This window comes from Coptis chinensis, chromosome 8 (assembly GCF_015680905.1).
Source record: "Coptis chinensis isolate HL-2020 chromosome 8, ASM1568090v1, whole genome shotgun sequence".
NCBI lineage: Eukaryota > Viridiplantae > Streptophyta > Magnoliopsida > Ranunculales > Ranunculaceae > Coptis > Coptis chinensis.
In genome coordinates this window covers 10543263-10615351 of record NC_141463.1, presented here as the reverse complement: position 1 = coordinate 10615351, position 72089 = coordinate 10543263, and the positions used below count along the sequence as shown (strand labels likewise).

Genomic DNA, 72089 nt, shown 5'->3' with positions numbered 1-72089 from the left:
CTGAAGGTATATTTCGTTTCACATCATTTCTGTTTCGATTATAATACATTAATATATTGGAAATAGGACGTATTTACTGATATTCATTTAAACATTTGGGCAGACTTCTAGTGCTAAGTTACAGGATTTGATTAAGAAAAATGATGAAGAAATCCAGAATTGTGCTCATGAATTGCTCATGCTAGTTGATTCAGTCTCAAAGTACAAAGAGAGTATGGAATCTACATTGTTAAATATTAGGAGGGATGTCTCCGAAAACTGCTGAAGCTATCACAAAAGTTTAACAGGGCCCCTTGGCGGCAGAGTTAATTTGTATATGCATGGTCAGGTATGGGCACCCTGTATAGTTTCTTTTTCTCATGATTTCACTCCATTTCTCCAATTGTCTGTCCCTTGAAATCGGAAGAAGTTACATTTTTTTTAAGTAATTAGCCAGTGTGCACTGTGCGTAGCTACATTTCCGTAATGGGCAGTTGCTTTATTTTTAGTTTTAGTGTGGGGGGTCCTCATGGACTTCTATTAAATTTTCGAAAATTCATAAAGTTTTACCATTTTTATTGTGACGCAACATTCCCATTTTGCCATGTTTTTTCTTCTTTTAGTCATCCCAATGGTTAGCATAGGTTTTGGAGACTCGAGTCCGAATTTGTTCACCGGCTGCTAGATGTTGCTCCACGTGCACACTAACAACTAGCATCTTTGATCACAATTAACATAGAAAACGAAAATAATAAAAAACAGTATTTTTAATTGATAAAAACCGAATTTTATACTTTCTCATGAAACACCAACGCACTCGGAAATTTGAATAGTCCCCTTCTTCTTTAAGGCGTAAACTTATCAATGACTTAAAAACTTAACAATCCAAAACCCCCAATCAAAAGAAGGGCTCGAAATCACTAGTCTGTATCTACCAGCACTAGCGCTGGTGAACAAATTCGGACTCATGCAGAATCCTTTCTACTAAAAAGTTTACAAATCAAAAAATGTAAATAAGGAAATATAATTTCACCACATCTCGCACAACTGAAAGTGCTTTTTGGATGGTCGAGATCTTTGATTATATTCCACCGCCCTCAGATGAATATGGTAAATCTTCAAGTTGCCGAGCCGAATAAGTCAGACTGACAGTATTGGCTCTTGGATGAAGTAGGATTGCGCCTTGGATGAGGCCCGGTAGCACACTAGCATCGGGATGAGGTCAAAGGAATTCTATGGGATGGGACTGAACATGATTACTCCTTGGTGTTACAGCTTTTTACCAGATGAATTGCCACTCAAGGTAGAGGAGCACTTGCCATAAGCCCTTGAGCAGTGACATTTAATACAATACAAACTACATTAATAACAAAAGACCCTCTGTTAGATGAGACTAGAGTTTTGGTTACAGAATAGAAAGGAAATGAAGGAGACAAACTGACCTTAACTAACTTTATCTGAATATTGGCCTGCCAAAGTTACGTCATGCATTCCTCTATCTCAAGATTCTCAACACGTCAGGCATGGAAAGCCTGAGGTTGCAAAGAACCTGTGGCACAAACTGACCGTTCAGGTTGCAAATGTCACGCTCGAGTGAGTACCTTGGACTTAAATCTTCGGTTTCATCTGAATGAGGTACGGAGACACTAGCCAAAGACTCTCAAGCAAAGAATTATGAATTGCAGTCTTCAACGAGATGCTCTTCCTTGAGATCTGTAACTTCTACCTAGTTCACAAGGGACAATGGATAGAACTCCAGTTGGTTAGGACTTTACATGCTGGTTCAAAGAAGAAAACATATGAGATGAACTGACCTGAACAAATTCCATCTTCATTTGGCCTGTTGGAGTTGGATCAATCAAAAGTGCAACTGGCGCTCGGTTCATCTCATATGTTTGAAAAAGAGCTCTTTTAAAATTAGTCCCCCTTTGGCATTTACACCTGGCACGAAATGGCTCAGTAAATTCCCTCACATTAAGGACACTAACCAGCATTATAATCACCTATTTGAATCACTATCAGAATCAGGAAAGTTTTTTTCAAAAATAAATAAATAACAAAATCGAGAATAGGAATAAAAGAGGCAATCAAGTGTAAGGCAGTAAGGTTGTAAAGCGACCAAGTGTATTGTAGAATGTAAAGCCTATTATGGTACGTCATGATATACATACAAACACTGCTTGCACTTTTGCAACAAAAGAATTGAAAGACATAAGAAAATACTGGTGAATTACAAATTCCACTTGATCACAGGTTAGCTAATGATGCTCTCAAATTCTTGACCAGAAAATTAATTTTATAGGCATGGTTCCAGTTAGAGTGTTTGATGGTATACAGACGGCCGCAGTCAATGAGCTCAAATATGAGGAGCTTGGGTCTGGCAGCATAGCTGCGCTGATTACTCATGGCACTGCAACTAGGGACCCCATGCAACAGACCATCATAGAACTACTACGTAGTGTCTTACATAATTTCAGTTGATGACTGACCTTAGATGCATATCAATACGAATAAGCTCTCAAGTATTTTGAGTGCACTTGTGTTTCTTGCTCGCCAAAATTCTTTTAGTTCACTTCAAAAGAAAGTTAGTCATACTTCCTCAACTTGGCCCTACTGCTAGATTTCCCAATAATTTTACACTGACACAAGGAATTGACACAGTCATCTGACACAGTGTCGTGGCGGATGATACATGTCATGTATCACGATGATACATGACACGTATCATCCTCTTACACGATGATACATGACATGCATCACGATGAGACATGACACGTATCACCTACTACGTCACTATGTCGGATAAATGTGTCAATTTTATGTGTCAGTGTAGCAGCACTGTTTGTAGATTTCCACTTTTCACATATGAATATTGTCTGATTATCTAAAAAGAAAAAAGATTATTTCCACCTCTGGGTTTCATTTACGCATTAAATTGGCAAAACAAAGTTTTCACTACATAAAAAATGCTTCAGTGAAACATAAATAGAATGTGTGATGTAAAGAGGAAATAAAAACACAGCGAAATATCAGAACCGTACTATGCAACATCGACACAGGGACACAAAGTACAGGTACCCTTGTCGTTGTAACAAAGAGTAGAACTACAGGAGAGCAAAACCATAGGACTAAAGGATCATATCACACATATTCCTCCTCAAATATAGATTAAAATTACCAAAAACAAATGTGAAATCTAATTCTGGTAGCCATTTAGGCGAATAAACAATATGAAACTATCAATATTTACCAACAAAAAAAATAAAACACATACGATTATGTTCAAAATTAACTGTTATTTTTAGAACATACACCCAGTTTGATACACCAAGGATTCATTCCTAACATATAAGTAATTTTGGAGACAAAATCAACAATAAAGTCAAGAGATCATTATGGCGGTTAATGAAATTTTAGAAAATTATGCAGAGAATGAGGTAAGTAACTTACCTTACACATTGGTGTTGATGGTTTACAATTCAACAGTATTCTCGACTCGAAGGTGAGGAATCCGATTCCAGTCCTCGCATCTTCTATGTAGATCTGGATGACATTTGATGACACGAAGCAAAGTTAGTGCAGGAAGCTTTAGCAGCAACTCTGGCAGCTTTCTCAAATTCTTGCAACCCTCAATTTCAAGCGTTTGAAGTCTACGGAAATGTTGTACTTCCTCTGGTAAAGACGTCAACTGAGGCAACCGAACCAACTGTAAATCTTGAAGGGAAATGAGCTGCTGAAAATCAACAGACATGACTTCCAATTCTGGACAATCCCAAATTCTCAACATCTGGAGGGCTGTTAGATGTTGCAGCGATGATTCAGATAGAGATTTTAGACTCCCACAATTAGCAATCCCCAATTCCTTGAGAGAAGTCATGTTTCCTAATCCCTCTGTCAGAGATTCCAAACTTCCACATCTATAAATCCTGAAGAATTGTATTGTCGAAAGGTTTTCTAGTTCCGTAGGAAGCCTTTTCAGTTTGTCGCAATCCTCGATGAGCAAAGCGTTCAGACATGTAAGGTTTCGTAGAGGTGCTTCTGGAAGAGTTTCCACTTCATCAAATCCCGTAATACGAAGGTGAGAAAGATTGGGGAGTTTTTCCACCGATTTCAGCGAAGGATCGTTGCCTTTCCCCACAGATAATCTTGTAATAGAAGACGGCAGTGACATGGGTAATTTCAATTTGGGGCAATTATAAAGCTGCAAACTTTTGAGGCAAGAAAGGAGTAGCAGACATTCTGAAGACCATCCTTCCACGCTAGGCATGTCAAAAAGTCCGAGGAAAGTCAGTTTTGGGAGTGCAGTAGAAGACCCTACCCAACCAGGCAACATCGCACCTGGGTAGCCTTTAATAAACAACTTTTCGACATTCGGGTGAGGCTTGAGTGCTTCCAGTACCTCTTTGCTGTTGTTGCATTCAATTTCAATGCCAGAACAACCAACTGGCCATCGTAGGCATAGGTATGAAAGGTTCTCCTTACTCCTTAAGTTGGCTTTGTAAGCATCCCTTGGATCAAGCACATTCTGAATCCCATTTATGGTTAATTCTCCTTGAAGATGGTCTAGCTTTTCCAACTCCTGGATACCAGCAGAGTCACTAAGTTGACTCACCACAAACGTACTTAACTGCTTCAGGCAAGTCAATTCACCAATTCCCAATGGCATGTGACTCAACATTGGATCCTCAATGTTAATGTCAATGTAAATGTCTCTGCCAATCACTAGTTTTCTGAGCTTCCTCATGTGGCTCAAGTTCTTCGGCAACATTTTAAGATTGCGACATTTCAGTAGGTTCAGGGTCTGTAAATTTGTTAGGTTGCAAATAGATTCAGGTAAAACCATGATTCCACTTTCATAAAGATCAAGGCACCTCAACTGTTTCAAGTTTCCGATTGATGGTGGTAAAGTTGTTAATTTTAAGTTGTGGCTTAGCACTAGTATCTGCAAGTTTCTTAGGTTACAAACAGATTTGGGTAATGGTGCAATGTCCATGTTACTGAGGTTGAGATACCTCAAGTGTTTTAAACGACTGAAAATAGGTGGTAGACTACTGAAGGTCCATAAATTGCTGAGATCTAGCACTCTTAAGTACTCAAGTTGTGAAAGCCTTGATACAAAGAGCTCTAAAAGGGAACTGGTTGCACAGTGCTGGAAAAGGATTGTGCGGCAGAATGAATGGGATTTAAAAATTGTTTTCAGAGTTGCTTGCGATGGTGCGGAATCATATGTCACTGATACATGTCGTGCCTTCTGAGGAACATCCCTTATCTCACCAATTTTCAGAGACAAACAATCATTGACCATAACTGAGCATGCAAGATCGTGCATGAGATCGTGCATCTTGAACGTAACTTTTTGCAAAGTTACATTTTCATACATGTCTTGGAAGAAAGAGCGCCTCAGTAACTCGTTGAAAACTTCGCCACCGATGTCTTCCACCTCTATCCCCCCACTAGATTGGATAAAACCATTTGCCATCCATTGATGGATCAATTTTTCTTTCTCCATTGTATAATCTTTTGGATATATAGAGCAATAGGCAAAACAATGCCTCCAAATTGGAGGCAAATGGTTATAGCTCAATCTCAAAGCAGGTAAGATGGTATTCTCTCCACGTTCTTGAAGAGTCCAAATTTCGCTGTCTCCTACACATCTCCAAAATTCATCATTTCTGGAGCATAACAAGCTTCCTAGTGCCTTTACAGCAAGAGGTACACCCCCACACTTGCTTATAATCTCCTCACCCAATTTTATCAAGTTTGGAGTGATCTCATCGTTCCCCATACCAAACGCATATTGCTTGAACAGAAGCCAGCAATCATGATTTGGTAGAAAACTAAGTTTATGTGTAGGATTAATGATGCATGTGGTAGAGTCTACAAATGTTTGGAAACGTATAGATTCTACCACTGTCGGGAGACGAGTTGTTACAATGATTGAACTTCCTTCATCTCCACATACGAGAAGATGTTTTAATTTATTCCACCTCTCCCGATCAGGGTCCCATACATCATCCAATACAAGCAAAAACTTCTTATTCTTTAATAATTTTTCGAGGTAGTTTTGCATAGGATTTATCTCTGCAAGATCACAGCCCCTTTCTGAAAGACATTCTATTATCATTTTTGTAACTCTTTTGAGGCTGAAATCATCAGAGACACAAATCCAAATTCTGGTATTAAATTGATCTACAACTCTCACGTCATTATAGATCAATTGAGCAAGGGTGGTCTTTCCCAAGCCACCAATTCCAAGTATAGGACAGATGGAAAGATTGCTTTGACTCTTTGCATTGTCTAGCAGTATCTGCACAATAATTTCTTTGTCCTCATCTCTCCCATAAACTATTGGTTCAGTTAGTTTAGAGCTAGTTTCTCGGTCGGGACCTAGTTCTGTACCACCATTCTCTTTAAGTACACCACTCAAATGAAACTTGAGTCTTTCAGCAGCAATTTCATCAAAAGTTTCCCTGACTTGTTTAATTCTTTTTCCTACTTTGTGACGAAACACAAGTTGTTTGAAATCAAAACAAGTTGAGAGGGAGTTACTTACTTGCCTACCGCAACTCGGCTCCCCAACCTCTGACACAGTGCGTTGAAATTCTAATGCGCAATCATCCATAATGTCTTCGGCTTCATAAGCAGCATCCTTGAGCTTTCTTAGCCAATCTCCAATCAGCTTGTCTTCGGTCTGTTTCGTCTCGGCGTCATCAAGGACAAGTCGAACAGTGTCCAAAGTGCTGGATAGTTTCTCCAAGTCCTTCTTCACACCATATAGTAAACCAAATTCGGTGCTGATAAGAGAAGTTAAATTGGAACCAAGAAGTTCAACAATGGGAGAGACATGTACATCAGCCATATCTAAGTGAAGGGGTGGACGGGTGATGAGTAAATTTGTGGTGTTTGTTGAAAATATGACTTGTGGACAAGATATAAATATCTTGCTGAACACTTTACATGAGCTTGAAGAAAAACACTTATGTCTCACGAATGGAGAAAACTTTCTACCATCTACCACTCATTTTGTTGTTTGGGTCGAGGGTAGTTGCTTTTAAATTCAAGACCATATATGTCTCACGAGACTCCCGAGTCCAAATTTTTGATAAGTCGGTCAACCAGTCCAAATCCCATTTTTTTGCAGTTACAGGTAGAAGCAGGTTATTGGAACAAGAGACCTGTGTGGAGACCGACTGATGGAAGTCTTTGTTGTGTTATCTGTAGGTCCTCGCGTGATCGGCAAGTTATATAAACACTTTCTCCACATCAACATTTGTGTGTTCTAAGTTTGCTGGGGAGAAAAGCTTCCTTCCATAGCGCTTAGGACGCAAAACCATCCATAGCACCCTCTGCACCACACACGTGTCCCATACTACAAACTCGGTTAACTTAACTCTACCCTCTTTTCTCTTCTCAAATCTTTCGCCTAGATATTTTTAGCGCCCAACTATACTCAAAAAAATATCCTCATAAATAAAGTTTAGCACCCCCGCCCAAAAAAATATCCTCACGGAAATAAACAATAGATATTTGGTTTTCACACACAAATATATATATATATATATATATATATATATATATATATATATATATATATATAATTTAAAATATCAAGAATTTCTAAAAAAATAACTTAAGTTAATTTAAAATAATTGAATTTAAAACCTAATTTTTACAAAAGAATTCAAACCTAATTTTTTGTTATTTTTCCAAAATTCACCATAATGATTAATCTCCAAAATTTAAAAATGGTTTTTAAAAAAAAAAAAAAATATATATATATATATATATATATATATATATATAAAATATATATATATATATATATAATGGTCTAGAAATGTTGAATTTTTGTAATTGTTTTTTGCCAATATTAGAGGTTTCCAAATGAGTTGAATTTTTGTAGAAATGATCTTAATATTGAGCATATATATCCACAAAAAAATAAGTTTAAATTCATTTTGTAGGTGAAATTTTACTTACGTACTTATTTTAAAGTTAACTTAAGTAGCTACTTTTCAGAGAATGACTTATATATATATATATATAAGCCCGTGTATACGCACCGGCTCTTTTGAAAACATTTAGATTTTTTTTAGAAAATTGGGACTACTGTTTTAGTCGCTAACTCGTTTTAATTTTCTAATAAATTATTTTAAATGAAGTTTTAATTAAATTTTAAAAACCCATTTTTTCAATTGAGAGAGAGATCCTATTTTAATAGGAGAATAATTCACGTTTAATTAGATATGCTAGATTTTCTCTTTTCAATAAGAGATGAATTCTCATTTTAATAGGAGAATGATTCCTGCTTTAATTAGAAGTGTTAGAATTTGTTTTAATAGAATAAGAATTCCCGTTATAATAGGAGATTAATTAATTCCCGTTGTAAAAAAAGATTATCGTTTTTCAAATAGGAGAAAAATTTCCGTTTTAATAGGAGATGACGTGGAATTTTAATAGAGCTCGAAAAATACCCCTTGTAGGAGCTTTAATATTAAGACTAGTTTGTAGGCCCGTGCATACGCACCAGCTCTTTTGAAAACATTTAGATTTTTTTTAGAAAATTGGGACTACCGTTTTAGTCGCTAACCTGTTTTAATTTTCTAACAAATTGTTTTTAATTAAGTTTTAAAAACCCATTTTTTAAATTGGGAGAAAGATTCTGTTTTAATAGGAGAAGGATTCCCGAGAGAAATTCTCGTTGTAAAAAAAGATTTCCGTTTTCAAATAGGAGAGAAATTTTTGTTTTAATAGGAGATGACGTGAAATTTTAATAGAGCTCGAAAAATATCCCTTGTGGGAGTTTTAATATTAAGACTAGCTTGTAGACCCGTGCGTACGCACCGGCTCTTTTGAAAACATTTATATTTTTTTTAGAAAATTGGGACTACCGTTTTAGTTGCTAACCCATTTTAATTTTCTAACAAATTATTTTAAATTAAGTTTTAAAAACCCGTTTTTTCAATTGGGAGAGAGATTCTATTTTAATAAGAGAATGATTCCCGTTTTAATTATATACGCTAGATTTTTGCTTAATTTTCAATAGGGGATGAATTCTCATTTTAATAGGAGAAGGATTCCCGCTTTAATTAAAAGTGTTATAATTTGTTTTAATATGAGAAGAATTCTCGTTATAATAGAAGAGAAATTCCTATTTTTCAAATAGGAGAGAAATTCTCGTTTTAATAGGAGATGACGTGGAATTTTAATAGAGCTTGAAAAATATCCATTGAGAGCTTTAATATTAAGATATATATATATACTAGCTTTCGAACCCGTCCTACGAACGGGTGCCGTTATATTAAATTATTGTAAAAAATATTAGAAACTATGCATAGCTATGAGATATGAAAATTATATTAATAAGTCATTCAAATTTCTTGCACCACTCTCTATAAAAAGGAAGCATCAAACCTTGATAAAACTCATCGACTTCTTTTTGTTGTTAGATTTAATAATAGAAGTTTGATTGAAGTTTTGTGAGAATTCGCAATGTGACAAAGATAATATTGAAGCTACTTGAATAGCATGACATTCTTAATCATAATAACAAAATTATGATAAACACTACTTAAAATGCAAAACTATATTTGTCGAGATATTTATTCCCCCTACATATAATACAAACATGTTTTAGGGTTATTAGTTCAATGCATTTGCATCAAGTTTATGATTTTTTATTAATTATTCTTTGAGGTTAGTTCAATGTAGTACATTGGATTCAGTTTCCAATTTCTCATTAATTATTCTTTGAGGTTAGTTCAATGCAGTTGCATTAAGTTTCCGATTTCTCGTTAATTATTATTTGAGGTTAGTTTAGTGCAATTGCATCAACTTTATAATTTCCCGTTAGTTATTGATCATTAAGGTTAATTCAGTACAGTTGCGTCCAGTTTTTTATGTTTCGTTAATTAGTCTTTGAGATTAGTTCAATGCATTTGCATCCAGGTTCCAATCCCCCGTTAATTATTCTTTGAAATTAATTCAATACATCTGCATTCAGTTTCTGATTTTCCGTTATTTATATTTTGAGGTTAGTTGAATGCAGTTGTATCCAATTTCCAATTCCTGTTATTTAATTTTTGAGGTTAGTTCAATGCAGTTGTATCTAGCTTCCGATTTCTCGTTAATTATTATTTGTGGTTAGTTCAATACATTTGCATCCAGTTTCTGATTTCCGATTAATTATTCTGTGAGATTAGTTTAATGCATTTGCATCCAGTTTCCGATTTCTCGTTTATTATTTGATAAGATTGCATTTGTATCTAGTTCCCGATTTCCAGTTAATTATTGTTTGAGGTTAGTTCAATGAATTTGCATTCAGTTTTCGATTTTTCGTTAATTATTTCTTGAGGTTAGTTCAATGTATTTACATCTAATTTATTATTTATGCTTTGAGGTTAGTTCGATGCAATTACATCTGGTTTCTGATTTCCCGTTAACTATTCTTTTAGGTTATTTCCATGCATATTTGCATTTAGTTTCTGATTTCCCACCAATTATTCTATGAGGTTAGTTCAATGCAGTTACATTCGGTTTTTTATTTTCTGTTAATTATTTTTTGAGTTTAATTCAATGTATTTGCATCCAGTTTTTGGTTTCTCATTAATTATTATTTGAAGTTTGTTTAATATATTTGCATACCGTTTAAGATTTCCCATTAAATATTTTTCAAGAATTTGCATCCAATTTCTAATTTTCCGTTAGTTATTCTCTGACGTTAGTTTAATGCAATTGCATCCAATTTTCGATTTATAGTTAATTACTTTTTGAGTTTTGTTTATTGCATTTGCATAAAATTTTCGATTTTCCGTTAATTACTTTTTCAGCTTAGTTATGTATTTGAATCTAGTTTTCGATTTCCTTTTAATTATCCAATGTGGTGTGTAATACAAACTTCTATTAATCCATCTGTAGTGTCCTTGCAAACATGACATAAAAAATAAATTATGTTTGATTTACTATATTGGATCATCAAAGATTATCCAGTTCCCGATTTCCTGTTAATTATTTTTTAAATTATGCATGACTTATTATGTGAAATCTAAAAAGATTATCTACGAACAGGTGTTGTTATATTAATTATTCTAAAAAATATTTGCAAATATGCATAACTATTATATATTAATATTGTATTGATCACTCATCCAAATTTCTTATGATGTGAAAACCTCACTCTCTATTAAAGAAAAACTCACATTTGATAAAACCCTTCAACTTCATTTGGTTGTTTAATAATAGAAATTTGACTGAGTTTTGTGAGATTTCCTAATAAAAAGAAGTTAGGTATATATTGAAGCTACTTGAATAGCAAGGACTTACCAATCATACAGAAAGAGATAAGATAAACACAATTTTAAATGCAAAACACAACATATAATCCAACTATGTTTTGAAGTTAGTTCAATGCATTTGCATCTAGTTTCTGATTTTCCGTTATTTATATTTTGAGGTTAGTTCAATGCAGTTGAATCCAATTTCCGATTCCCGTTATTTTCTTTTTAGGTTAGTACGTTCAATACGGTTGCATCTAATTTCCGATTTCTCGTTAATTATTATTTGTTGTTAGTTCAATACATTTGCATCTAATTTTCAATTTCATGTTAATTGTTCTTTGAGATAAGTTCAATGCATTTGCATCCAGTTTCTGATTTTCGATTAATTATTCTGTGAGATTAGTTTAATGCATTTGCATACAGTTTTCGATTTCTCGTTTATTATTTGATAAGGTTGCATTTGCATATAGTTTTCCGATTTCATGTTAATTATTGTTTGAGGTTAATTCAATGAATTTGCATCCAGTTTCCAATTTCCCATTAAGTATTTTTTTGAGGTTAGTTCAATGCATTTGCATCCAGTTTATTTTTTAAGATTAGTTCAGTGCAATTACATCCGGTTTCAGATTTCCCGTTAATTATTCTTTAAGATTAGTTCCACGCATTTGTATCATGTTTCCAATTTATAATTAATTTTTATTTGAGGTTAGTTTAATGCAGTTGCATCCAGTTTTCAATTTCCCGTTAATTTAATCTTTGAGGGTTAGTTCAATGCATTTGCATCCAGTTTCTGATTTGCCGACAATTATTTTTTTTATATTAGTTTGATGTATTTGCTTTCAAGTTTTGATTTTTTGTTAATTATTCTTTGAGGTTAGTTTAATGCAGTTGTATCCATATTCCGATTTTCTATTAATTATTTTTTAAGATTAGTTTAATGCTTGCATTTACATCTAGTTACCGATTTCTCGTTAAATATTATCTGAGGTTAGTTCGATGCATTTGCATCCAGTTTTCGGTTCCCCATTAATTGTTCTTTGACATTAGTTTCATTTAGTTTTATATATGTTTTAAAATATTTGTCATTATTGTTTTGCTGTTATTTTTTTTATTATATATTTTGTGATGTTATTTTTTGTATAATTTAATTTTTCACATGTAATTTGTTTTGGTTTGGTATATAATTTATTTAAGCCCAATGTTCACTTTAACTGAATCTCGTTATTCCGCCGAATTATCTTCCCAAATGAACTAAAATTTTGGGAAGATAATCATTATAGTGAATGGTTCATAACCACAAAAAATTAGGTTTGAATTCATTTTGTAGGTGAAATTTTACGTACGTACTTATTTTAAGTTAACTTAAGTAGTTACTTTTTAGAGAATTACTGATATATATATATAGTGTTGAAAATTTATAAATTTATAAATTTAATTGGAATATGTCATAATTATTGTGATTTTTGGAATCGTTAACTATGAATAAATGTTTTAAATCTCATTGTGGATGGCGCATCAAATCGAAAGGGTTTTAGGAAAATCATTTTCGGTGGAAACTATTGTTTTTAGCAATTTAGTTTTTTGTCTCATATTTTTTTTTCGTAATTAGCTATATTGTTTAGGAAAAATTGGAGACTCTGTGAAACTCTAGATGAGATTATTTTTTCGTAATTAGTTATAGTGTTTAGGAAAAGTTAGAGACTCTCTGAAACTTTAGATGGGATTGTTTTCTTATTTATATCCTACTTTTTTATAAGTAGTAATAGAGTTTAGAAAAAACTGGAGTCCCTGCGAGTGTTCCAAAAAATAGATTGGTGAAGGTATAACTATAATATATATCTAAGGAATTGAAATATGTCATAATTATTGTGGTCGTAATTGTGATTTTTTTAATCCTTAGCTGAATGAATGTCTAAATCACACAGTGGATGACGCATCAAATCGAAAGGGTTTTAGGAAAATCGTTTTCGGTGAAAATTATTGTTTGCAGCAATTCAATTTTTTTGTCTCCTATTTTTTTTCGTAATTAGCTATATTGTTTAGGAAAAGTTGGAGATTCTGTGAAACTCTAGATGAAATTGTTTTTTCGTTAGCTATACTGTTTAGGAAAAGTTGGAGAGCGAGTCTATGAAACTCGAGATGGGATTGTTTCCTTATTTATATTATACTTTTTTATATTTAGTAATAGAGTTTAGAAAAAACTGGAGTCTCTATGAGGGTATAACTATAATATATATCTAAGGATAAAGATAAATATTTGTTTCCTATTTTATCTCATACTTTTTCTTAATTAGCCATGACACATGAACACACCCTAGAAACGCTTCCTCAATTGAAGAGGATAGAGCTATAATATATATATATAAAGATATATAGTTCTGCTTCGAAGGAGATGTACTTAAACGGACTTTATCTAAATATCAAAATTTCACACGAAATACACTCACCAAGGTTTTAAAAGTGGGGTCCTAAAAAGTGAAAACCCCATATCTCTCACCTATTTTCTCTCTCCCCAATATCTTCTTTTCGTGAGTGCACTTGGGAAAATGAAGGGAAGCTTGGCTTAGAGAGTCACTTTGCTTAGAGAAGAAATCCATCTTTCTTCCGTCACCAATAAGCGGGTTCTTTCTGGGACTGATAATTCAGTTCAAGCGTATTATAGATAAAACTCTTTCAAGCCTTTTAAATCAAGCTTGTTGTAAGGCTAAAGCACCTTTACTAGTAGAGGCAGAACGAAAAGTAGGAAAGTCAAAAGCCTTTGGTCCGCCTTGGCGAAACAAATGGATAAGGAGGATGATTTATCGAAGGAGATTCAGTTATCGGGTGCCCCAAATTGTCTTAAGGCTCCTTTCTAAAATTGACCGTTCTTTCAAACAAAACAAAGGTTCGGTTCTTAGCAATTAGCCGAGCTTCTAGTAGTACGAGATCACTACTTGTTATGCCCGGGTCTCTTTTTTAGTTGGTTCTTGATATCTTCCTGTTGAGCATCATTTTTACCGCAATCTCTGCTTGGGGTGGCCTCATAGAGTTGGGGAGAGTATTATGGTTCTTGTTCATCGCCTCAAGATTCATAATCTCACGAAAAGTCGCCTCAAGCTCGACTCTTGAGATAAAGTCTTACCTTTGGCGGGAAGACTCCTTTTCGACGCCGCTTGAAGGGGAAAAGCCAATCGATACACCGGTAGTTTCCCATTGTTGTCTTGCATGATTGCGACGACATCACTAGATTCTAGGTCAAATTTGTGGATAATTCGGATAGCTCGTTCGATTTCAGATGGCTCACTCAAGTGGGATTCGTTGAGTTGAGAAGCTTAAAATGAAAATATGTGTTGTTAGGCCTTTTGTTTTTCTGGGCATCATTATCTTTGTGGATAGAATTTGGAATCTGATTAAAAACAAGGATGAAAAATATTTTGATTCATACTCCGATTACAATGTCCTGTTCTGTGGTGTTGTTGCTTGTTTTCGAGGGTTGTCTGGTTAATCTCCGGAAGTGGGATCTATATCAGAGATAATCCACATCAGCAGTCCACGTCAGCATAACTAACTTCTAACAAATTCAGTTATTAGTTCTAACAGTTTTCAACAGGTTTCAACAGATTCTCATTGTAACAACTTACAAGTCTCGGTATATAAAGAGCAAGTGTAATAACAGAGAGGTTAATGAAATGAATTGCATGTAATTTTGAGATGATGTCTCATTATGGTATCAGAGCTCGGTTTAATGGCGATTATGCGATCCACCATTGATGCTCATCAAAAGCTTCAGTTAACAGTGATTCTTCTCTTCAAATTCACTGATTAGACTCAGTTAAGTTTCTCTTTCTGCAACTAAATCTTCAATTTGTTATTCAATACTTGTTTTTTTTCATCAATCTCCATTAATGGAACCTTCAAACACTCATTCTATGACATCGATCAATATTACTCATTTCATTCCTATCAAACTAAACAAAGATAACTTTCTTTTATGGAAATCATTATTTCTTCCAATTCTACGAAGTAATGCTCTACTTGGTTTTGTTGATGGATCAAATGTTTGTCCATCTATGTTTCTAACTGATGATTCTGGAAATGCGACTACGTCTATAAACCCGTTGTATCTTTCTTGGCAAAAGAGTGATCAAACACTACTTATATGGTTAAATGCCACAATATCTGAAAGTCTTTTACCATATGTTATCGGTTCATCTACTACTCGTGAACTCTGGTTAGTTCTTGAACGAAGATTCTCAGCTTGTTCTCGTTCTCACATTTCTCAACTGAAGAACAAGTTACAAGCCATAAAGAAAGGAGCATCTACTATGTCCGATTATCTGCAAAAAATTAAACAAATTTCAGACAACTTGATGGCAGCTGGAATTGTTATTTCTGATGGTGATTTGGTTGATCAAGTTCTTCGTGGACTAACTCATGAGTATGATTCATTTTGTACTTCAATACGTTTGAGAACTGAAGAAGTCTCATTTGACGAATTACATGGTCTTTTGTTAAGTGAAGAGATCAATGTCAGTGATCGACAAGGTGCGATACTTGAAACTGCTCCACAAGCATTTGCTATGAACTACACTAGTTCAAACTACAATACTAGTCGTGGAAGAGGTTATTATCACAGAGGAAGAGGAATGAACTCTAATCAAGGGAGAGGATCAAATTCTGGTAGAGAATTCTACCCTATGCAAGGTTATGGATCTAATTCTAGTTCCAATGTCCAAACCAAAGAACAAGTTCCTTCACAATGGCAACAAAATGGAACTAAGAGCTCAAGGCCTGTCTGTCAAATCTGTGGCAAGACTGGACATGTTGCAATAGATTGTTACAATCGCATGAATTATTCTTTCCAAGGGCGAATTCCACCTTCCAAACTTCAAGCAATGGCAGCACAATATTCTTCAAAGTCTCAAAGCTCTAATTCACAGTCCTCTCAAAGCTATGATGGTAACTCTTCTTCCAATCCTTATTATCATAACTATAATGCTTACATCTCAGACAACAATTCTACTCCTGCAAATGAGTCACATTGGATAGCTGGCACTGGAACAACACATCATCTAACTCCTGAGTTGAGTAATCTCTCTATATCAAATGATTATGCTGGAAATGACAAGGTCATTGTGGGAGATGGTAAAGGTCTGTCAATCTCTCATATTGGTAACTCTATATTTAATACACCATATTCATCATTTAGTCTCAAACACATTCTACATGTTCCTACTATTGCACAAAACTTGTTATCTGTCCACAAATTCACTAAAGATAATGACTGTTCCATCACATTCACATCATCCTCTTTTTATGTCAAGGACAACAATTCGGGCAAGATTATTTTCCAAGGGAACCATAAGAATGGACTCTATCCTCTTACATTCAAGCTTAGCTCAAGCTCTTCTTCACCTCATTCAAACTCATCTCAGTCTCACAATGGTATTTCTACAGCATTTCTTGGAGCCAAAGCCACTGCATCTGTCTGGCATCAAAGAACTGGACATCCATCTTTTTTTGTTTTGAATAAAATCATTTCTGATTTTCAGTTGTCATTTTACACTTGTAATAAATCCAGTTTTTGTACTGCTTGTAAACTTGGTAAAATGACCAAACTTCCTTTTGCTTTATCACAATCTGTAAGCTCAAAGCCTTTGGAGTTAATACATTTTGACCTTTGGGGTCCATCTTCAATTCCCTCAACAAATGGTTTTTTGTATTATGTTTCATTTATTGATGATTGGTCTAGATTCACATGGATTTTTCCCCTGTTTCATAAATCTGATTTTTTAACAATTTTTCAATCTTTTAAAATAAATGTAGAAAACCTTCTCAATAACAAAATCAAAATCCTTAGATCTGATGGAGGGGGTGAATACATTAGTAAAAGACTCAAATACTTCCTTCAGTCACAAGGCATTTCTACTCAATATTCTTGTCCACATACACCTGAACAGAATGGCATGGCCGAGCGGAAGCATAGGCATATTATAGAAATGGCTAGGACACTTATTGCCCAAAGCAATGTACCTCCTCGATTTTGGGTCAACATCTTTCAAACCTGTGTTTATCTAATAAACAGAACACCTACAAAGTTTCTAAACTACAAGTCTCAACTTCAGATTCTCTTTCGACAGTCTCCAAATTATTCATTTTTTAAAGTATATGGTTGCTTATGCTTTCCTTGGTTGAAACCTTACAACACAAATAAACTTCAAGCCAGAAGCAAAGAATGCGTCTTCCTTGGTTACAGTCTTGATCACAAAGTTTACCAGTGTTTGGATCCTATTACAAATAAAATTCATGTGTCTAGGCATGTTTTATTCAATGAGCATTCTTTTCCATTCAAAACTAATACTCCAACCTCTATTCCTTCAATTCCATTAACTACAAAACTTCTTGTTCCATCCTTATACTCACCAGCAGTTACTCCAAACTCAAGTCAATTAAATGCTTTTCACAATTCTGAACTTTCTGCTAATGACCTTCAAACTGAAACTGTAAATGTTTCAACTAGCTCTCCAATTGCTATCACAACTGCAGTTGATACAAATGTCTCTTCTTCTCATGTTCCTGTTCATGTTCAACCTATTGTCAGAACTCTCAGAAAACCTCAACCACCAAGTCATTCCATGACTACTAGAGCAAAACAAGGAATCTTTAAAAAGAAATTTTATTCAGCCACCAAGCATCCTATTACTGCTCTCATTTCAGAAGCCAATGCTCACATTCAAGTTCCGACATGTCACACTCAAGCCATGAAGGATTCCAATTGGAGATCAGCAATGGCATCAGAATATAATGCTCTCATTCAAAATAAGACATGGATACTAGTACCTTTTGATCCTTCTATGAATCTTGTGGATAATAAATGGGTGTTTAGATTGAAAGAGAAAGCAGATGGTTCAATAGATAAGCACAAGGCTCAACTAGTAGCTAAAGGATATCTTCAGCAAGTTGGCCTTGTCTTCAATGAAACTTTCAGTCTTGTTGCAAAATCAACCACCATAAGGCTCATTCTAACTCTTGCAGTACATTACAACTGGTCTGTGAAACAACTTGATGTGTCAAATGCATTCTTGCATGGTGATCTAAAAGAAACTGTTTACATGACTCAGCCCCATGGATTTACTAATCCTCAAAAGCCTACACATGTATGCAAATTGCAGAAATCCTTATATGATCTGAAACAAGCACTTGGTATGAAAAACTCATGGGAGCTTTACTGGAATATGGTTTTGAACCGGCAAAAGCAGACACATCCTTATTTGTGAGAAAGGTAGATGATACAATCACCTTCATTTTGATTTATGTGGATGATATATTACTCACAGGAAATTCTGTTGCATATTGTCACACTCTACTTGGACTCTTAAGTCAACATTTTGCAATGAAGGATCTTGGGGAGATTCATTACTTTCTAGGAATGCAAATACATAGAACAAGTGATGAAATGTTTATGTGTCAGAGTAAATATGCTTTGGAGGTACTTAAGAAAGCCTCTATGGAAAATGAAAAGCCATGTTCTACACCATGTTCCACAACAGAAAAGCTAAATAACTTCTCTGGTGACTTATTGCCTGATCCTACAGTTTTTAGAACAATAGTGGGTGCCCTACAATATCTTTTATGGACAATTCCTGATTTAGCTTATGCAGTAAATCAAGTCTGTCAATTTATGCATCCCCCAAGAACATCACACATGTTGGCAGTGAAAAGAATATTGAGGTTTCTGAAGGGTACTATTACTCATGGCCTAAAACTCACAAAAGGCTTCTCAATGGTAACAGCCTATTCTGACTCAGACTGGGCTGGTTGTCCAGACACAAGGAGATCTACAAGTGGCTTTTGTATTTACTTTGGAAATAGTCCTATCAGTTGGAGTTCTAAGAAGCAGCCAACAATCTCTAGATCTTCTACGTATGAAATATAGATCTCTTGCCTACACATCAGCTGAACTCTATTGGCTCTCAATACTTTTGAAGGATTTACATGTTTTTCTCAAGCAACCATCACTTCTATTATGTGATAATGTAAGTGCAATCTCACTGTCCAAGAATCCAGTCTTTCATGCACGTACAAAGCACATTGAGGTAGATTTTCACTATGTCAGAGAACTAGTCACTTCAAATGCTATACAACTACATTACATTCACACACAGGATCAAATTGCTGACATTTTTACAAAGGGGCTTTCTTCAGTCAGATTTTCTCTACTTCAGCACAAGCTATGTGTTTTACCAAACATTATCTTGAGGGGGTATATCAGAGATAATCCACATCAGCAGTCCACGTCAGCATAACTAACTTCTAACAAATTCAGCTATTAGTTCTAACAGTTTTCAGTTGTGCTCTAACAGATTCTGTTGTAACAACTTACAAGTCACTGGTATATAAAGAGCAAGTGTAATAACAGAGAGGTTAACGAAATGAATTGTAATTTTGAGATGATGTCTCATTAATCTGTACAGTTCGAAATGGGTTCGACGTAGTAACGGTTTTTGCAGTTGGTACTGGGGTTCTCACTGGTTTAACATGTGAGCTTTTGCTTCTTACTTTTGATAGTCCGATTGAGAAGGAGCCACTGTGAGTTCAGAATGTGCATGTTGCCTGTGTTTGATAACTTTGAGAGGGCTAAAGCTGAAATATAGTTGGAGATTGACCCTTGTCGTCGTGAATGGTGAAGGTGTCTGCGGAGCCAAGAACCAAAGCGTATTTGTGACTGGGAAAGTGGGAGAGTGTATTTTTTTTTGCTAATCTTTTTGTAAGTTTAACCTGCATGGAGCAAATTTTAATGTCTGTATTGTGTTTTTGCAATTTGCAAAGCTTTATAAGCCAATGTCAGTTTATCGTATCTCATCTTTATTTTTTTCAATTCTGAATTTTTTTGTTTGAATTAACACAATAACCGAGATTGGGATGGGATTGTCAACTTCCTTCATTGAATCCATACACTGATCCATACACTGCTCGTCAAGGTTCTTCGAAGCGCATATCTCAGCATCTTGTTGGGCACTCTCTCGACTTACTTAGAGCATCAGGACAAGAAAAGCTAACCATAGATGGCACAAATTAGGAATAGGATCAGCACCCCACAATGTTTATAGATAAACTCTTGTGGTATGTCGCTTCCTGATGACTTAAACTTAAACTCTCCATAACATGGTCATACAACTATACAAGTATAAAGTGGTTGAAATGTTTGTAGTAAATACATTGGATTACAAAAAAAAAAAGAAATGTTAACAGTAGTAACGTATGAGCAGTCTGCAGTCCCATAATTCCCTTTTTTTTCACAGTAAACATGAGGCACAACATTACACTCATAGGTTACACTCAAAAATAAAAAAGTAACCGATTAAGAAGTCGAAAACAATCAACTTAAATTATTGAAATCATTACAATTAGCATGAGTGCCTCATTGTTTTGAAACTAATTTACACACGAAGATAGTAGTACAAAATGGCACTTAAATAACTGTCATAACAATCCTGACGATTTTGGAAGAAAACTTGCTTTTTGTGTATATCTGCTCCTCTGGTAGTAAAAGAAAAAAGGTAAAGACAGAATTCTCTGATTGAAGAATTATGCTAAGTACCTCAAATATTCAAGCAACAACCTGTTCACAAAATGAGATATCAACCAGCACAGGTGCACACTAACCCAGTGGTATGTATTGAGGCTCATGAATCATCCCTTTCCACCCCTATGAGGTGGCGTCCCTGGTTTTGAGATGTTGCCAAATCTTATTTTTCCTTTCTTATCAAAGGGCTTCAGGATCTGAAAGGAACATATTAACGAATCATCTACACTCATCATTGCACCAGCATTGTCAAACTTGCCGCAATAATTTGGCACAGAGGATATAGTCACCAGCTGCCGATTGGCAAAGAATTGGTATCCATCTTCTACTACCTGGTGAGCCCGGCAAATGAGATCAAGGTCATGTTTCGAAAGAAACTCTGCAACCTTGTCAGGTCCAAATATATATGATACACCTCTGTCATTTTCTCCCCAACCTTCGACGTCTTTGTCAGGATCAGCCCAAAGCAAATCACAAAGCAAACCCTGATCCGACACATCTACTGGACGAGCAATATTCCTAATCTGATCCAAACTCCTTAGATCTGGAGACAAACCCCCATGCATGCAAAGAATCTTTTCATCAATAAGAGCCGCCACAGGTAGGCAGTTGAATCAGTCAGTAAATACCTTCCAAAGCCGTACATTAAACCTCCTCTTGCACTCATCATAAAACCCATATATACGGTTAATGGAAGCACATTCATGGTTCAGAAGAAAAAAATTCTCTGGATACTTGATCTTGTACGCTAGGAGAAGGCAAATGGTCTCCACCATCTTAATGTAACCTGGAAAAAAAATATAACAAACCCAAGTTCGAATAAGCGGAATGCAACGTTAGACAAATTCTAGCAGATTATGTGTTAACTAGTAGACAAGATGGAAGTAGGTACCGTTTAAATTAAAATTCTATTTTACTTCTAGTGATTACTTTTCTCCCCCTTTTTCTTACATAAGGTTCATGAGCAGCAAAGTCTATTCGATTGTTATCAGTTGAAAAAAGACGCTTAATTACGGCAACTAGGAACACGTCTCTAACAAGTAAAGATTTAGATTAGGAATATATGTATATAACCACTAAATGCAAGCACTAACAGTTGGTTTTTTCGAAGATGAAACATTCAATATTGTAAAAAAAAAAATTAGGTGTAGTAATCGTAGATTCTCAAAACTTGTGTTGTGTCTTTTTTTGTTTAGGACGTATAGATGAGAAGGAGAGAAACAGAAGTTCAATCTCATGAATTTTGTGATCCTATTTGAGGAAAATAGGCGAAAGAGAGAATTGAAAGAGAAAGAGTGGTGCGTAGGAGGGAGAGAGAGAGAGGAGTGCTCTCACGGAAAGAAGATATTTTTTTTTATGCAAATCATACTATATTATATATATTTAGCAAAAAGTCACACAGATAGGGGTAAGCAGCAAGATTCTAAAATACACCCTGGGAGATCAGCCTGTCCTAACTGCTGATATGCCCAAGCAGCTAGTGAGTCTGCCTCGCCATTCAAGCTCCTACTGATCCATCTAAACGCAAAAGATCTGAGCCCAGATCCTAAACTAAAAATATGGTTTTTTATACATTCCCATTGCCATCTACAGGAGCTGCCTTGTAAAGCTCCAATCACTTCAGCATTGTCCCCTTGTAGCACATAATGGTGTCCTCCAAGATGTCTTGCCAAGAAACATACTTCAGCTTTTTCCACTTCGGCTTCCCTGCTTCGAGGGGCCTTAAATCTCCTAACCGCTGTCCCAACAATAGCACCCTCACTGTCAACTGCAATAGCCCCATCTCCAGCCCACCCATTTTGCCTGTGGAAGGATGCATCAAATCTAATGAGTATACTATCATTAGGTATGTAGGGAAAGACATAATCCAAATTTGTTCCATCATAAGCTGAGACAGGGTTAGAGTAAGGATATTCTTCACTATATGCCAGAAAACACTTCTCTGCCAGCATGCAACTTTCTCTGACCAGCCTTTCACAGTTAGCCTTCCTATTCTCAAATTTTAGGTAATTTCTGGCTTGCCAAATCTTTTGAATCAGGATCACAATGTGGGTTCCAGCCAACCTAAGCTCTTCATCAGGGCTGCAGCACCAAGCCAAGAAGAGGTCTAGCCTCTCTCTTATGGAGGTCTGTTGCTCCTTATGCACTCTCAACCCAACCTGAGATCCAAACCACACTGTCCTTACCTAGTCACAGGTAAAGAACAAATGTTCTACAGATTCCACCTCTTTGAAGCAGAAGGGGCATGAGAAATCCCCCTTTATTTTTCTCACTGCTAGGACATCACCTATAGGTAGGATCTGCATATAGAGCTTCCATAGGAACAATTGTATGTAAGCTGGGAGAGGGCCTTCCAGATATGTTTAAGAGTGAGGTGGTTACAGCTAGAGCTTTGTCCCACCTCCTGCTTAGGCTTAAGAAAATGGTATACAGACTTAACTGTCATGTTACCACCTCTGTCTTGTCCCCATTTCATCTTGTCTGTACTATTGCCTTCAGGTCTTATTTTAATATCAAGAACCTTTCTGCAGATGAAGTGATTAAGATGAATACTAAGTTTGGCCTCATCCTAGCCACTTTTATCTGACAGAAACAGGTCTAAGACCACACAAGAATCTAAGTTGGGTGCCACCATCCCCAACTCCTCCAGCGTACTGGGTTTGCCATTGCAGTACAGCCAAGGATCCTTTAAGGTTGAGATAGAGTTCCCATTGACAATAGCCCAAATCAGACCCCCACTTATTTCATTAAAAGTTTTATGGATCCCTTTCCAAAAGTAGGATGCTTTGTCTGGGGGTTTTTTAACATCACCAATCCAGTGTTTACCATATATGCTGAACAGAGTCCTAGTCCATAGGGATTGTAGGTCCGTAGCAGCTTTCCATGGTAATTTAGCCAACATGGCTACATTCATGTCCCTAGCCTTCCTCAGGCCTAAACCCCCCAACATCTTTGGGTTGACATATGTGTTCCCACCCAATGGTGTGGACACTTTGAGATTGTTCCTTTCCTACCCACCAGAAATCTCTACATGTCTTGTCAATCTTAATGCAAGTGGAGACAGGTAGCACATAGGTTGACATGACATATAGGGGGGTAGACTGGACCACAGCTTGGATAAGAGTAGTCCTGCCTGCTTGGGACAGGACCTTTGCTCTCCATCCCTTGATCTTATTTTGGATCTTGTCTACCAAGTAGTCAAAGTCCTCCGACTTCTTTCTTGATAGCATGATAGGAACACCAAGATACAGTTCCTTAGGGGCAAAGTTCCTAACTTTCCAGAATCTTTTAAGTCTGAACTTTTGCCTATAAGATACATTCCTACTGAAGAAAATACTGGATTTTTCAAAATTAACTTTTTGGCCAGATGCCTCACAATACCCATCAAGGATTCTCTTGAGGTTTCCTGACTCTACCACATTTGCTTTAGTAAAGAGGATGAGGTCATCTGCATATAACAGGTGAGATAAGGCAGGGGAGTTCCTTTTGATCTTAATGCCATGCAGCTCCTCTTCCTGTTCAGACTTTGCAATCATTCTAGACAGGGCCTCACAGGCAATGATGAACAAGTATGGAGATAAAGGGTCCCCTTGCCTCACTCCTCTTTCAGGGACAAACCTCTCCAGAGGGGACCCGTTTAGCATAACTTGGAAAGAAACAGTAGAGACACACTGCTGAATCATGTGTCTCCATTTCATGTTAAACCCCAGCTTCTTAAAAATGCTGTCAATGAAGGTCCACTCAACCCTATCATAGGCCTTTGCCATATTCAGCTTTAGGGCAATCCAACCCTCATTTTTAGATTTCATGTTCTTCATATTACGGAAAGAAGATATTGGAGAGAGAAAATAGAATAGATGTATGGGGTTTTTGTGAGTGTATTTCGTGTGAAATTTTAATATTTAGATAAAGTCCGTTTAAGTACATCCGATTAAGAGCGGGGCTATATATATATAAGTTTTTGACAATTTCAACAATGATTTCTTGGACTCTTAACTCAACCATCCATTAGCACCCAAGCATTGCAAGAGAGCCACCATGAAGTATAGTAGACTTTGTCTAACAAGTCTTTTTCCAAACAAATTTTGTGATGCAACTGACAATATGGGACATAGATACTTTTCAAAAACAGCATCGTTATTTCTTTTTGATCAAAAATTTATTGTGGATTATCGAACTCAGCCATTTTGTTATGGATTGTGGTACAAGGTTTTGATTAATTTGTAGTAGCTAACTATTTTTGCTATTAGGTGGGCGCTAAAATTATCTAGGTGAAGGTGAAAGATTTAACTTTTAAGGAGAGAAAATAGGGGAGAGTTAACTAAAGTTACCAAAAAAAAAAAAATAGAGTTAACCAAGGTTGTAGTATGGGACACGTGATGGGGCGTAAGTTTTTCTCGCTTTGGGGTATGTAATTGTTAATTAATTTTCAGATGATACAAGAGCTTCTAGCTCAATTGGTTGTGTACCCCTTTTCTCATGGGAGGTGAGCCTTCGGGCTAGAGATAGGGTGTTGCTACGATGGGTGGACCGACGAGCAAAAGCAAGTCTTCATAGACAAGGTGGAGGCAATTGGGTCTACTCAAAATGGCGCATTAGCGAGAGCCTTCGGGCAATGTAAGCCTTCGGTGCGGGTCTGCCTTAACCCTCTAAATATTTCAAAAAAAAAAAAATCGTATGAGATTTTTATATATTTTATAAGTTTGGGTAACTGTGTACTTGTTCGCAAATTTATCCCCGGGAAGAAAAATAATTTAAACTTAACCATGATATTTCAACAAAGATTAGTGGGAAATATGATTGGAGCTCTTCAAAATTGGCAAAAATTAGATATTTCAAAATTTCAACAAAGATTTATCCCGACCCATATGGCCATATCCATAGGTAAAAGTGTAAATGTGTTCTAATAACAAATTTCAGATAGTGGAAAACCACCCAAAGTGAAGTCTAAAAGTCTCCAGAAAAAACAAGAATAAATTGGTCCCAAGCCCATTTTTGAGTGAAAATCATTCTCAAAACCAATATTTTTTTAATCACTCTCAACAACAATTTTCGAGTGAAAATAACCCTTTAGGACAAATAGTCCGGATTTGAAATAAATATTTTTCCAATTTTACTCTTTCTATCATTTTGCTATGAACAATGAGTGTATACCTTATGTTGATGTATGAACAATGATTGTTCATACTATAAAGGTTCAAATTGGGCAAACCTTACATGTGTAGGAAATTTGTCAGGTTAGGGGGTCAAAAAAGTGGAGAGAGTGGCGCTCTTAGACAATTAACACCCTTCCAGCTAGTGAGTATACTACTAAAAAAAGGACATTTGATGACAGCTTTTAGCTGTCATGAAATATGTATAATGACACTTTCTAATTGAAAAAATAGTCGTCATTACTGGGGGTGTCATAAAAAGTCTACCAAAACCGTCATAAACTCCAAGACAGTTTTAGTGGAAGTGTTAAGAAAAATCAATTTTTAATGTCAAAAATTACCTCAAAAACCATCATAAGATGGAAAGTATTTATGACGGTTATCATAAAGCAGTCAAAAGTTAGTGGTAAAAAGCATCAAGATATAGCTTGGCTTATGACTTGTATGACAAAAACGTCATGAAAATTTCTTGATTTTTCAAAAAAAAAAAAAAATTAAAAAAAAATATTATTACCAAATTTATCATATAATCAATTTGCCAGGAATTGCATTGCAAATAATTTAAACCAAAACATGACATAAAACTTTTCCATTTATGAATTTATCAATAGCATAACAGTAAAAAAATGACTAAAATTCAATTACATTTGTCCACATGTATATATCCTAAATAAAAGTACATGCTGAACTAAAAAAAATAGAGCTTTCCATAGTCTTACTAACAAAAGAAGTTTTCCACCATTTGACTCTTTCAATCGAATCTAAATAAGCTTTCCACGGCCTGACTCTTTCAACCGAATCTAAAACAAACAAAGTTAGGAACAAATGGGTTAGTTTGTTTTTATAAGAAAAAAAAGAGTAACCAATTAATCAATTATATAATATGTAGAATAAGTAAAAACCTGAAAAAATAATTGAAAAATCATCAATGCAAATAATGCTACCATGCATGGTAATTAACCCTTAAAGCAATGTTGACGACAAACTATTTGATCATCTTCACTTAAAATTGCACTATTGCAGATTGGTTATCCCATTCCTTGGAATTTGGAATACAGTTTAAGGAAACAAATGCCTAAATGTGTTTCTAAACATGGAATCCGTTCTTATGCCTAACTGGGAACTACTTCTGAACTGAATATGCAAAATGGAATACAGCTCACCCTAAAGGTAATGAGAGCAGATCACAATTTTAATTTTTTTGCTAACTATGTTCCAACTTGCACTGGATGAAAAAACAAAGTAAATTTACAAGGATCTAAGTGCAAGAATAAATAGCACCAAGTGTGTAAGTGTGTAGTAACTTACTTAAACATGAGATAAACAATCATGGGGCCCTCCACTTTATAAAGCACAATGTCCTTATGTTAACATGTGTAGCACATATATTTTATTTATATACTTTAGTATAAGGGGTCTTCGATCTGTGGTCTTGGACTATTGGCAAAAGGCACCACTAGAACAAAATAAGAAGTTAAATGGAGTTCAGGAAAAAGGATCATAAACTTTCAGAAACCAAGTTAACTACTTTACATCTTTATCACTTACATTATTTACTACCATTTGTATACATAGCCAACAAACATAAACTATATATATCCTAGTCTACTTCACAAGATCACATATCAAAATTGCAATCGATTATTTTTTTACACTATTATTAGTTTAACCACAGTACCATAAATAAGAGTCACAAAAGTCAAGTTGCATACGAATAAATGGCTCTTAATGCAATACTATAAAATTTGAATCCACTACAGAATCTGGAATGCATCCTTAACTTAAGCAGACCCCATAAAGACCACTTTAACTATCTAAGATCAGTGCAGCACATTCGGAAAAACAAGAAAAGATCGGACTTCAGACGTACTTGTGGTCAAATCAAGCAAGCAGTACTTAAGGCATATGATAAACCAATCAAAGTATGGCATGGATAATTAAGTGCAACAACTCAGCCATATGCAACAAAAGGAAGACCACACATGAAAAAAAAAACTTACTAATCACAAAATGATTGAAGCGGGTTGTTTTTCACAAAACGTTCTCACTTGATATTTCTTGGTCGACCCCTTTTTCCAAGACTTACATCAGGAGGATTCTGACTTGGGGACAGAGAAGCAACCTTTACTGATCCATCATGAGATGCATTCTTGGTAGACTGAGAAAATGCTTCCCCCTTCTTGGGAGAATCACTACCAAGGACGAAACATTTTGCATCTCCGGGTCCCCATTGCTTGTGATTAACTTTGCAGATTTTTCTGAAAGTGCATCGCCTACACTAGGAATAGCAACATCACTCTCCAGATTTTCAGTACCCTGGCCAACAAATAAGATAAACGTGTGATTCGATATATCTGATCAAACGATGTATATTTGGGGTTCCAAGAACATATAATTTTCAATAAAAATAACTACCTGCGTTGCCTTATCAGAATTAGTTTTCTTTTGCGAACTTCTATCAGTAGCCTGAAGCACGCCAAAGCATTGAGTCAGAAATATCAAAACAGTCGCCTACTATATTGTACTCGTTGTTTACGCAATGTGACAAAAATAAGGCAGTAGGTAAATGTGCAACATACTCTAGAGTCTAGACCTAGTAAACGTACTTCTCAAATAACAGAACCCCATCTAGCCTTTTATCAAACATCTAATATGCAAAGAACATAACCCCCACATCCACAAAACATTTCGAACAACTACTACAGAGAATCAAAATCGCAGTAGCTGATTTAAGCATGTACAAATACAATGCAACAAAACATTTTATTTGAAACTAGAAACAAAACATTTTATGTGAAACTAGATTTTCAATAAAAAAGACCAACTATTTCTGATCAAAAACTTCCAAAAAAACAAACCTTTTTAGATCGAAATGTTAAGTAACAGGATTGCAAAGATGAAGAGACGAAAATAAAAGTACCCACATGGTTACCATAAGTTCAGCAAATATCGAATTTTTCTTCTCAAAATGTGCAGCAAAAATCTTCTCCCATGACTTTCAAAACAAGTCCAGTGGTTAAGCGAACTCCCAGTGGCTTAGGAAGCGGTTTCGAACATTGAAGAGAAAAGAAAAAGATACGGTAGAGGAAGCTTATCCAGGGTTTCGAGAGACTAGCAGAGGCGAGGGACTAAAATTGGTTTCAAGAAGAGAGGTCACAGTGCATGGGAATTCTATTCTTTTATGCACTTTTGTGTTTTATCTTTTCTTTTCTGGTGAGACTGTGAGAGGCTTGACCGCTTGACTCCCAAAAGCAAATAACTCGACGGGTTCAAACCCCTACTGACGGAGTGACGGTTAACCTAAACTGTGTCATAAATTTCTTGAAGCTTGTCTTAGTGAAGTCATAAATTTCTAAAGCCGTCATAACAAAGAAGTCAATTTGACGGTTTTAGAAAATTTGTCATAAAATCATCATATTTTCTTGACACTTCTATCATACCCGACACAATCTTACATAGTTGTCATAATAATTTCACTAGGAAACTTATCTTGACGGTTTTTAACAAAGCCGTCAAGATAGAAAGAAAAACAACTGTCATAATATGTCCTTTTTTTAGTAGTGGTAATACATAAGTCAGTAGTCACTCTAAAAAAACCTACCCAAATTTGAATACAACTTAAGAAATTTGTGGCATGAAATTAACATGTAAAACATTTTACATTTGCACACACTCAAAAGGTATAAGATGGAATTGCACCATGTGATTAGATAATAAATATTTACGCACATAATCACCTAATCGACTTCAATCTTTGGCACCTGCAATATTGCAATTATAAATAATTTTAAGAGAACAAATAAATAAACCAATAAGATAAATAAAATATTGATAATTAGATGTGATGAACAAAACCAAAAAACAAAATAACTAAACCAAAAAAATGAAAAAACAAAAACAAAAACAAAAACTAAAAACTAAACGAAAACATAAAAAGGTGAAAGATAGAACCTACTTGTTGAGATATGCATAGAATGAAGTGCAAAGAGGTAGTATAGTTGTTATAGAAGAAGCCAAAAGAACGAAATTTATATGTGGGAATTACACGAAAGAAGATGGAGTTGGTTAATGTCAAAATCGAATAAATTTGGACATGGAGAAAAAGGAAATTTGAATGGAAAACGGGAAATTATAATAATAGGAGAGGAATAAAGAGTAACAGATGGGATTTTAAATATGGAAGATAGATTTATTCTTCACTATTCCCATTTCAATTTTATTTCTAATAAATGCATTTACACCCATGAATTTCTTCATTAAATGGAGACATTGGGTTTTTTTTTATTTGTTGGAGAGGCTAGGGTAATGACAAACTATAAATAAATAAAACGGAATATAATACCATAAAAGAAAGATTAAATGGACTATAATGTAGTAATTTAGAAATTAATTGAGGGAGTATTCAACGGAGGAGTAATATAGAAATTATTGTAAGTATCATTATCATTACTGAAGAGGTTGGGTCATTTTTTTTAAGAGGCTATGAAAAATTAAAAATAGATAAACAAATTGTATAAAACAGAATTAAAATATTATTAAGAAATAATTAAATGATTTTTAATTCATTTACAAACCATTTAATTCATTTACAAAACATTTAGTTCCTTAAGTAATACTTTTAAATGGCATTGAAAAATACTTTCAAAATGTTCTATATCGTACATCTGCCCCAATTTAACTCAGATCCCAGACGATTCCCGAGATGTATTTCCCGCTTCTAATTTCTCCTCTCAAAATAAAAACAAACCCTTGCCACATCACCCACGGCGGAACCCCCCGACAGCACTCCGTAAGTTTTCCTTTTAAATACAAATTTCAATTTGTTTTTAAAAACATAGGACCATCTTGTCATTTAAGTGGGTTTTAATCCGTGAGCGTAGCGAACTCTTGAGGTCGCTTTTCTCAAATCACCCAAAAAACCACTTGCTACGTCACTCTCCCCTGTGTCTGTCCGTACCCCCAAATAACCGTTTGTGTCACAATCTATCTTGAAAAAACGCCCAGAATTCAAGTGGGTTTTCCTTCAAACCGAACCAATTGAAATCTTTTAAACGACACATACTATATTTTCTTAAGATATTTCTCGCTCTCATATTATGATATTTCTCTCTCTCGGATTCGCCACTTCAAAGTACAAATACAATAGATTCATTTCATCAGGAAATGAAGCATTGGAAGATTTCAAAACATTGGTTACAGTTGATTATGATAGAAGAGTGATTATTTCATGTCGTAGGTCATCACTTGCGTTTTTAGGTGAAACTTTACTTTGGGGTTTTGTAATTGTTATTGTTTTTAGAGCTTTAGTGAAATTAGGGTATTGGGTTTTTGGTCTTGGTGGTGGTGGTTATGGAAGTGGGGTTTTTGTTTCGAGGAGGGATGGGAGTCTTGCTGGAAGAGAAGTGGTGGTTGAGAAAAGGAGGTTTAAGGAGAGGGAAGGGAAGAAGAAGGGGTTTAATTTTAAGGTTCCAATTAATCCCCTTTCGCCTTCTAGAGATGTGGTGAAGTTGGGAAGTGAGGCGGCTTTGCGGAGACCGCAAAAGCATGCGTTGGAAGGGGAGAAACTTCCTAAATGGTGGCCTGATTTTGTTCCGGCTTCTTCAGTTGTTTCTGGCAATGACAACCAGGAGTTACAGAAAGAAGCCAATAGAGTAATTCGAGGTTTGCTGATTTTTCTTTGTAATTTTTGTTGTTGAGGCAATAATATCACATTCGTTACATGATAAATTATTTTCTGATATAGGTTATGAAATAAAATTGTATTTAGCAATTGGCAAATGTTTAAAGCTGCATTTGGTATTGTGAAATCATCATGACCTGTTTTTGTCATAGAATTCATAGCTCAAGCCAAGTTGAACAATGCCCATTACGTATCTCGACATGTAATTTGAAGCCCACAAAAGTGATTATTGGAAGCTTGGATTGTTGTTTCTTCTAATCACTTCTTGGACATTGGTTCCTTCTATCGTTCATCAGTTGACTTTGTTCTCAATTACTGCAGTAGGTGTGCATTGTCATTCAACACAAATATATTCTTGTTTTGATCCACTACTTCATAAATAAAAATCTATTATAACTTTATTGTGCTCCTCATATGTGATGCAGCTCAAAAGCAGCTCTACCTTTGCACAAATTGATGGGGAGGATGCACCAATTTGTTCTTTGTCTTGCTGATAGCATAGGACTTCAAAACGTTCATACTGCAACCATTGTGTCTACAAAGATTGCGCAAGACGGACACATTCATGTTTTTCTGCAGGCACAGGTAAAGTTTTTTTTTTTTTCCTCGGGCTATATCGACTATATGTCTATATGTTGAACACATTCACGTAACATGCAAGACTATCAAAAATTGAATCTATCTCTACATTTGTTCTAGCGTCTTAGTAATCCTCATTAGGTGGATAGTAAAATATCAGAAAAAAAGCAAAAAGAAATTCGGAGATATTTTTATTTTGTTTCTTTTTCCGGTTTTATGTCGAAACTTAAAATAGTCAGCAATACATTATATCCCAACTCCCGTGGTGTTTCGCAGGATGTTTTTGCTAAGATTAAACTTCATAAATCAATAACTAGCAAGTTTAGAAGTCACCAATTATTTTATTTTGGTTTAATCTGTGTTTTTTGCAGATATTAAACTGCATCTAACATTCTAGCGAATGAAGTGAATCGTAGGTTGTCGGGTTATAAAGCGGGTACACCAATTGATCGTTCAAGGACTTCTGTTACTAATGGGCTGAGAAAGAAGCTTAAGGAATTAATGATGGATTTTCAGGAGTTGAGGCAGAAAATGATGTCTGAATATAAGGAGATGGTGGGGAGAAGTTACTTTACAGTGACTGGTGAACGTTTAGAAGAAGATGTTATTGAGAAGATTATAACAAATGGTGAAGAGGGGGTTGGGCTGATGCATGATTCTTCTTTGCAGGTGAACAAGTCACTGGCTTATTCTGGGATCAATTCAACCCCCCAATTAAATTCGATCTTTGGAATGTGGGAATTGGTGGTCCAGCTTTCTCTTTTTCTGCAGCGTTGGACAATTACAAATTTCCAGTAGTTGAAGCATGGGGAGATGCTTCAAATCCTCTGGCGTGAAGTCAAGGAATTCACAATACCAAAATCTCAATGATTGAATTGCAGTGAGTTGGTTGAAGCCTTGGGGAAGTGACGACTGTCTAGAATGGCAGATGGAGAAAGAGTGAAGATTTGGCAGATGGAGAAAGAGTGTATGGAGTTATTGTGACAGGCGAAAAAGGGGTCACAGAAAAATCAAATCCACCGCCTTCAAAATAACCAGGCAGTTGGCAATCAACAGATTTCAAAGAACATTTGATCATTCAAATACGAGGAACAATCTCCAAAGGCCAATGGGAGTCACCGACCCAAAGATGATATTTTCAATAACACCCCCGAGATGATCGGTTTCAGCATATGCATGAGGCGCGCAAAAAGAATGTCCACAGTTTCCTCAAATGAACATCTCATCATTCCGGTTGATACCATAGCGAGTAATAGCCATTAAGTGACCTCGATAAGTCATAGTGTCGCACAGGACAGCAAGATGCCTATAATTGACATAAGATCCATCAAAGGATAGAACCTTACGCAACTCATCGAGTAGCGCACTGCGAGCAGCCTCAATAACGTATGAAGGGCGGGAAATTTATTAGTGTTGTTCTGTATCACTCTACCTCTAGATAAATCACTTTGGAGTACAAAAAACTCTTTACCATTAGACATTTGGCAGTGTTAGTATAATTTACAGTCTGAAGACATCTCTTGAGCCACGTGGTAGATGATACATGTATATAAATGGTATCTGGGGGATGGTCATTTTTGGCTCTAGAGCTCCACTTCAAAAACATAATTTCTTATAGGTTCGAGAGATGATGAAGAATAAGAGAAGAGTTGCTAACTTCTAAACCTATTAACCCCACACTGTTTGAAATTGTTCTTGGTTTAATGAATTAATGAACCTCTTGAAGTATCTCATCTGTGGCTTATTCAGAGAAATATTATCTGACTAACTCTTCCTCAATGATGTATAACTTTCGGTGTAGGTCTTTAGGATGATCGCTTTTTCTCCTCCGGTAGCACTACAACTTGCAAGTTGTTGATGAGAATGCTTGTTGGCTTATTCAACACCTATCTTGGGACCTTAACGCATACCACTTTAGAATAATTATATTTGAAGTTTACAACTCCGTCCATTTAATCATGGTCTAATATCGTGTTTTCTTAAAACTGATGTTACCATGTTTGTATAGCAATGCAGATGAATTGGTGATTTTGGCGCCAAAGATGCAATCCAACTTGTCCGAGTTTGAAATATAGAGATACAAACCTTCTGGCTGTATACATTCTGTATCTTGCTATGGCTTTTCGTGGCCTAATAATTTTGAGATGTAACCACCTTATTACAATATAGTCTATTTTCCTTAGTTTATTTGTCTAATTATCAAAAAATTAATCAAGTCGTGAAAATAAAAAAAATATATAAAAAAATAATAATAATAAAATAGTCAAATAAATAATATGCTACTACGCTCACGCCCCACTGCAATGCAGTATACTAGTTTATTACTTGAATCTAGGTTTAGCCTTTCTAGATTCTTTAATATGAAATTCTAGTGTGTTTGTTAAATTTTAACTCATGGAAAGGAAAGGAAATAAAATTGGTGGTCCACTATGGAATGGAATGGAAAGGAAATAATTTTAAATGGTATGTGTTTGGTAAACTGAGGAAAGGAAAGTAAAAACTGGGGAAAGGAATAATCATGTTTGTTTGCAAAAGCTATGGAAAGGAATAATTGTATTGTTGGGTCATGGGTGTATTAGTAGTAAACCCTATCTATCTATTTCCTTTCCTTTCCTTTCCACAAAAATTTCAGGGGTTAGCTAAGGACACAAAACCTTTTCCATTGCTATGATTTTGTTTCCATATGGAAAAGCCTATTTCTTTTCCATGGGTAAACAAACGCCTTAAAAACTATGGAAAAGGTGGACCACTCTTATTTTTCTTTCCTTTCCATAGTGTTTCCATCATAACAAACACACTCCTAGTAAACTCAAAACCCGTTTACTTTGTAACATTTTTTCACATACACATATAAATCTAAGCACTTTTAACTGTTGTTTTCTCGTTTACAGGATTGTATTAGTGAAAAGATAAAACAAGAAACTCCTAGTCAATATATCGTTTCTAGTAACCGAGATTCCGATGCCAGTTACGGTACCAATTGTCCGTCATCTTCACTTGGCTGTATGTCTAACGTTCCAATTACTGACCGGTCTTACCAATCTTCTGCCATTCGTACTATAAGAAATTATCTTTCGTTATATTCCAAACCTTATTTTAACAAACCACCTCCTCCTTCTGCTAAAGACATTACCGACGGCCCAATTTTATTGGCCTAGTAATAGTGGTAAACTTGAGGAAGATTTACCTTCTTTGTTGAAATTCATGATGTGTCCTATTAACCTTAACAAGTCTGCTCTTAAAGCACCTGGTACTCCTCATGCTTGGCCTTCTCTTCTTGGTGTTATGTATTGGCTTGTTCAAATCGCGCAGTACAGTGATCATAACTGGTGATGACGATTCTGTTGTGAAGTTGGATGCCGAAATTTGTTGAGAAGTTGGAAGCGAAAAATGATGCTGAGGCTGAAGTGGTTAGTGAAATGGAGAAGGAGGTTTTTAATTTGGATGAGAAGCTTCAAGCAATGAGATCTGATCCATCGGATAAAGAGAAACTTGAGAAGGAGAAGGCCATGCTGGAAGAGGATATAAGGAAATTTCATGCTCTTATCGATGGATTTAAGTTATGGAATTAGAGAAGGGGCTGGAGAGAATGGAGAAGGAATTGGAAATGAAGAATTCAGAGAATCAGAGGATCTGTGAGGAGAATATGGAGTTGAAGAAGTTTCTGGAATCCTAAATGTTTAATTCAAGGGATGTGGAGAGGATTAGAAGGGATATCCAGGCATTGGAAAGAGAAATTTCAGAGGCTGAAGCGGCAAGAAATGAGTGGGAAGAGAAGTCTTGGGATGTCGATGCATTTCTAGGGAAAAAAGTACAAGGAGCTTGAGAACCTCTCTGTTGAATGCAACCAGGCTATTAGAAGGTTATTAGGTCTGCTTTCTTATATTTGCATTATAGTCTCGTTTTCTTAGGCACCATTTGGTCTTGTCCAATCAAGAGTCTATTATATTAGTTAGTCTCTATATAACTGATTATGTGATACACAGTTTTCATTGTTTCAGGGCAAAGAAAAAAAAAAAAAAAACTTGAACAATGTATCTCTATAACATAAAAAACACAAAATGACACATGCATATATATACCTCCAGAGAAATTGTCAAATTGTAGGACATGAACCATTGAGCCAATGGTTGTGCACTCTCCCCCACGTACTTGAGGCTGTCTCGAAACTCACTAGCGTGACTTGCAAGATAGGCACCTGTAATGTCCTTTTGTTAGTTCTAACCAAGGTTAAAAAGTGGTCATAAACTTGTAATGGATACATCCCTTGCATGACCTTGATGGTCCTTACAGAATGGCCTCTACACATTTTTGATGGTTAATTGTCTCCAAATATTGTCGTCAACTGTTGTTTAGGGCTCTTTTTTACATCACTTTATATAAGGGCAACAATTTTAAATGTTATATTTTCTTATTTCAGTATTTTATTTTATGTTTCTCTCTTCTACTTAATGGTACTCTTATCATCTTATGAACTTGACAATGGTAAGTTATGGACCCAGTCGTTTCACCTTCACAGCAGCTGTTTTAAGACCTTGGTTAAGAGATTTTGTTTTCTTTATGAGTAATATCATTCTGTTCATGTTCCATTGACTTATCACCAGTTGTTGTTTGTGCTAACCGTGATCCTTAACTTACCATTATTTGTCCTCATGACTAATTTCTCTAATTTTTTTCAGGTTAAAAATTGGGGATGACTTGCAATGTAAGCTGAATAGCAAAGGATCAAAACCTGCTGATATATTGGGCATTGACGACATATCTTTGCTTTAAAATACACTAATTGCTTTTGCAGATGACTTGAACAAAAGCTCGATGGCAAAATTGGAGGAATTCATTTCCCTTCAGCAACAATCACAGGATAAGGATAGTAAACTCAAGGAGAAAAGAAGCCCTCTCACAAAAAATTTATCTCGGATTGATGCGGTAAGTATAAAAGAGCTTTATAAAGCATGTCATTTGCTTATTGTTATAAGTATTGTGTCGATTATATATAACCGGTATGATGTTGAATAATGTTGAGGCATGTGGCTGTAGGGGTTTAAGAACAAAGTTCGTACCATCAAAAAGAAAAGCTTTTTTATCTTAAGCTGGTTAGGTTGCCGAATCTTGACCTGCCAAATTTGGCTAGGCATTCAAGAATTTGAATTTAAGTTCTAATCAAATTTCTAGTACCACTCCTCTATTTAGCTTTTTTTAAGCAGTCTCAACTAAGATATAAATGATAGGTATCATAGTAAATAAAACCCTTATACCAGTCTTCTGTCAATGGTTAATCACCATTTCAGGTTGAATCTCAACTAAGTGTAGTGGAGAAGGAAATACAGGAGTACGCATCCACGTGTTCTGCAGAAGCTAAAAGAATTACTGAAGATCTTGAACAGGAGATGCATAAATTGGATAAGACGGAACGAGAAGAAGATGAGTTTCTGAAGGTATATTTCGTTTCACATCATTTCTGTTTCGATTATAATATATTAATATATGGGAAATAGGATGTATTTACTGATATTCCCATAAATATTTGGGCAGACTTCTAGCGCGAAGTTACAGGATTTGATTAAGAAAAATGATGAAGAAATCCAGAAGTGTGCTCATGAATTGCTCATGCTAGTTGATTCAGTCTCAAAGTACAAAGAGAGTATGGAATCTACATTGTTAAATATTAGGAGGGATGTCTCTGAAACTGCTGAAGCTTTTACAAGGGCTCCTTGGCAGCTGAGTTAGTCAATGTGTAAGGTACACTTTTAAATTTCATCATACCTTCACTCGACATATTTATACGTGCATGGTCAGGTATGGGCACCCTGTATAGTTTCTTGCTCATGATTTCACTCTTTTTCTCCAATTGTCTGTCCCTTGAAACTAGAAAAAGGTGTGCACTGTGCACAGCTACATTTCAGTTATGGGCAGTTGTTTTTTTTGGTGTGATTGAAGAGAGGGGGGGGGGGGATGTTATTTGTTAACACTTAACAGTGATCAAATTCGCTCATGACTTTATCATAATTTCAAAGTTCACAAGGTTTAACAGTGATCAAATTCGCTCATGACTTCTATCATAATTTCAAAGTTCACAAGGTTTTACCATGTTTATTGTGACACAACATTCCCATTTTGCCATGTTTTTTCTTTGGCTGGAGCATAGGTTTTGGAGACTCCACTTGAACTTAGATTACTGGTTGTCTTACCTGATAAAACTCAAGGCTTGGTGATTTTTTTGCAATTACAGGTAGAAGGAGGTTGGAACAAGAGAGCCATGCGGAGGCCTGAATGAAGTGTTTGATGTGTGTTTGTTTGTAGGTTCGTGTGTGATTAGCAAGTAATATATGCACCTTCTCCTCATTATGTATTCTAAGTTTGCTGTGTCACCTGTGTGACTGTTTGTAATATTATGGATCTCCATGGAGGATTTATGTTTTTCTTTTGGGCAACAATTTACTCTTTTATTTTTTTTGGCAACAACGTCACTGAAATTATAATCAAACCCTCCTAATGTTTTTCTATTGTTTTTTAAAGATGTTAAAGCAACCAGTTTAAAGATTTGAAAAAAACCGGTGTGTCAAGCACAACCACAACCGATGATTCGAGCTCGTAAAAATCGGCCACGTATGTTGTGTATTCTGTCCAGACAGTGTTTGTTCGTCTAGCAGGCCAGTGTCAAGCACAAAATAGACGTTGTAGCATCATATACCATTAGAGCAGTCTCTCTGTAATATACTCTTGTAAAACTTTGAGAATCTCATGATGAATAACTACCTTGGAAAATTGATTCCATCTCTGTATGTGTGGCCGTGTGGGTGTGTGTTTTGTGTGTTTATATGTTAATTATATATTTTTCAGTAACTTGTAAGGCTGAAACAAAAAGATTTTCAACAACGATGTACAAATATTACAGATGATTGAATGATGTTGTTCACTGACTATATGAGTCCGTCACAAGCTTGGTTAGTTCTTGAGGTATGCCTCCCTTGAGATTATTGGAAAGGTCAATGGTGGAATCTCTACACTATATGATAGCCGGATCTTTAGGAGAAAAATTTCTTAACCGAACTGTGTATTTGTAATCTCTCTATTTTATGATTTTAGAACCACCTCCCTTAATTATTCTAATCAGCTCCTTTTTTAAACAATTTACCAAAAACTCTCTCACTAATTTTATGATTTTAGAACCACCTCCCTTAATTATTCTAATCAGCTCCCTCATTTTTAAATAATTTACCAAAAACTCTCTCACTTTATTGAAATTAGAATTAGTTTCATATTATTTAAAATAATTTAGAAAACTTCATTCACGTCACTCAAATTATATTCAACCCCTCATAATATTTTTATATTATTTTTTAGATTATAACTAGAATTCAAAAAATTATACTATCATAGAGATGTTAGAGCGACATGTTTAAAGATTTGAAAAAACACCGATGCGTAGCACGGTTCGCATACTCGTAGGAATAAAAGACGCATTCAAGCGTAAGGTTGTAAAGCTACCAAGTGTATTGTAGAATCTAAAACATATTATGGTACTTCATGATATACATTAAAAAGTTCAAAACAATGCTTGCACTTTTGCAACAAAAGAAAGACATAAGAAAATACTAGCGAATTACAAATTCCACTTGATCACAGATTAGCTAAATGATGTTCTCAATTTCTTGACCAGAAAATTATTTTTATAGGCCTGGTGTTCCAGTTAGTGTTTGATGGTTTACAAACGGGCCGCAGCCAATGAGCTCAAATATGAGGAGCTTGGGTTTGGTAACAGATTAACATAGCTGATTACAGGGGAGAGCAAAATAAACCATAGGACTAAAAGATCATATCACATGTATTCCACCTCAGATACAGATTAAAATTGCCGAAAAAAAAATGTGAAATCTCAAATCTAAGTCAGGTAGCCATTTTATGTGAAGAAACAATATGAAATTATCATTATTAACCAACCAAAGAGATGAAACACATTCGAATATGTCGAACTGTTATTGTTAGAACATACACCCAGGATTGATTCCTAACATATAAGTAACTTTGGCGACAAAATTAACAATAAAGTCAAGAGAACATTATGCGGTTAACGAAAGTTTAAAAAATTCTGTAGAGAATGAGATAAGTAACTTACCCTAATCATTGGTTTTGATGGTTTCATAATTCAACACGATTCTCGACTCGAAGGAGGGGAATCCGGTTCCAGTCCTCGCATCTTCTATGTAGGTCTGGATGACATTCGATGACACTAAGCAAAGTTAGCGCTGGAAGCTCTAGCAGCCACTCTGGCAACTTTATCAAATTCTTGCAATCCCTAATATCAAGAGTTTGAAGTCGACGGGCATGTTGTATTTCCTCTGGCAAAGATGTCAACTGAGGCAACAAACGCAATTCTAAATCTCGAAGGGAAATGAGGTGCTGAAAATCAACCGACATGATTTCCAATTCTGGACAATTCCAAATATCCAACTTCTGGAGGGTTGTTAGATGTTGCAGCGATGATTCAGATAGAGATTTTAGACTCCCACAATCAACAATCCGCAATCTCTTGAGAGAAGTCAGGTTTCGTAAGCCCTCCGTCAGAGATTCCAAACCTCCACAATCCGAAATAAACAATATCGTAACTGTCGAAAGGTTTTCAAGTTCCGTAGGAAGCCTTTTCAGTTTGTCGCAATGGTAGATCTCCAATTGTTGCAGACGCGTAAGGTTTCGTAGAGGTGCTTCTGGAAGAGTTTCCACTTCATCAAATCCCGTAATCCGAAGGTAAGAAAGATTGTGTAGATTTTCCACCGACTCGAGCGAAGGATCATTGCCTTTCCCCACAGTTAATCTTGTAATAGAAGATGGCAGTGGCGTGGGTAATATCAATTTGGGGCAATTATAAAGCTGCAAACTTTGGAGGCAAGAAGGGAGTAGCAGACATTCTGAAGAACATCCTTCCACGTTAGGCATGTTATAAAGTCCGAGAATAGTCAGTTTTGGGAGTGCGGTAGAAGACCCTACCCAACCAGGCAACATCACACCGGGGTACTCATTAATACACAACACTTGGATGTTCGGGTGAGGCTGGAGTGCTTCTAACACCTCTTTGCTGTTGTTGCATTCAATTTCAACGTCAGACCCACTAACCGGCCACCGTAGGTTTAGGTTTAAAAGGCTCTCCTTACTCCTTAAGTTGGCTTTGTAAGCATCCCTTGGATCAAACACATTCTGGATCCCAATTATGGTTAATTCTCCTTCAAGATGGTCTAGCTTTTCCAACTCCTGGATACCAGCAGAGTCACTAAGTTGACTTACCACAAACGTACTTAACTGCTTGAGGCAAGTCAATTCACCAATTCCCAATGGCATGTGACTCAACTGTGGATCCTCAATGTCAATGTCAATGTAAATGTCACTGCCAATCACTAGTTTTCTGAGCTTCCTCATTTTCCTCAAGTTCTTCGGCAACATTTTAAAATTGCGACATTTGATTAGGTTAAGGGTCTGTAAATTTGTTAGGCTGCAAATAGATTCAGGTAAAACCATGATTCCACTTTTATAAAGATCAAGGCACCTCAACTGTTTCAAGTTTCCGATTGATGGTGGTAAAGTTGTTAATTTTAAGTTGTAGCTTAGCACTAGTATCTGCAGGTTTCTTAGGTTACAGACGGATTTGGGTAATGATGAAATGTTCATGTTACTGAGGTTGAGATACCTCAAGTGTTTTAAACGACCGAAAATAGGTGGTAGACTACTGAAGGTCCATAAATTGCTGAGATCTAGCACTCTTAAGTACTCAAATTGTGAAAGTCTTGATACAAAGAGCTCTAAAAGGGAACTGGTTGCACAGTGCTGGAAAAGGATTGTGCGGCAGAATGATTGGGATTTAAAAATTGTTTTCAGAGTTGCTTGCGATGGTGCGGAATCATATGTCACCGATACATGTCGTGCCTTCTGAGGAACATCCCTTATCTCACCAATTTTCAGAGACAAACAATCATTGACCATAACTGAGCATGCAAGATCGTGCATGAGATCGTGCATCTTAAACTTCGTAATGTTTTTTCCCAAAGTTACATCTTCATCCATGTCTTGCAGGAAGAAAGAGCGCCTCAGTAACTCCTTGAAAACTTCGCCACCAATGTCTTCCACCTCTATCCCTCCACTAGATTGGATAAAACCATTTGCCATCCATTGATGGATCAATTTTTCCTTCTCCATCGTATAATCTTTTGGATATATGGAGCAAAATGCAAAACACTGCCTCCAAATTGGAGGCAAATGGTTGTAACTCAATCTCAATGCAGGTAAGATGGTATTCTCCCCATGTTCTTGAAGAGTCCAAATTTCACTGTCTCTTACACATCTCCAAAATTCATCATTTCTGGAGTGTAACAAGCTTCCTAGTGCCTTTACAGCAAGTGGTACACCTCCACACTTGCTTATAATCTCCTCACCCATTTTTCTCAAGTTTGGAGTGATCTCATCGTTCCCCATACCAAACGCATATTGCTTGAACAGAAGCCAACAATGATGCTTTGGTAGAAAACTGAGTTCATGTGTTGGATTAATGATGCATGTGGCAGAGTCTACAAATGTTTGGAAACGTATAGATTCTACCACTGTCGGGAGACGAGTTGTTACAATGATTGAACTTCCTTCATCTCCACATGTGAGAAGATGTTTTATTTTATTCCACCTCTCCCGATCAGGGTCCCATACATCATCCAATACAAGCAAAAACTTCTTGTTCTTTAATAATTTTTTCGAGGTAGTTTTGCATAGGATTCATCTCTGCAAGATCACAGCCTCTTTCAGAAAGAAATTCTATAATCATTTTTGCAACTCTTTTGAGGCTGAAATCATCAGAGACACAAATCCAAATTCTGGTATTAAATTGATCTACAACTCTCACATCATTATAGATCAATTGAGCAAGGGTGGTCTTTCCCAAGCCACCAATTCCAAGTATAGGACAGATGGAAAGATTACTATGACTCTTCGCATTGTCTAGTAGTATCTTCACAATAATTTCTCTGTCCTCATCTCTCCCACAAACTATTGGTTCAGTTAGTTTAGAGCTAGTTTCTCGGTCGGGACCTAACTCTGTACCACCATCCTCTTTAAGTACACTACTCAATAAATGAAACTTGTGCATTTCAGCAGCAATTTCTTCAAATTTGTCCCTGAGTTCTTTAATTCTTTTCCCACTTTGTGACGAAACACAAGTTGTTTGAAATCAAAACAAGTTGAGAGGGAGTTACTTACTTGCTTCCCACAACTCGGCTCCCCAGCTTCTGACTCGGTGCGTTGAAATTCTAATGCGCAATCATCCATGATGTCTTCGGCTTCATAAGCCGCATCCTTGAGCTTTCTCAGCCAATCTCTAATCGACTTGTCTTTAATTTGTTTCGTCTCTCGGCGTCATCAAGGATGGATCGAACAGCGTCCAAAGTGCTGGATAGTTTCACCAAGTCCTTCTTCACACCATATAGTAAACCAAACTCGGTGTTGATCAGAGAAGTTAAATTGGAGCCAAGAAGTTCAACAATGGGAGAGACAAGTATATCAGCCATGTCTTGGTGAAGGGGTGAACGGGTGATGATAAACTTTGTGTTATGTTTATTGGAAATATGAGAGAAAGATATCGCCAGAAACACTTGTATAAATAACTTGGTGGACACTTGCATGTGCTCCGTGTTGAATATTTTCTACCACTCGTTTTGCTGTTTGGGTTGGCGGTAGGTCCATTTAAATTCAAAACCATATGTCTCACTAAGTCACTATGACTGTGTTTGTTTAGTGGCAAATAGGGGTGGCAAATTTTATTTTCCCACTAGATGTACCATTTGCCAATGTTTGGGTGCATTTAAGGACACTGGCAAACACTATTCGCTATTTGCCGGCAAACCAAATTTTCCCACTAGAAGTGGGAAAATAGAATCCACCTCTCCCCTAAACTTTTTTGTCAGCCTTATTTTCTCACTACGGATCAGAAAATTTGCCACCCTCATACTCTCTCTTTCTTCTCCCGCTCTCATTCACTCGCACCTCTCTCCAACACTTCTCCTCTCTCTCTCGGCCGCGTCTCTCTCTTCTCTCGGTTCTTCCTCTCTCAAATGGAGTCGTCATGAGGGAAAGAAGAAGAAGAAGACAAGGGGTATTACAGTCATTATAATTCCTCCTTCCTTTTTCGTAACTCGTCCCATTTTTCTACCGTGTTTCATCATGTTTACGATAAAGATTATGTGTATGGTAATCTTGAAAACTTCGGAAAGTTCCAAAACCCAAACGAAAAACCGATTTTTCTCAGTGAAAATGATGATTTTTTATCTGAAAATCGACATGGATCGTGATGGGGTAGCTCAAATTCGTTAAAATTGGAAATTTAGGATCGCAGGAGTTGACTTTGAGTTATTTGTGTGAGAATTTTAAGATGGGTATTCAAGAAAAAGAGGTTACGGCTACAGGGAAGAATTTTTTGACTTCTTTAGAAAAGGGTAGTGTAGTGGCAGTATTGGGGGCCCAAAGTATCAAAGAGAGGATGCACCCGAGTTAACGAAAGATAGCAGTCAGCTGCGCATCTTTGGATCGGGGCTAAAGGCACGTGGTCGCGAAGATCTGAAACCCTACACGCCAGAGAAAAAAGAGACCGCGAGATAGAGGGACAGGTGGAGGGCCCGGATGAAGAAAGGAAAAGATATAAAGAGAAAGGGAAGAGAAGAAAAAAGAGGAGGCCAGAAGAGAGAGAGAGGAGGGAATAGTGTCTGAGGAGAGGAAAAATAGGGAAAGGAAAGAGATTGGAGTTGCAACAGGTTCCTCAGAGCTAGGGGTTAGTGCTTGTAGTAGAAAAAGGGTTGTAACATTTGGTGCCGTCTGTGGGGACCGAAGAAATGGCACCAAAGAAGGCGGTGGGTAGACCTCTGAAGGTAAGAGTCCTAGAACAAATGCCAGAAGCGGCGGTGGAGGAAGGGGAAGAGCGAGGGGAAGGAAGGAGAGAAGAAGAAGTTCGACTTATGCGGGAGGAGATTGAAAGGCTGAGGGAAGAAAATGAGGAGCTGAGGAGAGAAAGAGAGGAGTGAGGAGGAGTCCGGGGAAGAGACAAGGGAGGAATCGGAGAACGAGAGGGTGGAAGAGGAGGAGGAACAGGGACCGACTCTGGTGGACAACCCGGTGACAGGATTAACGATGGAGCAAGTCTAACAAATGATTAACAACGACCGGGAGGCGAATCTGCTGCAAACAAAAGTTCGAGACAGCGCCGCCACCCGGTGGTGGTGGATCAACCGCGACCCGGCCGCAGATGCGATATGGACTTCGGAGGTGCCAAAGCGCTTCAATCAGCCAAGGTTTGAGAGATATGATGGAACGGGAGACCCGGCAGATCACATCCATCACTTTCGCAATGATGCCTCTTTGGCAAGAGGCTGGCACGATGGTCCGCGGTGTATGATGTTCCCGCCCGGTCTTAAAGGGGGCTTCCGACCGGTACTATCGGTTTCGCCAAGGAGCATAACCAATTTCAAGAGTTGGAGCAAGCATTTGTTGATCACTTTATACATCGGTGGAGGGTGGTAGACATCGAGGCCTTATTTAATGTCGGACAAAGGTCCGCCCGAATCAGTCGTGGAGTACCTATGTCGCCTGGGCGGAAACACTTAAAGTGGAAAATCTGGATGAGAGGACGGGCGGTAATAGCGTTCGAGGGGGGGTCGACCGAGGACGGCGGTACATCAATCCGTGGCAAATAATGAGATTGCGACATTGCACGAAGTTATATCCGCGTGTAGAGAAGTATATCGATCTGACGGGATACTATGCGTAAAGACTCAAAGAGGGGAGCTAAAGGCGCTTACAATGGTAGAAAAAGGAAGGAAGGAGCCTTGAGGAAGACAGAGGGAGAAGACAGAGGTGGGGAAAGATATCGCGGTCAGACACCGCGGCTGGAGAGGGGGAGAGAAATGGCACGCAGGGAGCCGAGAGAGAAAAAGTCATACCGCGAGGTGGAACAAGTGTCCCTGGCGAGACCGTTGAGCGAGATATTGCCGTTGATAAAAAATGTGCCGGGATATGAAGGTCCGCGAACATTTCCTGCCGAAATGCCTAACAAGCCATATTGCGAATATCACCAGGTGCATAATCATGGAACAAACGACTGTTATGCCTTAAAATGGTTGGTTCAGAGATTAGTTGAGAAGGGAGTAATGAGGGAGTTCGTAGCGGAACCACAGAATAGGGAGCCGGTGCCCAATGCCGGAAGAATATTGGGAACCATAAACGTTATTTTCAGTGGGGAAGCACTGAGTCACAATGCCCACCGGGATAAGGTCAGGAGGACAGCGAGCATTCAACAAGTCAATGAGTCCCACCAAGGGCAGTGTTACGGCACGGAGCTAAGGAACGGGGAAGAGGGGATTACATTCTCCAATGCCGAATCTTGACCTGCCAAATTTGGCTAGGCATTCAAGAATTTGAATTTAAGTTCTAATCAAATTTCTAGTACCACTCCTCTATTTAGCTTTTTTTAAGCAGTCTCAACTAAGATATAAATGATAGGTATCATAGTAAATAAAACCCTTATACCAGTCTTCTGTCAATGGTTAATCACCATTTCAGGTTGAATCTCAACTAAGTGTAGTGGAGAAGGACATACAGGAGTACACATCCATGTGTTCTGCAGAAGCTAAAAGAATTACTGAAGATCTTGAACAGGAGATGCATAAATTGGATAAGACGGAACGAGAAGAAGATGAGTTTCTGAAGGTATATTTCGTTTCACATCATTTCTGTTTCGATTATAATATATTAATATATGGGAAATAGGATGTATTTACTGATATTCCCATAAATATTTGGGCAGACTTCTAGCGCGAAGTTACAGGATTTGATTAAGAAAAATGATGAAGAAATCCAGAAGTGTGCTCATGAATTGCTCATGCTAGTTGATTCAGTCTCAAAGTACAAAGAGAGTATGGAATCCACATTGTTAAATATTAGGAGGGATGTCTCTGAAACTGCTGAAGCTATCACAAATGTTTACAAGGGCTCCTTGGCAGCTGAGTTAGTCAATGTGTAAGGTACACTTTTAAATTTCATCATACCTTCACTCGACATATTTATACGTGCATGGTCAGGTATGGGCACCCTGTATAGTTTCTTGCTCATGATTTCACTCTTTTCTCCAATTGTCTGTCCCTTGAAACTAGAAAAAAGTGTGCACTGTGCACAGCTACATTTCAGTTATGGGCAGTTGTTTTTTTGGTGTGATTGAAGAGGGGAGGATGTTATTTGTTAACACTTAACAGTGATCAAATTCGCTCATGACTTCTATCATAATTTCAAAGTTCACAAGGTTTAACAGTGATCAAATTCGCTCATGACTTCTATCATAATTTCAAAGTTCACAAGGTTTTACCATGTTTATTGTGACACAACATTCCCATTTTGCCATGTTTTTTCTTTGGCTGGAGCATAGGTTTTGGAGACTCCACTTGAACTTAGATTACTGGTTGTCTTACCTGATAAAACTCAAGGCTTGGTGATTTTTTTGCAATTACAGGTAGAAGGAGGTTGGAACAAGAGAGCCATGCGGAGGCCTAAATGAAGTGTTTGCTGTGTGTTTGTTTGTAGGTTCGTGTGTGATTAGCAAGTAATATATGCACCTTCTCATTATGTATTCTAAGTTTGCTGTGTGACTGTTTGTAATATTATGGATCTCCATGGAGGATTTATGTTTTTCTTTTGGGCAACAATTTACTCTTTTATTTTTTTTGGCAACAACGTCACTGAAATTATAATCAACCCCTCCTAATGCTTTTCTATTGTTTTTTAAAGATGTTAAAGCAACCGGTTTAAAGATTTGAAAAAAACCGGTGCGTCAAGCACAAGCACAAGCACAACCGATGATTCGAGCTCTTAAAAATCAGCCACGGATGTTGTGTATTCTGTCCAGACAGTGTTTGTTCGTTTAGCAGGCCAGCGTCAAGCACAAAATAGACGTTGTATCATCATATACCATTAGAGCAGTCTCTCTGTAATATACTCTTGTAAAACTTTGAGAATCTCATGATGAATAACTGCCATGGAAAATTGATTCCATCTCTGTATGTGTGGCCGTGTGGGTGTGTGTTTTGTGTGTTTATATGTTAATTATATATTTTTCAATAACTTGCCAAGGCTGAAACAAAAAGATTTTCAACAACGTTGTACAAATATTACAGATGATTGAATGATGTTGTTCACTGACTATATGAGTCCGTCACAAGCTTGGTTAGTTCTTGAGGTATGCCTCCCTTGAGATTATTGGAAAGGTCAATGGTGGAATCAGAATGCGATTTTGAGTAAAGAGCAAATGAAAGTTACTGGAAAAGACTGAGATTCATTCTTACGTGACCACAAATTGCATTAAAATCCACTGTAGCCAATTTTTTTTGTAAGTAGATGTGTTTACTTTAGAGTTTAGATCCTCTACACTATATCATGGGAAAAAAAAAGATCCTCTACACTACATAGGCTATTAAGCTGAACGCCCGAGCTACTGTGTATATGATGGCTATCAGAAGAATTGAATACCTTATATCTTAATATAGATTTCTAGGATGCGAAAACAATTAGTTCATGGATGTGTGAAAGCATTGTCAAGCTCAGTAATGTCTCAACAATTATACCATAACTATGCTAAAGATTACCATGCACAATCCTTTCTAGTAAAAAATTTACAAATCAAAACATTTGTACATAAGAAACATAGTTTCACCACATCTTGCCACAACAGAAAGTGCTTTTTGGATGGTCTTGATCTTTGATAATCTTCCATCGCCTCAAATGCATATGGTAAATCTTCAGGTTGATAGTCAACAGCCACTTCAGAATAGGTCAGACTGACAGTATTGGCTCTTGGAAGAAGTCGGATTGCGCTTGCTTGGATGAAGTCGGATTGCGCCTGCATGGATGAAGTCTCAAAGGAATTCTATGGGATGGGACTGAACATGATTACTCCCTGGTGTTGCAACTTTTTACCAGGTGAATTGCCACCTCGGACTTGATGTTTGACTCCATAATCCGATCAAGGTAGAGGAACACTTGCCAGAAGCCCTTGAGCAGTGACATTTAATACAATACAAACTACATTAATAACAAAAGATCCTCTGTTAGATGAGACTAGAGTTTTGGTTATAGAAAGGAAATGGCGAAGACAAACTGACCTTAACTAACTTTATCTGAATATTGGCCTGCCAAAGTTACGTCACACATTCCTCTGTCGCAACACGGCAGGCATGGAAAGCCTGAGGATGCAAAGAACCTGTGGCACAAACTGACCGTTCAGGGGATGCAAATGTCCTGCTCGATGAGTGAGTACCTTGGACTTAAATCTTTGGTTTCATCTGAATGAGGTACGGAGACACTAGCCTTTCTCAAGCAAAGAATTATGAGCTGCAGTCTTCATCAAGATGCTCTTCCTTGAGATATCTGTAATTTCTACCTAGTTCAGAAGGGACAATTGATAGAACCCCAGTTGGTTAGGACTTCAAATGCTGGTTCAAAGAAGAAAACATATGAGATGAACTGACCTGAACAAACTCCATCTACATTTGGCCTGCTGTAGTTGGATCAATCAAAGGTGCAACTGGCGCTCAGTTCATCAATCGTTGGACTTTCCAAATTGAAAAATAGCTCTTTTAAAAGCAGACCCCACTTTAACCTTATGACTTTGGCATTTACTTGTGACACGAAATGGCTCAGTAAATTCCCTCACATTAAGGACACTAACAAACATTACAAATCACCTATTTGAATCACTATCAGAATCAGGAAAGTGAAAGAAAAAAAAATTAAAAAATAACACAATCGAGAATAGGAATAAAAGACGCATTCAAGCGTAAGGTTGTAAAGCTTCCAAGTGTATTGTAGAATCTAAAGCATATTATGGTACTCACATGATATACATAAAAAGTTAAAAACAATGCTTGCACTTTGCAATAAAAGAAAGACATAAGAAAATACTGGCGAATTACAAATTCCATTTGATCACAGATTAGCTAAATGATGTTCTCAATTTCTAGACCAGAAAATTATTTTTATAGGCCTGGTGTTCCAGTTAGTGTTTGATGGTTTACAGACGGGCCGCAGCCAACGAGCTCAAATATGAGGAGCTTGGGTTTGGCAACAGATTAGCATAGCTGATTACAGGGGAGAGCAAAATACACCATAGGACTAAAAGATCATATCACACGTATTCCACCTCAGATACAGATTAAAATTGCCGATTATTTTTTTTGAAATCTCAAATCTAAGTCAGGTAGCCATTTATGTGAAGAAACAATATAAAACTATCATTATCAACCAACAAAAGAGATAAAACACATTCGAATATGTTGAAAATTAACTGTTATTGTTAGAACATACACCCAGGATTGATTCCTAACATATAAGTAACTTTGGTGACAAAATCAACAATAAAGTCAAGAGAACATTATGCGGTCAATGAAAGTTTAGAAAATTATGTAGAGAATGAGATAAGAAACTTACCCTAAACATTGGTGTTGATGGTTTCACAATTCAACATGATTCTCGACTCGAAAGTGGGGAATCCGGTTCCAGTCCTCGCTATATAGCTGTGGATAACATTCGATGTCGTGCAACGAAGTTGAGGCGGGAAGCTGTAGCAGCCACTCTGGTAACTTTCTAAAATTCTTGCAAAACCTAATGTTTACCAAGCAGAGCAACGGACTCCATATCACTAGACCAGACAACATATTTGATGAAAGGAATCTAAGGTCACAAAGAACTATTCACATAGTACAACGAATCGCCAATCACTGAAAAGGCAGGCCTTTCTCTCTCCAACTTAAAGACAATCATACTACTATCATGGCCAGCAGCTATAAGGTTCATCTCTGGATGGAATGCAAGAACCCAAAACCGATCATGCTCTATGCGGAAAGTCTGTATACCAATCCTCTTTGTGACATCCCACACACATATACTTTTATCCTCGGGATTGGAGACAATAATATCCTGCTTTGCATGGAAAATTACACGAGACAGTTTTTGTAGGCCCTCGCAATGTGTCCACCTCCCAAGCTTTCATATCTGGAGAGAAAAAAAATGCAACTTGCTTATTTGTCAGTGTCCTTGATACCCCACTCCCACCAATAATGACTTCCAGAACAAATCATATTAATGTTAATAATAACATCCAGAAGAAGAAGAAAAAAACCAACATCAACACTAAAAGTAACAAACGAATATACCGTTCATTCTCCATAATTTAATTTGACGATCATCTGCGCCAGACACAATCAAAGGAAGGGTGGGATGAAATGAAGCCCAATTGACTCCACGGTCATGACCTTCCAATACATACATGACCATAGCATCTACGCCCCCAAACATATCTAAGCTCATTTCACTAAGTCGAAGACTGTCATCCGCTGAAGATACTGTTTTCTTCCTCAAGGCACCTATGTCCCAGACACGGATAGTTTGATCCAAGGAAGCCGATACAACCAGATCTTTTTTAGGATTAAAAGCGGCGCACATTACATAATGAATATGTCCAGTTAAGACAGCAATACAAGTGTGTGACTGCCAATTCCATATTTTGATAGTCTGATCATCACTTGCACTAAGAATCCAAGGCGACTCATGGTGGAATTGGACAGTTCAGATGTAATCGAGGTGTCCAGGAAGTGTATACAGACAGTGACGCAATTTATAATTCCAAACTTTGATTGTATAGTCATCTCCTGCAAAACCATGACAATCATTCAAGACCTTGATATATAACCAGGGCTGGTCATCGAAATCGAAGTTGTTCATGAGTAGTCGAAGCTTGGCTCGTTGAAGGCCCGACTCAAACTCGCCCTCTGGGCAAAAGTATGAGTTGAGCTTGACCTTAATTTAAAGCTCATTCTAGATAGCGAATAATTCGAGTTCGAGTAGCTTGTGAGCTACGGGAGCTACTCAAGTCGAGCTCGAGCTCGAGTAGCTCGTGAGCTACTCGTTTTATAAGTCTATACGTAGTATATAATTTATAATTTATACAAAATTTATACTTTATACCCAACTATAATTTACAATTTATACTAGTTTTAATGTTTTATACACATTATTTTCATGTTTGAACTCGAGCTCGAACCTGAGCTTGTAGTGCAAAACGAGTTGAGCTTGAACTTCAATATTAAACTTGAAGTCGAGTTCAAGTTGAGCTTCTTCATGTGCGAGTCGAGCTCGAGTATAGCAAAACTCGACTCGGGTAGCTCAATGACCATTGACCAGCCCTATATATAAGCAATCTTATTAAGGAGACAAAAACTCAAGCATTTGGCAATTCGTGACAATCATGACTTTTATTCTTTACTCAGTTATACATAAAAGCTAATTTCACTTGTAGCCATAAAACTTTAAAAAGGACAAAGTTAAAAAATAGTAAAATAATAACACTATAATAATAGCAGCAATAAAGATAATTTGTTACTAGAAAAACCTTGAAAAATGTTTTTTTCCTGTGATTATACATCTCAGTATATATGATTGTTCAAATCCACGGGAAGTTGTAAATGCTACTATATTTGTTGATGCATCAATAAAATTAGAAACTAACAGACAACAATAATGACGAAAACAAGGACGAACTTGTACCAAAAACTCTAAGATTCCATCACTATCCTTCACTTTTCATTTTCTACCAAGTATCAATCTACTGATGCAAATTCCCATTAGCTTCATATGTAATGTGTTTATGATTGCTATCAGTGAAGTAGTGAACGTGAGCATACATATGTAGACGACTAGTAATAAGATGCACCCTCTCGGTTAATATTAATCATGTCCACGTACATATAACAGTCATATATATAATGCCACTTAAAAATGTCAAAGGATGAGGTCGCATCCTGAGCCAATTGGATATGAAAATATTATCGACTCCCCCCCCCCCTCTTTCACCCTAATTAGCCAAATTTAATTTTGAATAGTACATGACTGAAAACTGAAACAATGTGATATCTAAGAGTTTGCATTACTCAACTCGTTTCTACAAAGTTGGAGTACCATTTCTTTCGCTGTCAATTATGTGTTTAACACAAATACATAGAAAGGTATCCCCATGTAATCTTATTCTAGCCCAGTGGGTCTGAGCAGTAGTGCGACTAGGAGAGCTTCACAGTCATAATGTTTAGTAGTATTTGACGTGTGATGGTCTTTAGCATAATCTGTTTAGGTGTTGCCACTTTAGCATTTGTAATTTTTCCATTCTACTCTTGTATGCCATCTCAGCGTCATCTTACTTTCTAAAATTTTCTCCATACATCAATGCAAATACTAGTATATCGATCTAAAACTACATTATCGTCTAGCTTCACAATCAACGGTATGCAACAGTAATCCAGTAACTCTATTTCAAATATTGCACTCACCACCAATAAAATGATGTCATGTCATACACATTTGAGTGTTTGACACTACCAAATACACTTTAATATGGTTCTCTCATTCTTTACGTACTATGCGCGACAGGAAATGCATATTCCATTGTTTTTCAACCAGTAAAGTTCTAATTTTGTCACTAGCTCGAAATCAGCTACATCAATTGCAAAACATATATTGATATACTGGGCAGGATAGCATAGCTGATTACTCATGGCACTGCTACTGAGTAAACAAATAAACCCACAGATGAAGTAAAAAAATAATAATAAAAAAAATAATTAGGGACAACATGCAATAGACCATCATAGCAGTTGTCGTACATAATTTGAAATGAGATTTATCTTGTACATGCAATAGACCAACTACAGACAAATAATAGGTTTAACACGTTAAATTGGCAATACAAAGTTTTCACTACATAGAAAAGGCTTCGAAAGGGTTTTAAACTTCAGCAAATTATCTGAAATGAAATTAGAGCAAATCCGTGAAATGGATGGAAATATCAACACGCTCACAAATGTGATAGGAACATATAGAGAATCAGTCAAACGTAGATATAAAGTGTGGTGTAAAAAGGATAAGTAAAAACACGTACAACCAAATATCAGAACCTATGTAACATTGACACTCACACGGTCACAGAGTACAGGCACCCGTGTTAACTACGAGCAAAACCCAATTGGGAGAAGAAAAAAAACAGTGGGGGAGGGGGAGAAAAGCCTCAGATACAGATTAAAAATGCCCAAAACAAATATGTGAAATCTTAGTTAGGAAGCATTTATTTGATTAAACAATATGAAACTATCAATATTAACCAACAAAAAAGATAAAACACATGAATATGTTGAAAATTAACTGTTATTGTTAGAAGTTAGAACATGCACCCAGGATTGATTCCTAACATATAAGTAACTTTGGTGACAAAATCAACAATAAAGTAAAGAGAACGTACATTATGCGGTTAATGAAAGTTTAGAAAATTCTGTCGAGAATGAGATAAGAAACTTACCCTAAACATTGGTTTTGATGGTTTCACAATTCAACATGATTCTCGACTCGAAGGTGGGGAATCCGGTTCCAGTCCTCGCATCTTCTATGTAGCTCTGGATGACAATTGATGACGCAAAGCGAAGTTAGTGCTGGAAGCTCTAGCAGCCACTCTGGCAACTTTCTCAAATTCTTGCAACCCTCAATTTCAAGCGCTTGAAGTCTACGGGCATGCTGTATTTCCTCTGGTAAAGACATCAACTGAGGCAACCAAGCCAACTCTAACTCTTTAAGGGAAATGAGGTGCTGAAAATCAACCAACATGATTTCCAATTCTTGACAACCCATAATAATCAACTTCTCGAGGGCTGTTAGATGTTGCAGCGATGACTCAGATAAAGATTTTAGACTCCGGCAATTGTAAACTCTCAATTCCTTGAGAGAAGTCAGGTTTTGTAATCCCTCCGTCAGAGATTCCAAACCTCCACATCTATGAATCCCCAATCTTTGTATTGTCGATTCCAAACCTCCATATCTATGTTCCGTAGGAAGCCTTTTCAGTTTGTCGCAATCGTAGATGTCCAAATATCGCAGACGCGTAAGGTTTCGTAGAGGTGCTTCTGGAAGAGTTTCCACTTCATCAAATCCCATAATACGAAGGACAGAAAGATTAGGGAGTTTTTCCACCAACTTCAACGAAGGATCATTGCCTTTCCCCACAGATAAATCTGTGATAGAAGATGGCAGTGGTGTGGATAATTTCAATTTGGGGCAATTAAAGAGAATCAATGTGTCAAGGCAAGAAGGGAGTAGTAGACATTCTGAAGACCATCCTTCCACGTTAGGCATGAAGAAAAGTCCGAGGAAAGTCAGCTTTGGAAGTGCGGTAGAAGACCCTACCCAACCAGGCAACATCACACCTGGGTACCCATAAATACACAATTGTTTGACATTCGCGTGAGGCTTGAGTGCTTCTAACACCTCTTTGCTGTTGTTGCATTCAATTCCAACGTCAACATCAGACACACCAACTGGCCACTTTAGGTGTAGGCTTAAAAGGTTCTCCTTACTCCTTAAGTTGGCTTTGTAAGCATCCCTTGGATCGGGCACGTACTGGAGCCCTTTTATGGTTAAGATTCCTTCAAGATGGTTTAGCTTTTCCAACTCCTGGATACCAACAGAGTCACTAAGTTGACTCACCACAAACGTACTTAACTGCTTCAGGCAAGTCAATTCACCAATTCCCAATGGCATGTGAGTCAACTTTGGATCCTCAATGTTATTAATGTCCTTGTAAATGTCACTGCCAATCTCTAGTTTTCTGAGCTTCCTCATGTTGCTCAAGTTCTTGGGCAACATTTTAAGATTGCGACATTTCTTTAGGTTCAGGATCTGTAAATTTGTTAGGCAGCAAATAGATTCAGGTAAAACCATGATTCCAATTTGATAAAGATCAAGGCACCTCAACTGTTTCAAGTTTCCGATTGATGGTGGTAAGGTTGTTAATTTTAAGTTGTAGCTTAGCACTAGTATCAGCAAGTTTCTTAGCTTACAGACGGATTCAGGTAATGATGCAATGTCCATGTTACTAAGGTTGAGATACCTCAAGTGTTTTAAACGACCGAAAATAGGGGGTAGACTTCTGAAGGTCCATAAATTGCTGAGATCTAACACTCTTAAGTACTCAAGTTGTGAAAGGCTTGATGCAAAGAGCTCTAAAGGGGAACTGGTTGCACAGTGGTGGAAAAGAATTGTGCGGCAGAATGATTGGGATTTAAAAATTGTGTTCAGAGTTGCCTGTGATGGTGCCGAATTATATGTCACCGATACATGTCGTGCCTTCCGAGGAACATCTCTTATCTCACCAATTTTCACAGACAAACAATCATTGACCATAACTGAGCATGCAAGATCGTGCATGAGATCGTGCATCTTAAACGTCGTAACTTTGCAGAAAGTTACATTTTCATGCATGTCTTGGAAGAAAGAGCGCCTTAGTAACTCATTGAAAACTTCGCCACCGATGTCTTCCACCTCTAACCCTCCACTAGATTGGATAAAACCATTTGCCATCCATTGATGGATCAATTTTTCTTTCTCTATCATATAATCTTTTGGATATATGGAGCAATAGGCAAAACACTGCCTCAAAATTGGAGGCAAATGGTTATAACTCAATTTCAAGGCAGGTAAGATGGTATTCTCTCCATGTTTTTGAAGAGTCCAAATTTCACTGTCTCTTACACATCTCCAAAATTCATCATTTCTGGAGTGTAACAAGCTTCCTAGTGCCTTTACAGCAAGTGGTACACCTCCACACTTGCTTATAATCTCCTCACCCATTTTTTCTCAAGTTTGGAGGATCTCATCGTTTCCATCCATACAAACGATATTGCTTGAATAGAAGCCAACAATCATGCTTTGGTAGAAAACTGAGTTCATGTGTTGGATTAATGATGCATGTGGTAGAGTCTACAAATGTTTGGAAACGATAGATTCTACCACTGTCGGGAGACGAAGTTGTTACAATGATTGAACTTCCTTCATCTCCACATGTGAGAAGATGTTTTATTTTATTCCACCTCTCCCGATCAGGGTCCCATACATCATCCAATACAAGCAAAAACTTCTTGTTCTTTAATAATTTTTCGAGGTAGTTTTGCATAGGATTTATCTCTGCAAGATCACAGCCTCTTTCAGAAAGAAATTCTATAATCATTTTTGCAACTCTTTTGAGGCTGAAATCATCAGAGATACAAATCCAAATTCTGGTATTAAATTGATCTACAACTCTCACATCATTATAGATCAATTGAGCAAGGGTGGTCTTTCCCAAGCCACCAATTCCAAGTATAGGACAGATGGAAAGATTACTATGACTCTTCGCATTGTCTAGTAGTATCTTCACAATAATTTCTCTGTCCTCATCTCTCCCATAAACTATTGGTTCAGTTAGTTTAGAGCTAGTTTCTCGGTCGGGACCTAACTCTGTACCACCATCCTCTTTAAGTACACCACTCAATAAATGAAACTTGAGCCTTTCGGCAGCAATATCATCAAATTTTTCCCTGAGTTCTTTAATTCTTTTTCCCACTTTGTGACGAAACACAAGTTGTTTGAAATCAAAACAAGTTGAGAGGGAGTTACTTACTTGCTTCCCACAACTCGGCTCCCCAGCCTCTGACTCGGTGCGTTGAAATTCTAATGCGCAATCATCCATGATGTTTTCGGCTTCATAAGCAGCATCCTTGAGCTTTCTTAGCCAATCTCCAATCAGCTTGTCTTTGATCTGTTTCGTCTCGGCGTCGTCAAGGACAGATCGAACAGTGTCCAAAGTGCTGGAGAGTTTCTCCAAGTCCTTCTTCACACCATATAGTAAACCAAACTCGGTGCTGATCAGAGAAGTTAAATTGGAACCAAGAAGTTCAACAATGGGAGAGACGAGTATATCAGCCATATCTAAGTGAATGGGTGAACGTGTGATGATTAAATTTGCGTCTTGTTCGCCACTTGCTTGTGCTGAGAGTCTGAGACAGACTTATGTCCAGAAACAATTGAGAAAAAGCTTCAGTGCTGAATATTTTCTACCACTCATTTAGCTGTTTGGTTTGGTGGTAGGTCCATTTAAATTCAGTCATTCAGCGAAAAAAAACATCACAGAAAATCCAATCAGAAATGCATCAAGTTTTTGGACTCCTGAACTTTTGATAAGTCGGTCAATGACTCAATGGAGACTTCTGAGTCTTTAATAGACCCACACGTTCACCGAGAACCAATCAATATGCAATTCAACTAGTATACTGCTAAGCAGTGGGGGTGAGCGGAGTGGGAGAGGAAGATGGAGAAGGAGGAGTGGAAAAGATGAGGACAGACAGACAGAAACCAACCAAGTTGGTTTTTGTCCCATAAGCCCCCCCTTCTCCCAAAATGTTCGCTCCGCTCACGGATTACTTGTAACCTCTACCTGTCCTTGTTACTTTTACCAAACGTACATATATAACCCCAACATCTTTCTTTTTCTTTTTCTTTTTTTTTTTTTTTTTTTTTAAATTTTATCGATAATGATAACGAGGATTACAAATAATTGACAAGCTGCAAAAACAAGTCAAATACCGCAAGTCCTTTCTCGAATAAAGAAATCCTATCCTTCTAAACACAAACTCGTTTGAACCAAATTTGCCATAACGCTATCGTCCATAACCTTCTCGTCTCTCGGTAGTTTCAACCGACCGTTGTTCCAAGAAACCGAAAAGTGTCAAAACTAAACTAATGAAACAATGTTGGTTAGCTATACAAGCTTCCTCATGCTTCTCTATCTTCCCCGCCACGCTTCTTTAGTCGCTTTCTCCCACCTCAAAGACTCCATTCCCAAGCCCTACCAACGAGAGGCTCCAGCTTACATCAACACACGATGTCTCCCCTCGCACCAATCAGATCAATACATCCGCAGTCGAAATGTAGATCTTCCCATTCGGATCGATTGAGAAAATTAACGAGCCTCCTTTTTCACTTGTACCCCCCGCCGCATCATCACATAAAATATCTCGACATGATCATGTCGGTATTTGAAACCCGAAAATGTCTCGCAAATGTGTCGCATGGTCCCCGAAAGCATCTAGTCTACTCTTTTTGCAAACAGGCATGTAGACCACCATCGAGTACAAAGGAATCATGAGAGACGGTGTACCGAGAATAGAACGATACTCCACCGGGCGACATATATTTATCCAAGTCCCTCCATCTAATAGCAAGTAGAAAATCCTTTTCGTGTTCGGATCGCAAAGCATCCAACGACCGCTTCGACGAAAGCAGATAACACAAACTCCCTCTCAAGACCAAAGAATAATCTTACCATAGAATGCTTCCGCCAAAACTTTTTGTGGTTTTCAGGGGACGGTAGCAAGATTCACGCCCCATAAATCGAGGTCAAAATCGGGCGGATTACATACTCAATGCGACCGCTAGCAACATCAAGAATCTCATCCAAAGGCACCGCCCACAACTCCGAAGAATGTGGTTCAAGCCTCGAGAAGTCCCCGACAACGAGAGGCCACAAAAGCAAAAGTAGAGACATCGGGCACAATAAATACCTAGCCCACCAAGACGATCGGGAGTGTCGATAAACGCCAAACGCAAATCACCGGGCAAGGACCATCGAAACCACAATACCCTGCAGAACAATCGCGGAGATGCCGATCAAAAGTCTTGGTCGCCTTCTAAAAAGGGATGGTGGACAAGTGCGAATCATAAAGACCAACTTAGAGAGCCCAAAGACAAGCACGTAAAGAGAGCTAACTCACACCGTGGATCTTCCAAACTAGCTAAAACGGTCCATCAAAGTCACAACCTTTTCAACACGCCATGCAGCAAGGCCCATGACAAAGGATGAATCAACACCGACCGCACTTCCGCTAACTCGACTCCCGGCGAGGGGCCGAGATAAATCAAGGAAAGAGACCGAGAGTGAGCTGTCGGATCCAATGATGGCCAAAATATCTCGGTTTTAGCCACATTAAGAACCAGCCCGTAAGAAGGTCCTTCTTCCCCAGATCATACCCAAAAGTCGCCGCCACCGCTCGCTTTCTCCCATCGAGTCCCATCATCTAGATACCAAGCCCAGAAGATCAACTCGACAACCGGACCGATCCGCTAATCGTGGGGATGCAACACCGCGGGTAAAGAGAAGGGGATCCAAAGCGGTCGCCTTTGTTGACCCCAAGAGTTTCCCCATATGTAGCCATCCCCATATATAACCTCGCAGTTGACAATACAAGTACTCAACCCAAGGGGCAATAGTCAAGCAACGGATACGAACCTCTCAACATGGTAGTCCGATCAACCATGTTAAAAGCATTCCAAAATCTACAAGCAAAGATCGAAAAGAGAGGTACTATCATCGTTAGCATACACTATGCGGTTGACAACATAGTAAAATCGCCGCCCTCCACCGTAAACACCAACCCCATATTGAAAATCTTGTAAGTATCCTACCACATCTTTGGAAACTCCTCTCATCGCAATCTTGGAGACCAAACGACGCCAAACCATCCCCACCGACTATAGATCTAATACTATTATCCGCTTGAGCGGAGTAAGCGAAGACTCGCGAATGAATTTCGCTAACGGCCGGGACATCGACCAGAATCCAAAGATTCACCACCAGGGGTCAATGCATCTAGCAAATCGACGATATAGTCACGCAGCCCCACTCATGGCATCCAACAAATGCCGAGCTCGAAGACCATCCCGACCACAAGAAGTACCTTTCGAAATGACCTAATACATGACAATAGGCCGCCTCTCTACCACTAAAGCGGGGCTCAAAGAAAGGGAATAGTCGGTCTTACTGTGGTTGTCGATTGGTGCTTCTCCTCTAATGCACATATAGTCTCCGCAGATTAGATGCAACTCCCCGATGATGATAACACTTTAACCGCCGCAGCAAAGAAAATGTCCATCGCGAACTTTCGTAGGCATCGACGACATTCCGAAAGGGAGGCAGATTTCCGAAGTAGGTTGGAATGAAGGAGGCTCTATGACGCACTCTAAAAGACGAAACATCCCGCTAGGCTCATTCCATGTCGCCAAAGCATGGAGAATCCGCTTTTGCTGAAGTTTTTCCTAGTGCCGTAACGACGCTCCCGACGATTCTCAGAGTCGAAAAACTTGCGGTGGTGCAACGCGGCAAAAGGAGGAGACGAACCCAAGGCATAACCGAACTAGGATCGGTTGTAATATCCCGCAGAGCCGATTTCAATGCACCAAAAAAGCCAATCGACAAGCACGCGGGTATACTTTTCACGGTTCGAAAGGTATACTAAATGCATCATCCAATAATTTCTCATTAAGAGAAGAAGGAACAACAAGCTGGTCAGGGTATCACCACCACCCCTCCGTATCGGTCGATGGATGCAAGATCTATAAGGTCGCTTAGAGGCGGCTGTGGTATGCCCACAATGAAACATGGGGATTCCCCGTTCTCCATCAAAACAGGTGGTGATATGATAACATCTGGATGACGACACGGTATACCAAGTGCGTGGATACCAAGACAACGACCACACATCCATTTGTCAATAGACTTTAAAGAATTCTCCAATAACAAATACAAATCACAATCATCCTTAAGTTTATCCCGCACCTATCAATACTCAACCCGACAACCTACGTGTTGTTTATCAAAATGCGTGAGAAAGTAGGGAATAGTAAAACCATTACCGCTTACCCCATTAGTGCATCCATGACGATCTCGAAAAGGGCAATGAACACGTTTCTTAAGAGGCAGGGCAATAGAACTAGAAGAAACAACATTCTTCTTTCTCATATCCCAAACCCGCCGATAAGTCAAGAAAACCCAAATCCAATCACACAAAACCCAAAATAAGCAAATCCCAAATCCCGCTTCAAGAAGACTACAAACCCCAAACCTCATTTAACCAACAAACAAAACCTAAACCAAAACCTTCCAGCCAGTAACAAGGTACCAACCTAAAAAGTTTATCTCCGGACAACCACAAAAACCAAACAAATGAGTTCACCAAACCAACCCAAACCTAACGAACCTAATATTAAGTCATTTCCTACTCCCAAACTAACCCAAAACAAATCGCGGGAGGTAGTGGTTGGGCCTTATGGCGAGAGTGCGGTGCGGGGTTTTATAGCGGCGAGACGGGTAAAAGAGATGGTGGTGGTGGGATGTGAGAATAGATTAGGGAATTAGATATGGTGGTGTGCCAAAGGTGCGCGTAACAAAGGGTGAAGAAAATGGCGGTGGTGGGATTGGGGAAAAGATAAAGGATGGTGGTGGTGTAGTGGTGGTGCCGTGGTGGACGAGGTGGTGTTGGATTACGGTGGCGATTAAGCGTGGGGGTGTCAGGCGGCGGAGAAATGCATTTGAAGATGGTGGTGGCAGTAGGGGGTGGACGGTGGTGGTGCTGCGCGAGTGGTGAAGAGGCAGATCTGTGCGGTGGATGGAATTTTTTCGGTGCTGGTGGAGGGTCGGGATTTTGAGAGGCGGTGGGTGGTGCAGCACCAGTGGTGCGGCAGAGAAGGGGAGAAGAAGGTGCGGCAAAGAAGGTGCGGCAGAGGCGGTGGATGGAATTTTGAGAGGCGGTGGGTGCTGGTGGAGGTGCGGCAGAGGGGTTTTGAGAGGCGGTGGGTGGTGGCGAGGGTGTGGGCAGCACAAGCGGTGCTGCAAGTTGCGGGGGAAGAAGAAGGTCGGTGCCAGTTTATGCGCTCGCCATTATACATCCTGTTGATCCAACAATATTTACAAAACTTAAGAGGTCTACACAGATTCTCTATTAACAGCTTAATAGGTTCTAATTTCCAACTGTGAGAGTTATTCTCCAAGGGAGACACTATATTTTGAATTGCTAATAGACTATCCCCCTCAAACAAAATAGAGTTCTCTCCTGTGCTGCGAGCCAGCTTCACAGCTACCTCCAAAGCCACTATCTCAGCCTCCTCCGCATCTACTGCTTTGAATCTTCTTGTTGCTGCTCCTATGAGAATGCCTTCGTTATCCCAAGTCAGAGCTCCAACTGCCCCATCTCCTGTCCCCCTGATAAAAATGACATAGATTGAGGAAAAGTGCTGATCCAAATCGAAGTAGTATCAACCCAACCCCAACATCTTTAAATCACCTTACTTGTTGAAAATATGAGAGAAAGATATCACAAAATAATAACGTGTTGGACACTTGCATGTGCTTGAAACGGACTTATGTACATAAACAATTAAGATATTTTAAGCAACCTCACAGATATCAATGGTAGGCCATCATATTGAGATCGATATTCCTTATGAAAATACCATTCTCCTGCCAACGGTTAACCACCATTTCAGGTTGAACCTCAAGTCTCAACTAATTGTGTAGTGAAGAAAGAAATACAGGAATTCGCATCCATACCATATCTGTTGAAAAAAGACATGACAGATGCGTCATTTTTCTTAAAAAAAAAACACTTTTGGGTGTTATGGTGATCCGTTTTTTTTTTTGCAGTCCTTGTTTTTCTACAACACTTGACCAGTGTTGTTTTTCATTTTTTCATTTTTTTTAAAAAAAAGGCTGAATCAAGGCCAAAAAAAACCCCTAGCCCAACATCTACTAAATCATGGCCAAAAGAAACCCACCCAATACAGGATAATTGGATCCATTTTTTCCTAACCCAAAATTCTCTTTAGAAGCACAACCCATATCCAAATATACCCTCTATAAAAAAAATAAATAAACTTCACAAAGTGAATAATGGGTCCATGCTCCCACAACAGTTAACAAGCCCAAAAGCTAACAGCAGTGACCGCGATGTACTAATGTTAGTGTGTCCATAAACCATTACACTATTTAACCAAAGTCCTACCCAGCTGATGAAGCCCAATCCAGACTTTGGCCGTCAAAACAAGCATTAGAAGCCACCCTGCAGGGATCTTATTGTTTTCACATATGCAGCATGTATGCTCCTGCCAATTTTCAAGTTCTTTCCACACCCGAGATTCTGCAAACAAAAATACAAACTAACTAAAAATATTTATAAAGAAAAGAACAATAGCCATAATCATAAACAACTGCCAAAAATACAAACAGGCAACTAAAAATATTTTTGGAATAACTGTCATAATAATAACGTTTCACATTGGTTGACACAAAATGGGAGATATTGTTGATGCATAAGTCGAGACAAGTATAATTGAGCATGGATACTGAATTCAAATAACAAAGATGCAATATAATTTCCAACAGTAACTCACCTGTTTTTCAACTTCCTTCACTACTTTTGGGAATCCCTTAACAGATTCGGAATCAATTGAGCAAAACACTTAGAAGAAGGTACCAATTATTTGTTCATATGTGTTAAATTCTATGTTAGTGGTGATGCTAGGAGAGTTGTAACATTGATATATTAGAGAAACCAAAAATAAGAACAGAGAAGACTAGAGATTGATTAGGGTTGGAGTTTAGAGTCTGAGAGAGAGTTTGTTCTCTATCCAGAGTTACATACTTATACTGACCTAAAATATGATAATAGCAACTACTAGATATGGATGTCCACACTTATAGAAATATGGGACTTTCCATATTTGACATATACTAATACTAACATATTCTAATACTCCCCCTCAAGCTGTAATTACGCAAACTATGCAAATTACAACTTGGATTACAAAAAAACAAAAGATAATAATACTGCTCGTCCTTTTGCATAGAACTGTCTTTAGTTGAAGAACTCGAACAACTGTTGAGACGTTATGGAGGTGAAACTATCGGTGTAGGCAATGGCCTAACCTGAATACTGAAGGTGTACCACAGTCACAAACTGAAATCATAACACCGGTTTAGTGGCGCGCTGCTTGGCTACTACTTACTCCATTCATTTGCATGGGGTCATCAATAATAAAATGAAAACAATAACACCGACTTGATGTGCTTCTTCTTGGCTGCTACTATCAATGTCACCGCTTAATGTTAACAAAATACTATTATGGGTACTCTCAAACATACTTTGCAGTTGAGGCTTGATCAAGCACCAAACATACGTGTAGTTGAGGCTTAATCGCTACTGAATATCAAGACCTAATAGTGGAGATGTCATAATCAAGATCAATAGTGGATATGCCTTGTCATGAAGAGTTCGTCAAGGCTTGCTGGAATATGGAGACATGAGTACTCTTCCTCATACGTCTCCATATTCTCCTTCCCTCATATAATACTGAATGTCTTCATATCTCCCTATTCCCCCCTCTCAAGTTGGAATATACAAGTCTGTTGAAACATACAAAGGCTTGTCTATTCCGACTTGAACTTGAAACTGAGAAAACTAAATACCAACTTATACAACCAACCAATGCCCACTTCAAAAAACTATACCTCATACTCCAATTCACAAACTTCTTCTTCTTGTGCCGGTGAACAATACCGTGAACAGTAAACTCGCCAGAGAAAAAATTAAAACTTGAATTGAGATATAAAAACTTCTTGTGAGAAATCCTTCTTCTTCTTGAAACTTGACTTGAATACTATACTGAAAAACTTAAATAAACTTGATTTTGTTTCTTGGTGAGAGATTCCTCTCCTAGCATACCACTGAACCTCGTTCTGATACCATGTTAAATTCTATGTTAGTGGTGATGCTAGGAGAATTGTAACATTGATATATTAGAGAAACCAAGAATAAGAACAGAGAAGACTAGAGATTGATTAGGGTTAGAGTTTAGAGTCTGAGAGAGAGTTTGTTCTCTATCCAGAGTTACATACTTATACTAACCTAAAATATGATAATAGCAACTACTAGATATGGATGTTCACACTTATAGAAATATGGGACTTTCCATATTGGACATATACTAATACTAACATATTCTAATAATATGGAATAGAAGCACAATGGCATTCCTTTTTTTTTAAATCAAGAACTACATACATCTTCATTCTTACCTGCACATGCCAGTTTTCTCTTTTTTTTGGAAACACGACATTCTCATCATTAGAAGCGGCGGGGAGTAAGTATCCATGACATCCGATCTAAGTTTATTAACGATCATCGCATTCAATGTGTGTGACTTTCTTAATCCCGATATCTTTCCATTTTGTAGCTTTTCTCCATCTTTGTTCAAAGTTGGTTAGTATGTCATCATGCAGCAGTCCCATCGATTCTCAAGAAGGTAAATCATGCCGTGGTTGTCTTGGACCTCTGACTTGAGACTAAAAACGTTATCAGGAAACTTAATGGCTAAATACATACTAAAACATAAATATTTTCTTTTTGAGAAATGATCTATAAAACTATTCTTTCTGTTCATGAACAAAACACAAGCACAAGAAAGTAGATACTGTTTCGACCCCCACCTACGTGGCAAACGTCCATTAGTAGGGGTCTCTATTTTATTCATTTAATCAACAGGGCTAAAGCCCAATTCGTAATATCATGGATCAATGTACAGGCTCATTAACTCATGTGTCTAAGGCTGAACCTTAGCCACATGGCTTGCCACTAATATACGTTGATTTATGTCCAGATTTATTTCTTATCAAAGAGATAGTTATCAGTTGACAGTTATACTCTATCACAATTACTCAAGATACAATATTACTTGAGCTACAAGGAATCTCTACTCTACCTCTATAAATATCAAACTATTTTTCATAAGGAACTACGTGGAAACTTGATAATGAACTACCCTAGATAATAGATCTTGGGTAACGTTAGGCGTCCATTATTTGGTTCGGTTTCATCTCCCCAACATCAAAATCCTCTCGTTTCTTAGTGCTTAAATCACCATTGCTCTCGTTGTGTTGAAGCGGTTCTTGCCGAAACATAATTGGCGCCCGTCTGTAGGGACTAGAGAATTCATTATCACGCGAAACAATCAAGATGGTAAGCACAAGAAGCGCACACCAAATAGTCGACATATTTCTCCGCTAATAATACTACCGCGAACCCTGAAATTCAAATCGGCCAATGCAAGAACCATTGAACAATCAAGTTGATCCTAGTGGTAGGATCAATTCTCAACATCCGATCAGAATAAATAAGAATCGCCACCGCCTCGCCATCGCGAAAAGGCCGTACAACCGCCGCACCAACCCTAACAGCCTTGCAACAAGAAAATCGTCAAGTCAGTAATCCTCCATGCGGTCCGCCGTCTGTCCATATCAATCCTTCAGTTGACATGGACATGGACGTGGACATTACTCTCACGCCAACTAGCGGAAAAGGTGATAGTAACAGCCAATTCACCCCTAATACGGTTGAGGGGGAGTTACGACGAGTCAAAAATTTAAATAGGAACTTGAGAAGGAAGCTGGCAAAAAGGCAAAGGCCGGTGGACGATGTTGCAAATTCAACAATATCAAGGCGACCACGAAGGGATGCAGGCCATTCCAGTGTATGGGACCGTCTTGACGATCCACTTCGTCGTCCTCAGCAACGTGCTATTTCTCAAGCACAATCAACCAGTGCACGCTCTAGGAGTAATGACCCTATTACCCGTACCTATGGGGAGAATCGGATTGGCAGGGATAACTACTACCCTAGACATGTTTGATCTCAAAGAGAAGATTTACCTCTGAGAAGCAATTTCAGGGAAGACCGCCATCCAAAATATGTCCGACACGACTGGGAAGGCAGGCATCCCAGACAAGAGCAACAAAACATGGAGAAGTGGTATAATTATTCCGGCCAAGGGTGACTACCGGCCTAGACAGGCTGGTTACAGGGATAGACAAAGACAATCACCGGTCGGAGCTGATCGTGCATACCGCCAAAGATCTCTAACTCCAATAAGAGATAATGGAAGGTATCCTTCTCCACATGGGCACGACCGGGGGCGTCCAGTTGTTCGAGCCAATACTTTAACTCTAACAGAACAACAGCTGAAAGAGTTGATTGCAAAAGAACTTAACGATAGAGAGTCAAGGGATGTAAGAATGAAAAACTTGACAGTCAATGATGGTGTACTTGATAAGTTTTCGGTCAACATTCAAGAAGCTTACCACCATCCCGACTTCAAACAACCCGATTTTAAACTTTATGATGAGTCGGAAGGAGATCCTGGCTTGCATGTTCTATCGTTCAAAAATAAGTTGGTGTTATGGGGTGGAGATGATCCGCTCATATGTAAGCTCTTTCCATCGACTCTAAAGGGAGAAGCATTACGCTGGTTTAGTGAGTTGCCTTCAAGATCAATTCACCAATTCAATGAACTAGAAAATTAGCTTGTTAATCGTTTCCGCCACAATTGCAAGACGCCAAAGGATGTCGACTCACTTCTGAACATCAAGCAACAACGTGACGAGAAGTTACGTACTTTTGTTACTAGGTTCAAAGGTAGCAGCAGATGTTCCGGAAGTTTTCGATGGGATGCTTCTTTTTCGCTTTAAAGAAGCATTATATTATGAAAGAGACGTAAGTTCGACTTCATTGTAAGGGATCTTTACCACTCTCTAATTAAAGATGTCCTTTAAAACTCGATCACGATCGTATGTTAGGGCTGAACAACACATCCGTGATCAAGGAGAACCTATCGGGCGAAAAGCAAAGCAAAGGGACAAAGATATTCGAGTAAAGATTTTTCGACAAAGAAAAATTTTAAGCGAAACAAGATACCGATTAACAACATAACGATGGAAAGAATGACAATCGGCAAGTCAATTTCAATCGTGATGGAAAAACTCTACCGAGCTAAAACTCAACCCATCCAATGCCAAGTACTTTGTTATATATGAGAAGTTGAAAAGTGGGAATCTTCTTTCCCCGCCTTATCCACTTTCAGAAGATACCAAAGCGACAAGGGATAAAGCTTTCTGGTGTAAATTCCATAATGACTATGGCCATGAGACAGAACTTTGTCGCTCTCTCCGGTCGGATTCAGAAATTAGTGGAGAAAGGACTTTTAAATGAATATCTTATTAAAAACTCTCAACAGCGGATTCTTTGATCTTATGAGCATGTCATTAATGTCTCTCATTCTCATGTTGAGTCTCTTTCCAAAAGTCGAGTAAAGAATCAAAAGCGTTTGAAAGTTAGTTATGTTGGTGAATTTAACCGTATCAACAAAGTCGATTTTGTCAAAGGAATCCGGCCGAGACTTCAAGAAGAGCCCCTCCGATTCAATCGATGATGATCTCCTTGGTGTATATCACCCTCACTATGACGCAGCTTATAATTTCTGTGTCTATAGGTGCTTCTCGTGTTCAACGGGTAATGATCGACCACGGGGGCCACCTCCGCGTCATTTTCAGTGGATGTTATTCTCGGATGCAACTTCGCGGGGTATGATCATCGCGAAGACAATCCTATCATCGGTTTTGATGGGACAACATCTTCACCGGTTGGAAGAATTACCTTACCAATCAAATTAATGAACAAAGAAGTTGAGCTCGATTTCTTATTGATGGACCGTCGATTCCACTATAACGCATTTTGGGCGTAGATTGGATACATTCCATAATGTCGTAGTCTCCACATTTCATCATGTATCAAGTTCCCATTCTCCGGCATATTTGCAAGGTTCAGAAGTGACCGGTGTATCCGCCCATTCTGTCATGACAAAGCAATGGATGACTATAAAAATCTGAAGTTCGAGGTAATCGATCCTTGCAAGTGCCCCCTGCCTAAGTTACGGTTACCAAAGCGCGTGCCATCCATCTATAATATTGAGGCTCATGTGCAAGGGCGCTTCTGGTGGATCGACTTTTGGAAGTACAAGAGGAGATTCAGCAGAAGAAACCACTTTTATTTCCGTTGAACTTTCGAACGTAGAAACAACAAGAGTTGGTTTCCTTTTTTAAAAATAAATGCGATATCTTAAACTGAAAAATTGAGGAAATGCCGAAATAGACCCTTACGTTTGTCATAAAACTTGACATTGATCCAAGTTTCAGGCGGTTAAGCCAAAAACCAAGAAGAATGGCACCTGATCGAAGCTCAAAGTTAAAGAGGAGATTGATAAGCTACTTACGATTAACTTTATCCGACGAGTTACTTACCCAAATGGCTTGCTAATGTCGCCGCAGATTGCCAAAAAGAACGGACAAATCAGAATTTGTATTGACTTTACAAATCTTAATGCAACTTGTCCGATTCATCCGTATCCATTGCCAATGAATTTCGAACTAGTGGATGCCACTTCGATTCCAACGCCTATCTTTCATGGATGCTTCTTCGTGGTACTACCGATCTCTTTGAATGTTGATGACCAAGAGTTCACGCTTTCATTACCGACCAAGGCATTTTCTCGCTACTACTTGTTATGCCTTTTGGTCTGAAAATGCCCGATGCAACCTACCAAAAAGCTTGTCAATACAATTTTTCCGATCTGGCTGGGGATAATAATGGAGGTTTATATTGATGATATAGTCGTTAAATCGAGGGCTTCTTGGTGATCATCTTTCCGATCTTCAACTTGTTTTTTGATAGGCTTAACAAGTATAACATGAGACTCAATCCCGCCAAATGTTCTTTTGGCCTCACTGGAAAATTTCGGGATACCTCATGACCCGTAGAGGTATTGAGGCTAATCCCCGATCGATACGTGCGTTATTGATATGCCATCACCAAAAATAAGAAGGAAATTCAACGGCTTCGGGTGGGCTTGCCGCTTCTTCATAGATTTATTTCTAAATATTCCGATCGTTGTCATCCCTTCTTCCAGACTTTAAAGGGGGCGGCAACTTGGAACATTGATTGTGAGATGGCATTGCAACAGCTGAAGAAATACTTGGTCAGTCCTCCTATATTAACAAGTCCTTCAACAGGTCAACCGATTGGCATGTACCTAGCAGCTACAACTCAAGCTGTTAGTGCTATTCTTTTCGTCGATGATGGTAGACCCGTCTTTTTTATCAGTAAGACGTTAACCGGAGCTGAGTCTCGTTATTCAAAGATGGAAAAAATGGCACTTGCATTGGTTCATGCCGCTCGTCGGTTAAAACCATACTTCTAGGGGAGGTTGGTCAGAGTTTATACTGAGTATCCCTTACGCAAGATCTTTCGTAATGCACAGGAATCAAGCAGATTAGGCGAATGGGAAAGTTATCTTAGTGCATTTAGCATTGTCTTTGAAAGTCGTACTGCTGAAAAAGGACATGCTCTAGCTTCTTTGATAGCTGATTTTCCGATTGATGATTCTCCTATTGACGATTTCTTGCACCAAGAAGAATCTATGGAAGACATTCTGCCACCAATAACTGGGGGGCGGCGAAGATAACTTGCAAACGCAATTCCTAATCCCATTGACCTATGGATTGTTTATTCAGATGGCTCCCATAATAAATCACGGGTGCAGGTGGATCGTTTTTGTTAAACCCGACGGAGAGAAGATTGAGAAATCACGGCGACTTGGCTTCCCGCTTCAAATAACGAAGCGAAAGTATGAGGCTGCCGCTTTTGTGCCTTGAGAACGACTTTGAAACTGGGGCTGAAAAGCTCCAGTTATACCGCGGATTCTCGCCTTGTGGCCAAATCGGTTTGGTGGGTCTTTTGAAGCAAGAGATGACCGTATGGCGGCTTATCTTGGTTTGATACATAGCCTTGCTCGACAATTTGATAGCATCTCTATCACTCAAAGACCCGAAATGACATACGTCATGCTGATTCATTGGCTTATCTCTCCTCCGCCCGTTAAAGCGAAGAGTCAAGACACATCACCGTGGAGTTCCGTGAAAGAGCCAAGCATTGACTTTACGAAAAAAGAATTGCATGACTTGTATGTACATGAAAGCAATTACTTGTTTTGCTTTGTAATGCCCGGTAGCGAAATCACGACCCACAATCATGACTTCGAAGCGGAAAAGGAGATGGAAAATTCACAACATGACCATACTTTGGATCTTCCATTAGAATCTATAGATCCGTTTGTTCCTCCCTGAATTAAATAAAACAGATAGTGAGTTGGTACATGAAGCGGATGATAGTCCTGAAGTTCCCGATATGATACTATCAGAGCTAGTGATGATCTCCGATGCGCAAGATTGG

General features: G+C 37.9%; 4 protein-coding genes, 2 long non-coding RNA genes and 2 pseudogenes across 9 annotated transcripts; 2 read left to right on the top strand and 6 right to left on the bottom strand.

Annotated features, from left to right (window-relative positions):
* Nucleotides 1–801: 801 nt before the first annotated feature.
* LOC147479879 (putative disease resistance protein RGA1) lies at nt 802–7338 on the bottom strand. Of its 4 annotated transcripts, none has more exons than XM_086575454.1 (4): nt 3430–7338; nt 1794–1982; nt 1422–1705; nt 802–1336 (listed from the first exon to the last, which is right to left on the bottom strand). In XM_086575454.1, exon 1 carries the CDS (start codon nt 6836–6838, stop codon nt 3452–3454), a length of 3387 nt encoding a protein of 1128 aa, XP_086431580.1. In that variant the 5' UTR covers nt 6839–7338; the 3' UTR covers nt 802–1336; nt 1422–1705; nt 1794–1982; nt 3430–3451. The 4 variants fall into 4 exon arrangements, with proteins under 4 accessions (XP_086431580.1, XP_086431582.1, XP_086431579.1 ...); XM_086575456.1 differs by having other exon boundaries at nt 1422–1701; XM_086575453.1 differs by having other exon boundaries at nt 1794–1920; nt 3430–7337.
* A 13303-nt stretch (nt 7339–20641) lies between these two features.
* LOC147479878 (serine/threonine-protein phosphatase PP1 pseudogene) lies at nt 20642–21596 on the bottom strand (annotated as a pseudogene).
* A 4977-nt stretch (nt 21597–26573) lies between these two features.
* LOC147479877 (uncharacterized) lies at nt 26574–29233 on the bottom strand. Its single transcript, XR_015203526.1, has 4 exons — nt 28898–29233; nt 28389–28439; nt 27974–28289; nt 26574–26773 (listed from the first exon to the last, which is right to left on the bottom strand). It is a non-coding gene; the product is annotated as an uncharacterized LOC147479877 (long non-coding RNA).
* Nucleotides 29234–35255: 6022 nt separating this feature from the next.
* On the bottom strand, nt 35256–43881 carry LOC147479875 (disease resistance protein RGA2-like). The gene is given in 3 exon segments (XM_086575457.1): nt 35256–36430; nt 40349–42963; nt 42965–43881. Coding segments are annotated over 2 exon segments (2982 nt in total). The 5' UTR covers nt 43355–43881; the 3' UTR covers nt 35256–36430; nt 40349–40371.
* On the top strand, nt 36501–38740 carry LOC147479876 (kinetochore protein NDC80 homolog). Its single transcript, XM_086575458.1, has 6 exons — nt 36501–36796; nt 36912–36937; nt 37028–37158; nt 37521–37667; nt 37765–37971; nt 38462–38740. The coding sequence occupies exons 1-5, from the start codon at nt 36684–36686 to the stop codon at nt 37957–37959; spliced, it is 612 nt and encodes a 203-aa protein (XP_086431584.1). The 5' UTR covers nt 36501–36683; the 3' UTR covers nt 37960–37971; nt 38462–38740.
* A 2534-nt stretch (nt 43882–46415) lies between the features above and the next one.
* On the top strand, nt 46416–47997 carry LOC147479874 (uncharacterized). The gene is made up of 3 exons (XR_015205212.1): nt 46416–46959; nt 47057–47273; nt 47756–47997. It is a non-coding gene; the product is annotated as an uncharacterized LOC147479874 (long non-coding RNA).
* Nucleotides 47998–48756: 759 nt separating this feature from the next.
* Nucleotides 48757–58542, bottom strand: LOC147479872 (putative disease resistance protein RGA1). The gene is made up of 6 exons (XM_086578510.1): nt 57118–58542; nt 54638–56963; nt 50725–51288; nt 49767–49982; nt 49401–49678; nt 48757–49320 (listed from the first exon to the last, which is right to left on the bottom strand). Exons 1-2 carry the CDS (start codon nt 58070–58072, stop codon nt 54661–54663), a joined length of 3258 nt encoding a protein of 1085 aa, XP_086434636.1. The 5' UTR covers nt 58073–58542; the 3' UTR covers nt 48757–49320; nt 49401–49678; nt 49767–49982; nt 50725–51288; nt 54638–54660.
* Nucleotides 50974–51738, bottom strand: LOC147479873 (coatomer subunit alpha-3 pseudogene; annotated as a pseudogene).
* Nucleotides 58543–72089: the final 13547 nt, after the last annotated feature.

What these genes read in the sequence shown, in the direction of transcription:
- LOC147479879 (XM_086575454.1), bottom strand. Translation starts at nt 6,838, where the DNA reads ATGGCTGATGTACATGTCTCTCCCATTGTTGAACTTCTTGGTTCCAAT.
- LOC147479872 (XM_086578510.1), bottom strand. Translation starts at nt 58,072, where the DNA reads ATGGCTGATATACTCGTCTCTCCCATTGTTGAACTTCTTGGTTCCAAT. An exon ending in AACTTCGTCTCCCGACAGTG is followed by an intron (nt 56,964 to 57,117) that starts GTAGAATCTATC and finishes TCCAAACTTGAG; the next exon opens with AAAAAATGGGTGAGGAGATT.
- LOC147479876 (XM_086575458.1), top strand. Translation starts at nt 36,684, where the DNA reads ATGGTACTCTTATCATCTTATGAACTTGACAATGGTAAGTTATGGACC. An exon ending in AATTGGGGATGACTTGCAAT is followed by an intron (nt 36,938 to 37,027) that starts GTAAGCTGAATA and finishes TTGCTTTTGCAG; the next exon opens with ATGACTTGAACAAAAGCTCG. An exon ending in ATTTATCTCGGATTGATGCG is followed by an intron (nt 37,159 to 37,520) that starts GTAAGTATAAAA and finishes TCACCATTTCAG; the next exon opens with GTTGAATCTCAACTAAGTGT.